Raw genomic sequence first — 70,059 nt, 5'->3', positions numbered from 1 at the left:
ACTTGCGCTTTCCTCCAGAGCGGTAGCAGCAGTGTCACGCAGTCCGCCGCGTGGATCAAAGGATCTATGGTTTTCCCTCGAGTCTTTCCAACGAGGCTTTCCCACGAGGCTTTCCCACAGGGCTGTCCCACGTGCACACGTGGTGGGAGTGGATCCTCGGCTTGAACGTCAAGGCAGTGCAGGGAAAACAGGTTCCTCTGGAATGGACTGACACATCTGGGGGACTCTTGGAATGGTGGCACGACCCTGGAGTTCCTCTCGCCTTTCCTGTGGAGAGCGCCTCCTCTTGAGATGCGACGGGAACGCCGGGAATTCTTTCCCTACGAAACAGGGAAAGGATCCCTCATCTCGAGCTAGGAGGCGGAAACTGGGCTCCCCTGGATGTGTGCGGGACCCCACGTGCTTCCTCTCGAGTGGAGACGGGTATGTCGGGGAACTTCTTGAGTGGCAGCAAGGGTGTGAAGGACCCTTTGGAAGTTCCAGTGGTTAGACGTGATTAGCCTCGAGAAGCCTCAGCGGAAATGGGCCTCATCTCGCCTGGAGGGCAAAACCTCCTGGATTTTCTCGAGTTGCGGCAGGTGCTCTCGACTTACGACGGGGACCTCAGGGACTCGCTCTGGTGGCCTCAGGAAAGGCCAGTCCCCATGCGAGTTCCTCGGGGGCCTCTCGGGATTCCTCTCCCGTCGATGCCGGTGCCTAAGACCTTGTGTGGAGTCGGGGCCGGAACCTGAGGATTCCTCTCCAGTGCTGACATGGATCTTGGGGTACTTCTGGAGTCTCACCAGGGGAATCAGTCCTCGTCTCGAATGCGGGCATGCACTTGCGCTTTCCTCCAGAGCGGTAGCAGCAGTGTCACGCAGTCGGCCGCGTGGATCAAAGGATCTATGGTTTTCCCTCGAGTCTTTCCCACGAGGCTTTCCCACGAGGCTTTCCCACAGGGCTGTCCCACGTGCACACGTGGTGGGAGTGGATGCTCGGCTTGAACGTCAAGGCAGTGCAGGGAAAACAGGTTCCTCTGGAATGGACTGACACATCTGGGGGACTCTTGGAATGGTGGCACGACCCTGGAGTTCCTCTCGCCTTTCCTGTGGAGAGCGCCTCCTCTTGAGATGCGGCGGGAACGCCGGGAATTCTTTCCCTACGAAACAGGGAAAGGATCCCTCATCTCGAGCTATGAGGCGGAAACGGGGCTCCCCTGGATGTCTACGGGACCCCACGTGCTTCCTCTCGAGTGGAGACGGGTATGTCGGGGAACTTCTTGAGTTGCAGCAAGGGTGTGAAGGACCCTTTGGAAGTTCCAGTGGTTAGATGTGATTAGCCTCGAGAAGCCTCAGCGGAAATGGGCCTCATCTCGCCTGGAGGGCAAAACCTCCTGGATTTTCTCGAGTTGCGGCAGGTGCTCTCGACTTACGACGGGGACCTCAGGGACCCGCTCTGGTGGCCTCAGGAAAGGCCAGTCCCCATGCGAGTTCCTCGGGGGCCTCTCGGGATTCCTCTCCCGTCGATGCCGGGGCCTAAGACCTTGTGTGGAGTCGGGGCCGGAACCTGAGGATTCCTCTCCAGTGCTGACATGGATCTTGGGGTACTTCTGGAGTCTCCCCAGTGGAGTCAGTCCTCGTCTCGAATGCGGGCATGCACTTGCGGTTTCCTCCAGAGCGGTAGCAGCAGTGTCACGCAGTCCGCCGCGTGGATCAAAGGATCTATGGTTTTCCCTCGAGTCTTTCCCACGAGGCTTTCCCACGAGGCTTTCCCACAGGGCTGTCCCACGTGCACACGTGGTGGGAGTGGATCCTCGGCTTGAACGTCAAGGCAGTGCAGGGAAAACAGGTTCCTCTGGAATGGACTGACACATCTGGGGGACTCTTGGAATGGAGGCACGACCCTGGAGTTCCTCTCGCCTTTCCTGTGGAGAGCGCCTCCTCTTGAGATGCGACGGGAACGCCGGGAATTCTTTCCCTACAAAACAGGGAAAGGATCCCTCATCTCGAGCTAGGAGGCGGAAACGGGGCTCCCCTGGATGTGTGCGGGACCCCACGTGCTTCCTCTCGAGTGGAGACGGGTATGTCGGGGAACTTCTTCAGTTGCAGCAAGGGTGTGAAGGACCCTTTGGAAGTTCCAGTGGTTAGACGTGTTTAGCCTCGAGAAGCCTCAGCGGAAATGGGCCTCATCTCGCCTGGAGGGCAAAACCTCCTGGATTTTCTCGAGTTGCGGCAGGTGCTCTCGACTTACGACGGGGACCTCAGGGACCCGCTCTGGTGGCCTCAGGAAAGGCCAGTCCCCATGCGAGTTCCTCGGGGGCCTCTCGGGGTTCCTCTCCCGTCGATGCCGGGGCCTAAGACCTTGTGTGGAGTCGGGGCCGGAACCTGAGGATTCCTCTCCAGTGCTGACATGGATCTTGGGGTACTTCTGGAGTCTCCCCAGGGGAGTCAGTCCTCGTCTCGAATGCGGGCATGCACTTGCGCTTTCCTCCAGAGCGGTAGCAGCAGTGTCACGCAGTCCGCCGCGTGGATCAAAGGATCTATGGTTTTCCCTCGAGTCTTTCCCACGAGGCGTTCCCACGAGGCTTTCCCACAGGGCTGTCCCACGTGCACACGTGGTGGGAGTGGATCCTCGGCTTGAACGTCAAGGCAGTGCAGGGAAAACAGGTTCCTCTGGAATGGACTGACACATCTGGGGGACTCTTGGAATGGTGGCACGACCCTGGAGTTCCTCTCGCCTTTCCTGTGGAGAGCGCCTCCTCTTGAGATGCGACGGGAACGCCGGGAATTCTTTCCCTACGAAACAGGGAAAGGATCCCTCATCTCGAGCTAGAAGGCGGAAACGGGGCTCCCCTGGATGTGTGCGGGACCCCACGTGCTTCCTCTCGAGTGGAGACGGGTATGTCGGGGAACTTCTTGAGTTGCAGCAAGGGTGTGAAGGACCCTTTGGAAGTTCCAGTGGTTAGACGTGATTAGCCTCGAGAAGCTTCAGCGGAAATGGGCCTCATCTCGCCTGGAGGGCAAAACCTCCTGGATTTTCTCGAGTTGCGGCAGGTGCTCTCGACTTACGACGGGGACGTCAGGGACCCGCTCTGGTGGCCTCAGGAAAGGCCAGTCCCCATGCGAGTTCCTCGGGGGCCTCTCGGGATTCCTCTCCCGTCGATGCCGGGGCCTAAGACCTTGTTTGGAGTCGGGGCCGGAACCTGAGGATTCCTCTCCAGTGCTGACATGGATCTTGGGGTACTTCTGGAGTCTCCCCAGGGGAGTCAGTCCTCGTCTCGAATGCGGGCATGCACTTGCGCTTTCCTCCAGAGCGGTAGCAGCAGTGTCACGCAGTCCGCCGCGTGGATCAAAGGATCTATGGTTTTCCCTCGAGTCTTTCCCACGAGGCTTTCCCACGAGGCTTTCCCACAGGGCTGTCCCACGTGCACACGTGGTGGGAGTGGATCCTCGGCTTGAACGTCAAGGCAGTGCAGGGAAAACAGGTTCCTCTGGAATGGACTGACACATCTGGGGGACTCTTGGAATGGTGGCACGACCCTGGAGTTCCTCTCGCCTTTCCTGTGGAGAGCGCCTCCTCTTGAGATGCGACGGGAACGCCGGGAATTCTTTCCCTACGAAACAGGGAAAGGATCCCTCATCTCGAGCTAGGAGGCGGAAACGGGGCTCCCCTGGAAGTGTGCGGGACTCCACGTGCTTCCTCTCGAGTGGAGACGGGTATGTCGGGGAACTTCTTGAGTTGCAGCAAGGGTGTGAAGGACCCTTTGGAAGTTCCAGTGGTTAGACGTGATTAGCCTCGAGAAGCCTCAGCGGAAATGGGCCTCATCTCGCCTGGAGGGCAAAACCTCCTGGATTTTCTCGAGTTGCGGCAGGTGCTCTTGACTTACGACCGGGACCTCAGGGACCCGCTCTGGTGGCCTCAGGAAAGGCCAGTCCCCATGCGAGTTCCTCGGGGGCCTCTCGGCATTCCTCTCCCGTCGATGCCGGGGCCTAAGACCTTGTGTGGAGTCGGGGCCGGAACCTGAGGATTCCTCTCCAGTGCTGACATGGATCTTGGGGTACTTCTGGAGTCTCCCCAGGGGAGTCAGTCCTCGTCTCGAATGCGGGCATGCACTTGCGCTTTCCTCCAGAGCGGTAGCAGCAGTGTCACGCAGTCCACCGCGTGGATCAAAGGATCTATGGTTTTCCCTCGAGTCTTTCCCACGAGGCTTTCCCACGAGTCTTTCCCACAGGGCTGTCCCACGTGCACACGTGGTGGGAGTCGATCCTCGGCTTGAACGTCAAGGCAGTGCAGGGAAAACAGGTTCCTCTGGAATGGACTGACACATCTGGGGGTCTCTTGGAATGGTGCCACGACCCTGGAGTTCCTCTCGCCTTTCCTGCGGAGAGCGCCTCCTCTTGAGATGCGACGGGAACGCCGGGAATTCTTTCCCTACGAAACAGGGTAAAGATCCCTCATCTCGAGCTAGGAGGCGGAAACAGGGCTCCCCTGGATGTGTGCGGGACCCCACGTGCTTCCTCTCGAGTGGAGACGGGTATGTCGCGGAACTGCTTCAGTTGCAGCAACGGTGTGAAGGACCCTTTGGAAGTTCCAGTGGTTAGATGTGATTAGCTTCGAGAAGCCTCAGCAGAAATGGGCCTCTTCTCGCCTGGAGGGCAAAACCTCCTGGATTTTCTCGAGTTGCGGCAGGTGCTCTCGACTTACGATGGGGACCTCAGGGACCCGCTCTGGTGGCCTCAGGAAAGGCCAGTCCCCATGCGAGTTCCTTGGGGGCCTCTCGGCATTCCTCTCCCGTCGATGCCGGGGCCTAAGACCTTGTGTGGAGTCGGGGCCGGAACCTGAGGATTCCTCTCCAGTGCTGACATGGATCTTGGGGTACTTCTGGAGTCTCCCCAGCGGAGTCAGTCCTCGTCTCGAATGCGGGCATGCACTTGCGCTTTCCTTCAGAGCGGTAGCAGCAGTGTCACGCAGTCGGCCGCGTGGATCAAAGGATCTATGGTTTTCCCTCGAGTCTTTCCCACGAGGCTTTCCCATGAGGCTTTCTCACAGGGCTGTCCCACGTGCACACGTGGTGGAAGTCGATCCTCGGCTTGAACGTCAAGGCAGTGCAGGGAAAACAGGTTCCTCTGGAATGGACTGACACATCTGGGGGACTCTTGGAATGGTGGCACGACCCTGGAGTTCTTCTCGCCCTTCCTGTGGAGAGCGCCTCCTCTTGAGATGCGACGGGAACGCCGGAATTCTTTCCCTATGAAACAGGGAAAGGATCCCTCATCTCGAGCTAGGAGGCGGAAACGGGGCTCACCTGGATGTGTGCGAGACCCCACGTGCTTCCTCTCGAGTGGAGACGGGTATGTCGGGGAACTTCTTGAGGTGCAGCAAGGGTGTGAAGGACCCTTTGGAAGTTCCAGTGGTTAGATGTGATTGACCTCGAGAAGCCTCAGCGGAAATGGGCCTCATCTTGCCTGGAGGGCAAAACCTCCTGGATTTTCTCGAGTTGCGGCAGGTGTTCTCGACTTACGACGGGGACCTCAGGGACCCGCTCTGGTGGCCTCAGGAAAGGCCAGTCCCCATGCGAGTTCCTCGGGGGCCTCTCGGGATTCCTCTCCCGTCGATGCCGGGGCCTAAGACCTTGTGTGGAGTCGGGGCCGGAACCTGAGGATTCCTCTCCAGTGCAGACATGGATCTTGGGGTACTTCTGGAGTCTCCCCAGGGGAGTCAGTCCTCGTCTCGAATGCGGGCATGCACTTGCGCTTTCCTCCAGAGCGGTAGCAGCAGTGTCACGCAGTAGGCCGCGTGGATCAAAGGATCTATGGTTTTCCCTCGAGTCTTTCCCACGAGGCTTTCCACGAGGCTTTCCCACAGGGCTGTCCCACTTGCACACGTGGTGGGAGTCGATCCTCGGCTTGAACGTCAAGGCAGTGCAGGGAAAACAGGTTCCTCTGGAATGGACTGACACATCTGGGGGTCTCTTGGAATGGTGCCACGACCCTGGAGTTCGTCTCGCATTTCCTGCGGAGAGCGCCTCCTCTTGAGATGCGACGGGAACGCCGGGAATTCTTTCCCTACGAAACAGGGTAAAGATCCCTCATCTCGAGCTAGGAGGCGGAAACAGGGCTCCCCTGGATGTGTGCGGGACCCCTCGTGCTTCCTCTCGAGTGGAGACGGGTATGTCGCGGAACTGCTTCAGTTGCAGCAACGGTGTGAAGGACCCTTTGGAAGTTCCAGTGGTTAGATGTCATTAGCCTCGAGAAGCCTCAGCAGAAATGGGCCTCTTCTCGCCTGGAGGGCAAAACCTCCTGGATTTTCTCGAGTTGCGGCAGGTGCTCTCGACTTACGACGGGGACCTCAGGGACCCGCTCTGGTGGCCTCAGGAAAGGCCAGTCCCCATGCGAGTTCCTTGGGGGCCTCTCGGCATTCCTCTCCCGTCGATGCCGGGGCCTAAGACCTTGTGTGGAGTCGGGGCCGGAACCTGAGGATTCCTCTCCAGTGCTGACATGGATCTTGGGGTACTTCTGGAGTCTCCCCAGGGGAGTCAGTCCTCGTCTCGAATGCGGGCATGCACTTGCGCTTTCCTCCAGAGCGGTAGCAGCAGTGTCACGCAGTCGGCCGCGTGGATCAAAGGATCTATGGTTTTCCCTCGAGTCTTTCCCACGAGGCTTTCCCACGAGGCTTTCTCACAGGGCTGTCCCACGTGCACACGTGGTGGAAGTCGATCCTCGGCTTGAACGTCAAGGCAGTGCAGGGAAAACAGGTTCCTCTGGAATGGACTGACACATCTGCGGGACTCTTGGAATGGTGTCACGACCCTGGAGTTCTTCTCGCCTTTCCTGTGGAGAGCGCCTCCTCTTGAGATGCGACGGGAACGCCGGAATTCTTTCCCTATGAAACAGGGAAAGGATCCCTCATCTCGAGCTAGGAGGCGGAAACAGGGCTCACCTGGATGTGTGCGGGACCCCACGTGCTTCCTCTCGAGTGGAGACGGGTATGTCGGGGAACTTCTTGAGTTGCAGCAAGGGTGTGAAGGACCCTTTGGAATTTCCAGTGGTTAGATGTGATTGGCCTCGAGAAGCCTCAGCGGAAATGGGCCTCATCTCGCCTGGAGGGCAAAACCTCCTGGATTTTCTCGAGTTGCGGCAGGTGCTCTCGACTTACGACGGGGACCTCAGGGACCCGCTCTGCTGGCCTCAGGAAAGGCCAGTCCCCATGCGAGTTCCTCGGGGGCCTCTCGGGATTCCTCTCCCGTAGATGCCGGGGCCTAAGACCTTGTGTGGAGTCAGGGCCGGAACCTGAGGATTCCTCTCCAGTGCTGACATGGATCTTGGGGTACTTCTGGAGTCTCCCCAGGGGAGTCAGTCCTCGTCTCGAATGCGGGCATGCACTTGCGCTTTCCTCCAGAGCGGTAGCAGCAGTGTCACGCAGACCGCCGCGTGGATCAAAGATCTATTGTTTTCCCTCAAGTCTTTCCCACGAGGCTTTCCCACGAGGCTTTCCCACAGGGCTGTCCCACGTGCACACGTGGTGGGAGTCGATCCTCGGCTTGAACGTCAAGGCAGGTCAGGGAAAACAGGTTCCTCTGTAATGGACAGACACATCTGGGGTCTCTTGGAATGGTCGCACGACCCTGGAGTTCCTCTCGCCTTTTCTGTGGGAGCGCCTCCTCTTGAGATGCGACGATAACGCAGGGAATTCTTTCCCTACGAAACAGGGAAAGGATCCCTCATCTCGATCTAGGAGGCGGAAACGGGGCTCCCCTGGATGTGTGCGGGACCCCACGTGCTTCCTCTCGAGTGGAGACGGGTATGTCGCGGAACTGCTTCAGTTGCAACAAGGGTGTGAAGGACCCTTTGGAAGTTCCAGTGGTTAGATGTGATTAGCCTCGAGAAGCCTCAGCGGAAATGGGCCTCATCTCGCCTGGAGGGCAAAACCTCCTGGATTTTCTCGAGTTGCGGCAGGTGCTCTCGACTTACGATGGGGACCTCAGGGACCCGCTCTGGTGGCCTCAGGAAAGGCCAGTCCACATGCGAGTTCCTCGGGGGCCTCTCGGGATTCCTCTCCCGTCGATGCCGGCGCCGAAGACCTTGTGTGGAGTCGGGGCCGGAACCTGAGGATTCCTCTCCAGTGCTGACATGGATCTTGGGGTACTTCTGGAGTCTCCCCAGGGGAGTCAGTCCTCGTCTCGAATGCGGGCATGCACTTGCGATTTCCTCCAGAGAGGTAGCAGCAGTGTCACGCAGTCGGCCTCGTGGATCAAAGGATCTATGGCTTTCCCTCGAGTCTTTCCCACGAGGCTTTCCCACGAGGCTTTCCCACAGGGCTGTCCCACGTGCACACGTGGTGGGAGTGGATCCTCGGCTTGAACGTCAAGGCAGTGCAGGGAAAACAGGTTCCTCTGGAATGGACTGACACATCTGGGGGACTCTTGGAATGGTGGCATGAGCCTGGAGTTCCTCTCGCCTTTGCTGTGGAGAGCGCCTCCTCTTGAGATGCGACGGGAACGCCGGGAATTCTTTCCCTACGAAACAAGGAAAGGATCCCTCATCTCGAGCTAGGAGGCGGAAACGGGGCTCCCCTGGATGTGTGCGGGACCCCACGTGCTTCCTCTCGAGTGGAGACGGGTATGTCGGGAACTTCTTGAGTTGCAGCAAGGGTGTGAAGGACCCTTTGGAAGTTCCAGTGGTTAGATGTGATTGGCCTCGAGAAGCTTCAGCGGAAATCGGCCTCATCTCGCCTGGAGGGCAAAACTTCCTGGATTTTCTCGAGTTGAGGCAGGTGCTCTCGACTTACGACGGGGACCTCAGGGACCCGCTCTGGTGGCCTCAGGAAAGGCCAGTCCCCATGCGAGTTCCTCGGGGGCCTCTCGGGATTCCTCTCCCGTCGATGCCGGGGCCTAAGACCTTGTGTGGAGTCGGGGCCGGAACCTGAGGATTCCTCTCCAGTGCTGACATGGATCTTGGGGTACTTCTGGTGTCTCCCCAGGGGAGTCAGTCCTCGTCTCGAATGCGGGCATGCACTTGCGCTTTCCTCCAGAGCGGTAGCAGCAGTGTCACGCAGTCCGCCGCGTGGATCAAAGGATCTATGGTTTTCCCTCGAGTCTTTCCCACGAGGCTTTCCCACGAGGCTTTCCAACAGGGCTGTCCCACGTGCACACGTGGTGGGAGTCGATCCTCGGCTTGAACGTCAAGGCAGTGCAGGGAAAACAGGTTCCTCTGGAATGGACTGACACATCTGAGGGTCTCTTGTAATGGTGCCACGACCCTGGAGTTCCTCTCGCCTTTCCTGTGGAGAGCCCCACCTCTTGAGATGTGACGGGAACGCTGGGAATTCTTTCCCTACGAAACAGGGAAAGGATCCCTCATCTCGAGCTAGGAGGCGGAAACGGGGCTCCCCTGGATGTGTGCGGGACCCCACGTGCTTCCTCTCGAGTGGAGACGGGTATGTCGGGGAACTTCTTGAGTTGCAGCAAGGGTGTGAAGGACCCTTTGGAAATTCCAGTGGTTAGACGTGATTAGCCTCGAGAAGCCTCAGCGGAAATGGGCCTCATCTCGCCTGGAGGGCAAAACCTCCTGGATTTTCTCGAGTTGCGGCAGGTGCTATCGACCTCCGACGGGGACCTCAGGGACCCGCTCTGGTGGCCTCAGGAAAGGCCAGTCCCCATGCGAGTTCCTCGGGGGCCTCTCGGGATTCCTCTCCCGTCGATGCCGGCGCCGAAGACCTTGTGTGGAGTCGGGGCCGGAACCTGAGGATTCCTCTCCAGTGCTGACATGGATCTTGGGGTACTTCTGGAGTCTCCCCAGGGGAGTCAGTCCTCGTCTCGAATGCGGGCATGCACTTGCGCTTTCCTCCAGAGCGGTAGCAGCAGTGTCACGCATTCCGCCGCGTGGATCAAAGGATCTATGGTTTTCCCTCGAGTCTTTCCCACGAGGCTTTCCCACGAGGCTTTCCCACAGGTCTGTCCCACGTGCACACGTGGTGGGAGTCGATCCTCGGCTTGAACGTCAAGGCAGTGCAGGGAAAACAGGTTCCTCTGGAATGGACTGACATATCTGAGGGTCTCTTGGAATGGTGCCACGACCCTGGAGTTCCTCTCGTCTTTCCTGCGGAGAGCGCCTCCTCTTGAGATGCGACGGGAACGCCGGGAATTCCTTCCCTACGAAACAGGGAAAGGATCCCTCATCTCGAGCTAGGAGGCGGAAACAGGGCTTCCCTGGATGTGTGCGGGACCCCACGTGCTTCCTCTCGAGTGGAGACGGGTATGTCGCGGAACTGCTTCAGTTGCAGCAAGGGTGTGAAGGACCCTTTGGAAGTTCCATTGGTTAGATGTGATTAGCCTCGAGAAGCCTCAGCGGAAATGGGCCTCATCTCGCCTGGAGGGCAAAACCTCCTGGATTTTCTCGAGTTGCGGCAGGTGCTCTTGACTTACGATGGGGACCTCAGGGACCCGCTCTGGTGGCCTCAGGAAAGGCCAGTCCCCATGCGAGTTCCTCGGGGGCCTCTGGGCATTCCTCTCCCGTCGATGCCTGGGCCTAAGACCTTGTGTGGAGTCGGAGCCGGAACCTGAGGATTCCTCTCCAGTGCTGACATGGATCTTGGGGTACTTCTGGAGTCTCCCCAGGGGAGTCAGTCGTCGTCTCGAATGCGGGCATGCACTTGCGCTTTCCTCCAGAGCGGTAGCAGCAGTGTCACGCAGTCCACCGCGTGGATCAAAGAATCTATGGTTTTCCCTCGAGTCTTTCCCACGAGGCTTTCCCACGAGGCTTTCCCACAGGGCTGTCCCACGTGCACACGTGGTGGGAGTGGATCCTCGGCTTGAACGTCAAGGCAGTGCAGGGAAAACAGGTTCCTCTGGAATGGACTGACACATCTGGGGGACTCTTGGAATGGTGGCACGACCCCGGAGTTCCTCTCGCCTTTCCTGTGCAGAGCGCCTCCTCTTGAGATGCGACTGGAACGCCGGGAATTCTTTCCCTACGAAACAGGGAAAGGATCCCTCATCTCGAGCTAGGAGGCGGAAACGGGGCTCCCCTGGATGTGTGCGGGACCCCACGTGCTTCCTCTCGAGTGGAGACGGGTATGTCGCGGAACTGCTTGAGTTGCAGCAAGGGTGTGAATGACCCTTTGGACGTTCCAGTGGTTAGATGTGATTAGCCTCGAGAAGCCTCAGCGGAAATGGGCCTCATCTCTCCTGGAGGGCAAATCCTCCTGGATTTTCTCGAGTTGTGGCAGGTGCTCTCGACTTACGATGGGGACCTCAGGGACCCGCTCTGGTGGCCTCAGGAAAGGCCAGTCCCCATGCTAGTTCCTCGGGGGCCTCTCCGGATTCCTCTCCCGTCGATGAGGGTCCTAAGACCTTGTGTGGAGTCGGGGCCGGAACCTGAGGATTCCTCTCCAGTGCTGACATGGATCTTGGGGTATTTCTGGAGTCTCCCCAGGGGAGTCAGTCCTCGTCTCGAATGCGGGCATGCACTTGTGCTTTCCTCCAGAGCGGTAGCAGCAGTGTCACGCAGTCCGCCGCGTGGATCAAAGGATCTATGGTTTTCCCTCGAGTCTTTCCCACGAGGCTTTCCCACGAGGCTTTCCCACAGGGCTGTCCCACGTGCACAAGTGGTGGAAGTCGATCCTCGGCTTGAACCTCAAGGCAGTGCAGGGAAAACAGGTTCCTCTGAAATGGACTGACACATCTGCGGGACTCTTTGAATGGTGTCACGACCCTGGAGTTCTTCTCGCCTTTACTGTGGAGAGCGCCTCCTCTTGAGATGCGACGGGAACTCCGGAATTCTTTCCCTATGAAACAGGGAAAGGATCCCTCATCTCGAGCTAGGAGGCGGAAACGGGGCTCCCCTGGATGTGTGCGGGACCCCACGTGCTTCCTCTCGAGTGGAGACGGGTATGTCGGGGAACTTCTTGAGTTGCAGCCAGGGTGTGAAGGACCCTTTGGAAGTTCCAGTGGTTAGATGTGATTAGCCTCGAGAAGCCTCAGCGGAAATGGGCCTCATCTCGCCTGGAGGGCAAAACCTCCTGGATTTTCTCGAGTTGCGGCAGGTGCTCTCGACATACGATGGGGACCTCAGGGACCCTCTCTGGTGACCTCAGGAAAGGCCAGTCCCCATGCGAGTTCCTCGGGGGCCTCTCGGGATTCCTCTCCCGTCAATGCCGGGGCCTAAGAACTTGTGTGGAGTCGGGGCCGGAACCTGAGGATTCCTGTCCAGTGCTGACATGGATCTTGGGGTACTTCTGGAGTCTCCCCAGGGGAGTCAGTCCTCGTCTCGAATGCGGGCATGCACTTGCGCTTTCCTCCAGAGCGGTAGCAGCAGTGTCACGCAGTCCGCCGCGTGGATCAAAGGATCTATGGTTTTCCCTCGAGTCTTTCCCACGAGGTTTTCCACAGGGCTGTCCCACGTGCACACGTGGTGGGACTCGATCCTCGACTTGAACGTCAAGGTAGTGCAGGGAAAACACGTTCCTCTGGAATGGACTGACACATCTGGGGGACTCTTGGAATGGTGGCACGACCCTGGAGTTCCTCTCACCTTTCCTGTGGAGAGCGCCTCCTCTTGAGATGCGACGGGAACGCCGGGAATTCGTTCCCTACGAAACAGGGAAAGGATCCCTCATCTCGAGCTAGGAGGCGGAAATGGGGCTCCCCTGGATGTTTGCGGGACCCCACGTGCTTCCTCTCGAGTGGAGACGGCTATGTCGGGGAAGTTCTTGAGTTGCAGCAAGGGTGTGAAGGACCCTTTGGAAGTTCCAGTGGTTAGATATGATTGGCCTCGAGAAGCCTCAGCGGAAATGGGCCTTATCTCGCCTGGAGGGCAAAACCTCCTGGATTTTCTCGAGTTGCGGCAGGTGCTCTTGACTTACGACGGGGACCTCAGGGACCCGCTCTGGTGGCCTCAGGAAAGGCCAGTCCCCATGCGAGTTCCTCGCGGGCCTCTCGGGATTCCTCTCCCGTCGATGCCGGGGCCTAAGACCTTGTGTGGAGTCGGGGCCGGAACCTGAGGATTCCTCTCCAGTGCTGACATGGATCTTGGGGTACTTCTGGAGTCTCCCCAGGGGAGTCACTCCTCGTCTCGAATGCGGGCATGCACTTGCGCTTTCCTCCAGAGCGGTAGCAGCAGTGTCACGCAGTCCGCCGCGTGGATCAAAGGATCTATGGTTTTCCCTCGAGTCTTTCCCACGAGGCTTTCCCACGAGGCTTTCCCACAGGGCTGTCCCACGTGCACAGGTGGTGGGAGTCGATCCTCGGCTTGAACGTCAAGGCAGTGCAGGGAAAACAGGTTCCTCTGTAATGGACTGACACATCTGGGGGACTCTTGGAATGGTGGCACGACCCTGGAGTTCCTCTCGCCTTTCCTGTGGAGAGCGCCTCCTCTTGAGATGCGACGGGAACGCCGGGAATTCTTTCCCTAAGAAACAGGGAAAGGATCCCTCATCTCGAGCTCGGAGGCGGAAACGGGGCTCCCCTGGATGTGTGCAGGACCCCACTTGCTTCCTCTCGAGTGGAGACGGGTATGTCGGGGAACTTCTTGAGTTGCAGCAAGGGTGTGAAGGACCCTTTGGAAGTTCCAGTGGTTAGATGTGATTAGCCTCGAGAAGCCTCAGCGGAAATGGGCCTCATCTCGCCTGGAGGGCAAAACCTCCTGGATTTTCTCGAGTTGCGGCAAGTGCTCTCGACTTACGACGGGGACCTCGGGGACCCGCTCTGGTGGCCTCAGGAAAGGCCAGTCCCCATGCGAGTTCCTCGGGGGCCTCTCGGGATTCCTCTCCCATCGATGCCGGGGCCTAAGACCTTGTGTGGAGTCGGGGCCGGAACCTGAGGATTCCTCTCCAGTGCTGACATGTATCTTGGGGTACTTCTGGAGTCTCCCCAGGGGAGTCAGTCCTCGTCTCGAATGCGGGCATGCACTTGCGCTTTCCTCCAGAGCGGTAGCAGCAGTGTCACGCAGTCCGCCGCATGGATCAAAGGATCTATGGTTTTCCCTCGAGTCTTTCCCACGAGGCTTTCCCACGAGGCTTTCCCACAGGGCTGTCCCACGTGCACACGTGGTGGGAGTGGATCCTCGGCTTGAACGTCAAGGCAGTGCAGGGAAAACAGGTTCCTCTGGAATGGACTGACACATCTGGGGGACTCTTGGAATGGTGGCACGACCCTGGAGTTCCTCTCGCCTTTGCTGTGGAGAGCGCCTCCTCTTGAGATGCGACGGGAAGGCCGGGAATTCTTTCCCTACGAAACAGGGAAAGGATCCCTCATCTCGAGCTAGGAGGCGGAAACGGGGCTCCCCTGGATGTGTGCGGGACCCCACGTGCATCCTCTCTAGTGGAGACGGGTATGTCGGGGAACTTCTTGAGTTGCAGCAAGGGTGTGAAGGACCCTTTGGAAGTTCCAGTGGTTAGACGTGATTAGCATCCAGAAGCCTCAACGGAAATGGGCCTCATCTCGCCTGGAGGGCAAAACCTCCTGGATTTTCTCGAGTTGCGACATGTGCTCTCGACTTACGACGGGGACCTCGGGGACCCGCTCTGGTTGCCTCAGGAAAGGCCAGTCCCCATGCGAGTTCCTCGGGGGCCTCTCGGGATTCCTCTCCCGTCGATGCCGGGGCCTAAGACCTTGTGTGGAGTCGGTGCCGGAACCTGAGGATTCCTCTCCAGTGCTGACATGGATCTTGGGGTACTTCTGGAGTCTCCCCAGGGGAGTCAGTCCTCGTCTCGAATGCGGCATGCACTTGCGCTTTCCTCCAGAGCGGTAGCAGCAGTGTCACGCAGTCCACCGCGTGGATCAAAGGATCTATGGTTTTCCCTCGAGTCTTTCCCACGAGGCTTTCCCACGAGGCTTTCCCACAGGGCTGTCCCACGTGCACACGTGGTGGGAGTGGATCCTCGGCTTGAACGTCAAGGCAGTGCAGGGAAAACAGGTTCCTCTGGAATGGACTGACACATCTGGGGGACTCTTGGAATGGTGGCACGACCCTGGAGTTCCTCTCGCCTTTCCTGTGAAGAGCGCCTCCTCTTGAGATGCGACGGGAAGGCCGGGAATTCTTTCCCTACGAAACAGATAAAGGATCCCTCATCTCGAGCTAGGAGGCGGAAACGGGGCTCCCCTGGATGTGTGCGGGACCCTCGTGCTTCCTCTCGAGTGGAGACGGGTATGTAGGGGAACTTCTTGTGTTGCAGCAAGGTTGTGAAGGACCCTTTGGAAGTTCCAGTGGTTAAATGTGATTAGCCTCTAGAAGCCTCAGAGGAAATGGGCCTCATCTCGCCTGGAGGGCAAAACCTCCTGGATTTTCTCGAGTTGCGTCATGTGCTCTCGACTTACGACGGGGACCTCGGGGACCCGCTCTGGTGGCCTCAGGAAAGGCCAGTCCCCATGCGAGTTCCTCGGGGGCCTCTCGGGATTCCTCTCCCATCGATGCCGGGGCCTAAGACCTTGTGTGGAGTCGGTGCCGGAACCTGAGGATTCCTCTCCAGTGCTGACATGGATCTTGGGGTACTTCTGGAGTCTCCCCAGGGGAGTCAGTCCTCGTCTCGAATGCGGCATGCACTTGCGCTTTCCTCCAGAGCGGTAGCAGCAGTGTCACGCAGTCCACCGCGTGGATCAAAGGATCTATGGTTTTCCCTCGAGTCTTTCCTACGAGGCTTTCCCACGAGGCATTCCCACAGGGCTGTCCCACGTGCACACGTGGTGGGAGTGGATCCTCGGCTTGAACGTCAAGGCAGTGCAGGGAAAACAGGTTCCTCTGGAATGGACTGACACATCTGGGGGACTCTTGGAATGGTGGCACGACCCTGGAGTTCCTCTCGCCTTTCCTGTGAAGAGCGCCTCCTCTTGAGATGCGACGGGAACGCCGGGAATTCTTTCCCTACGAAACAGGGAAAGGATCCCTCATCTCGAGCTAGGAGGCGGAAACGGGGCTCCCCTGGATGTTTGCGGGACCCCACGTGCTTCCTCTCGAGTGGAGACGGGTATGTCGGGGAACTTCTTGAGTTGCAGCAAGGGTGTGAAGGACCCTTTGGAAGTTCCAGTGGTTAGATATGATTGGCCTCGAGAAGCTTCAGCGGAAATGGGCCTCATCTCGCCTGGATGGCAAAACCTCCCGGATTTTCTCGAGTTGCGGCAGGTGTTCTCGAATTACGACGAGGACCTCAGGGACACGCTCTGGTCGACTCAGGAAAGGCCAGTCCCCATGCGAGTTCCTCGGGGGCCTCTCGGGATTCCTCTCCCGTCGATGCCGGGGCCGAAGACCTAGTGTGGAGTCAGGGCCGGAACCTGAGGATTCCTCTCCAGTGCTGACATGGATCTTGGGGTATATCTGGAGTCTCCCCAGGGGAGTCAGTCCTCGTCTCGAATGCGAACATGCACTTGTGCTTTCCTCCAGAGCGGTAGCAGCAGTGTCACGCAGTCCGCCGCGTGGATCAAAGAATCTATGGTTTTCCCTCGAGTCTTTCCCACGAGGCTTTCCCACGAGGCTTTCCCACAGGGCTGTCCCACGTGCACACGTGGTGGGAGTCGATCCTCGGCTTGAACGTCAAGGCAGTGCAGGGAAAACAGGTTCCTCTGGAATGGACTGACACATCTGGGGGACTCTTGGAATGGTGGCACGACCCTGAAGTTCCTCTCGCCTTTCCTGTGGAGAGCGCCTCCTCTTGAGATGCGACTGGAACGCCGGGAATTCTTTCCCTACGAAACAGGGAAAGGATCCCTCATCTCGAGGTAGGAGGCGGAAACGGGGCTCCCCTGGATGTGTGCGGGACCCTCGTGCTTCCTCTCGAGTGGAGACGGGTATGTCGGGGAACATCTTGAGTTGCAGCAAGGGTGTGAAGGACCCTTTGGAAGTTCCAGTGGTTAGACGTGATTAGCCTCGAGAAGCCTGAGCGGAAATGGGCCTCATCTCGCCTGGAGGGCAAAACCTCCTGGATTTTCTCGAGTTGCGGCAGGTGCTCTCGACTTACGATGGGGACCTCAGGGACCCGCTCTGGTGGCCTCAGGAAAGGCCAGTCCCCATGCGAGTTCCTCGGGGGCCTCTCGGGATTCCTCTCCCATCGAAGCCGTGGCCTAAGACCTTGTGTGGAGTCGGGGCCGGAAACTGAGGATTCCTCTCCAGTGCTGACATGGATCTTGGGGTACTTCTGGAGTCTCCCCAGGGGAGTCAGTCCTCGTCTCGAATGCGGGCATGCACTTGCGCTTTCCTCCAGAGCGGTAACAGCAGTGTCACGCAGTCCGCCGCGTGGATCAAAGGATCTATGGTTTTCCCTCGAGTCTTTCCCACGAGGCTTTCCCACGAGGCTTTCCCACAGGGCTGTCCCACGTGCACACGTGGTGGGAGTCGATCCTCGGCTTGAACGTCAAGGCAGTGCAGGGAAAACAGGTTCCTCTGGAATGGACTGACACATCTGGGGGACTCCTGGAATGGTGGCACGACCCTGGAGTTTCTCTCGCCTTTCCTGTGGAGAGCGCCTCCTCTTGAGATGCGACGGGAACGCCGGGAATTCTTTCCCTACGAAACAGGGAAAGGATCCCTCATCTCGAGCTAGGAGGCGGAAACGGGGCTCCCCTGGATGTGTGCGTGACCCCACGTGCTTCCTCCCGAGTGGAGACGGCTATGTCGGGGAACTTCTTGAGTTGCAGCAATGGTGTGAAGGACCCTTTGGAAGTTCCAGTGGTTAAATGTGATTAGCCTCGAGAAGCCTCAGCGGAAATGGGCCTCATCTCGCCTGGAGTGCAAAGCCTCCTGTATTTTCTCGAGTTGCTGCAGGTGCTCTCGACTTACGACGGGGACCTCGGGGACCCGCTCTGGTGGCCTCAGGAAAGGCCAGTCCCCATGCGAGTTCCTCGGGGGCCTCTCGGGATTCCTCTCCCGTCGATGCCGGGGCCTAAGACCTTGTGTGGGCTCGGGGCCGGAACCTGAGGATTCCTCTCCAGTTCTGACATGGATCTTGGGGTACTTCTGAAATCTCCCCAGGGGAGTCAGTCCTCGTCTCGAATGCGGGCATGCACTTGAGCTTTCCTCCAGAGCGGTAGTAACAGTGTCCCGCAGTCCTCGGCGTGGATCAAAGGATCTATGGTTTTCCCTCGAGTCTTTCCCACGAGGCTTTCCCACGAGGCTTTCCCACAGGGCTGTCCCAGGAGCACACGTGGTGGGAGTCGATCCTCGGCTTGAACGTCAAGGCAGTGCAGGGAAAACAGGTTCCTCTGGAATGGACAGACACATCTGGGGTCTCTTGGAATGGTCGCACGACCCTGGAGTTCCTCTCGCCTTTTCTGTGGGAGCGCCTCCTCTTGAGATGCGACGGGAACGCCGGGAATTCTTTCCCTTAGAAATAGGGAAAGGATCACTCATCTCGAGCTAGGAGGCGGAAACGGGGCTCCCCTGGATGTCTGCGGGACCCCACGTGCTTCCTCTCGAGTGGAGACGGGTATGTCGCGGAACTTCTTGAGTTGCAGCAAGGGTGTGAAGGACCCTTTGGAAGTTCCAGTATTTAGACGTGATTAGCCTCGAGAAGCCTCAGCGGAAATGGGCCTCATCTCGCCTGGAGGGCAAAACCTCCTGGATTTTCTCGAGTTGCGGCAGGTGTTCTCGAATTACGACGGGGACCTCAGGGACACGCTCTGGTCGCCTCAGGAAAGGCCAGTCCCCATGCGAGATCCTCGGGGGCCTCTCGGGATTCCTCTCCCGTCGATGCCGGGGCCGAAGACCTAGTGTCGAGTCAGGGCTGGAACCTGAGGATTCCTCTCCAGTGCTGACATGGATCTTGGGGTATATCTGGAGTCTCCCCAGGGGAGTCAGTCCTCGTCTCGAATGCGAACATGCACTTGTGCTTTCCTCCAGAGCGGTAGCAGCAGTGTCACTCAGTCCGCCGCGTGGATCAAAGGATCTATGGTTTTCCCTCGAGTCTTTCCCACGAGGCTTTCCCACGAGGCTTTCCCACAGGGCTGTCCCACGTGCACACGTGGTGGGAGTCGATCCTCGGCTTGAACGTCAAGGCAGTGCAGGGAAAACAGGTTCCTCTGGAATGGACTGACACATCTGGGGGACTCTTGGAATGGTGGCACGACCCTGGAGTTCCTCTCGCCTTTCCTGTGCAGAGCGCCTCCTCTTGAGATGCGACGGGAACGCCGGGAATTCTTTCCCTACGAAACAGGGAAAGGATCCCTCATCTCGAGCTAGGAGGCGGAAACGGGGCTTCCCTGGATGTGTTCGGGACCCCACGTGCTTCCTCTCTAGTGGAGACGGGTATGTCGGGGAACTTCTTGAGTTGCAGCAAGGGTGTGAAGGACCCTTTGGAAGTTCCAGTGGTTAGACGTGATTAGCATCCAGAAGCCTCAACGGAAATGGGCCTCATCTCGCCTGGAGGGCAAAACCTCCTGGATTTTCTCGAGTTGCGGCAGGTACTATCGACTTACGACGAGGACCTCAGGGACCCGCTCTGGTGGCCTCAGGAAAGGCCAACCCCATGCGAGTTCCTCGGGGGCCTCTCGGGATTCCTCTCCCGTCGATGACGGGGCCTACGACCTTGTGTGGAGTCGGGGTCCGAACGTGAGGATTTCTCTCCAGTGCTGACATGGATCTTGGGGTACTCTGGAGTCTCCCCAGGGGAGTCAGTCCTCGTCTCGAATGCGGGCATGCACTTGCGCTTTCCTCCAGAGCGGTAGCTGCAGTGTCACGCAGTCCGCCGCGTGCATCAAAGGATCTATGGTTTTCCCTCGAGTCTTTCCCACGAGGCTTTCCCACGAGGCTTTCCCACAGGGCTGTCTAACGTGCAAACGTGGTGGGAGTCGATCCTCGGCTTGAACGTCAAGGCAGTGCAGGGCAAACAGGTTCCTCTGGAATGGACTGACACATCTGGGGGACTCTTGCAATGGTGGCACGACCCTGGAGTTCCTCTCGCCTTTCCTGTGGAGAGCGCCTCCTCTTGAGATGCGACGGGAACGCCGGGAATTCTTTCCCTACGAAACAGGGAAAGGATCCGTCATCTCGAGGTGGGAGGCGGAAACGGGGCTTCCCTGGATGTGTGCGGGACCCTTGTGCTTCCTCTCGAGGGGAGACGGGTATGTCGGGGAACTTCTTGAGTTGTAGCAAGGGTGTGAAGGACCCTTTGGAAATTCCAGTGGTTAGATGTGATTAGCCTCGAGAAGCCTCAGCGGAAATGGGCCTCATCTCGCCTGGAGGTGAAAACCTCCTGGATTTTCTCGAGTTGCAGCAGGTTCTCTCGACTTACGACGTGGACCACAGGGACCCGCTCTGGTGGCCTCAGGAAAGCCCAGTCCCCATGCAAGTTTTTCGGGGGCCTCTGGGGATTCCTCTCCCGTCGATGCCAGGGCCTAAGACCTTGTGTGGAGTCGGGGCCGGAACCTGAGGATTCCTCTCCAGTGCTGACATGGATCTTGGGGTACTTCTGGAGTCTCCCCAGGGGAGTCAGTCCTCGTCTCGAATGCGTGCATGCACTTGCACTTTCCTCCAGAGCGGTAGCAGCAGTGTCACGCAGTCCGCCGCGTGGATCAAAGGATCTATGGTTTTCTCTCTAGACTTTCCCACGAGGCTTTCCCACGAGGCTTTCCCACAGGACTGTCCCACGTGCACACGTGGTGAGAATCGATCCTCGGATTGAACGTCAAGGCAGTGCAGGGAAAACAGGTTCCTCTGGAATGGACTGACACATCTGGGGGACTCTTGGAATGGTGGCACGACCCTGGAGTTCCTCTCGCCTTTCCTGTGGAGAGCGCCTCCTCTTGAGATGCGACGGGAACGCCGGGAATTCTTTCCCTACGAAACAGGGAAAGGATCCCTCATCTCGAGCTAGGAGGCGGAAACGGGGCTCCCCTGGATGTGTGCGGGACCCCACGTGCTTCCTCTCGAGTGGAGACGGGTATGTCGGGGAACTTCTTGAGTTGCAGCAATGGTGTGAAGGACCCTTTGGAAGTTCCAGTGGTTAGAATTGAATGGCCTCGAGAAGCCTCAGCGGAAATGGGCCTCATCTCGCCTGGAGGGCAAAACCTCCTGGATTTTCTCAAGTTGAGGCAGGTGCTCTCGACTTACGACGGGGACCTGAGGGACCCACTCTGGTGGCCTCAGGAAAGGCCAGTCCCCATGCGAGTTCCTCGGGGGCGTCTCGGGATTCCTCTCCCGTCGATGCCGGGGCCTAAGACCTTGTGTGGAGTCGGGGCCGGAACCTGAGGATTCCTCTCCAGTGCTGACATGGATCTTGGGGTACTTCTGGAGTCTGCCCAGGGGAGTCAGTCCTCGTCTCGAATGCGGGCATGCACTTGCGCTTTCCTCCAAAGCGGTAGCAGCAGTGTCATGCAGTCCGCCGAGTGGATCAAAGGATCTATGGTTTTCCCTCGAGTCTTTCCCACGAGGCTTTCCCACGAGGCTTTCCCACAGGGCTGTCCCACGTGCACACGTGGTGGGAGTCGATCCTCGGCTTGAACGTCAAGGCAGTGCAGGGAAAACAGGTTCCTCTGGAATGGACTGACACATCTGGGGGACTCTTTGAATGGTGGCACGACCCTGGAGTTCCTCTCGCCTTTCCTGTGGAGAGCGCCTCCTCTTGAGATGCGACGGGAACGCCGGGAATTCTTTCCCTACGAAACAGGGAAAGGATCCCTCATCTCGAGCTAGGAGGCGGAAACGGGGCTCCCCTGGATGTGTGCGGGACCCCACGTGCTTCCTCTCGAGTGGAGACGGGTATGTCGGGGAACTTCTTGAGTTGCAGCAATGGTGTGAAGGACCCTTTGGAGGTTCCAGTGGTTAGATGTGATTGGCCTCGAGAAGCCTCAGCGGAAATGGGCCTCATCTCGCCTGGAGGGCAAAACCTCCTGGATTTTCTCGAGTTGCGGCAGGTGCTCTCGACTTACGACGGGGACCTCAGGGACCCGCTCTGGTGGCCTCAGGAAAGGCCAGTCCCCATGCGAGTTCCTCGGGGGCCTCTCGGGATTCCTCTCCCGTCGATGCCGGGGCCTAAGACCTTGTGTGGAGTCGGGGCCGGAACCTGAGGATTCCTCTCCAGTGCTGACATGGATCTTGGGGTACTTCTGGAGTCTCCCCAGGGGAGTCAGTCCTCGTCTCGAATGCGGGCATGCACTTGTGCTTTCCTCCAGAGCGGTGGCAGCAGTGTCACGCAGTCCGCTGCGTGGATCAAAGGATCTATGGTTTTCCCTCGAGTCTTTCCCACGAGGCTTTCCCACGAGGCTTTCCCACAAGGCTGTCCCACGTGCACACGTGGTGGGAGTCGATCCTCGGCTTGAACGTCAAGGCAGTGCAGGGAAAACAGGTTCCTCTGGAATGGACTGACACATCTGGGGGACTCTTGGAATGGTGGCATGACCCTGGAGTTCCTCTCGCCTTTCCTGTGGATAGCCCCTCCTCTTGAGATGCGACGGGAATGCCGGGAATTCTTTCCCTACGAAACAGGGAAAGGATCCCTCATCTCGAGCTAGGAGGCGGAAACGGGGCTCCCCTGGATGTGTGCGGGACCCCACGTGCTTCCTCTCGAGTGGAGACGGGTATGTCGGGGAACTTCTTGAGTTGCAGCAAGGGTGTGAAGGACCCTTTGGAAGTTCCAGTGGTTAGACGTGATTGGCCCCGAGAAGCCTCAGCGGAAATGGGCCTCATCTCGCCTGGAGGGCAAAACCTCCTGGATTTTCTCGAGTTGCGGCAGGTGCTCTCGACTTACGATGGGGACATCAGGGACCCGCTCTGGTGGCCTCAGGAAAGGCCAGTCCCCATGCGAGTTCCTCGGGGGCCTCTCGGGATTCCTCTCCCGTCGATGCCGGGGCCTAAGACCTTGTGTGGAGTCGGGGCCGGAACCTGAGGATTCCTCTCCAGTGCTGACATGGATCTTGGGGTACTTCTGGAGTCTCCCCAGGGGAGTCAGTCCTCGTCTCGAATGCGGGCATGCACTTGCGCTTTCCTCCAGAGCGGTAGCAGCAGTGTCACGCAGTCCGCCGCGTGGATCAAAGGATCTATGGTTTTCCCTCGAGTCTTTCCCACGAGGCTTTCCCACGAGGCTTTCCCACAGGGCTGTCCCACGTGCACACGTGGTGGGAGTCGATCCTCGGCTTGAACGTCAAGGCAGTGCAGGGAAAACAGGTTCCTCTGGATTGGACTGACACATCTGGGGGACTCTTGGAATGGTGGCACGACCCTGGAGTTCCTCTCGCCTTTCCTGTGGAGAGCGCCTCCTCTTGAGATGCGACGGGAACGCCGGGAATTCTTTCCCTAAGAAACAGGGAAAGGATCCCTCATCTCGAGCTAGGAGGCGGAAACGGTGCTCCTCTGGATGTGTGCGGACCCCACGTGCTTCCTCTCGAGTGGAGACGGGTATGTCGGGGAACTTCTTGAGTTGCAGCAAGGGTGTGAAGGACCCTTTGGAAGTTCCAGTGGTTAGACGTGATTGGCCTCGAGAAGACTCAGCGGAAATGGGCCTCATCTCGCCTGGAGGGCAAAACCTCCTGGATTTTCTCGAGTTGCGGCAGGTGCTCTCGACTTACGACGGGGACCTCCGGGACCCGCTCTGGTGGCCTCAGGAAAGGCCAGTCCCCATGCGAGTTCCTCGGGGGCCTCTCGGGATTCCTCTCCCGTCGATGCCGGGGCCTAAGACCTTGTGTGGAGTCGGGGCCGGAACCTGAGGATTCCTCTCCAGTGCTGACATGGATCTTGGGGTACTTCTGGAGTCTCCCCAGGGGAGTCAGTCCTCGTCTCGAATGCGGGCATGCACTTGCGCTTTCCTCCAGAGCGGTAGCAGCAGTGTCACGCAGTCCGCCGCGTGGATCAAAGGATCTATGGTTTTCCCTCGAGTCTTTCCCACGAGGCTTTCCCACGAGGCTTTCCCACAGGGCTGTCCCACGTGCACACGTGGTGGGAGTCGATCCTCGGCTTGAACGTCAAGGCAGTGCAGGGAAAACAGGTTCCTCTGGAATGGACTGACACATCTGGGGGACTCTTGGAATGGTGGCACGACCCTGGAGTTCCTCTCGCCTTTCCTGTGGAGAGCGCCTCCTCTTGAGATGTGACGGGAACACCGGGAATTCTTTCACTACGAAACAGGGAAAGGATCCCTCATCTCGAGCTAGGAGTCGGAAACGGGGCTCCCCTGGATGTGTGCGGGACCCCACGTGCTTCCTCTCGAGTGGAGATGGGTATGTGGGGAACTTCTTGAGTTACAGTAATGGTGTGAAGGACCCTTTGGAAGTTCCAGTGGTTAGATGTGATTGGCGTCGAGAAGCCACAGCGGAAATGGGCCTCATCTCGCCTGGAGGGCAAAACCTCCTGGATTTTCTCGAGTTGCGGCAGGTGCTCTCGACTTACGACGGGGACCTCAGGGACCCGCTCTGGTGGCCTCAGGAAAGGCCAGTCCCCATGCGAGTTCCTCGGGGGCCTCTCGGGATTCCTCTCCCGTCGATGCCGGGGCCTAAGACCTTGTGTGGAGTCGGGGCCGGAACCTGAGGATTCCTCTCCAGTGCTGACATGGATCTTGGGGTACTTCTGGAGTCTCCCCAGGGGAGTCAGTCCTCGTCTCGAATGCGGGCATGCACTTGCGCTTTCCTCCAGAGCGGTAGCAGCAGTGTCACGCAGTCCGCCGCGTGGATCAAAGGATCTATGGTTTTCCCTCGAGTCTTTCCCACGAGGCTTTCCCACGAGGCTTTCCCACAGGGCTGTCCCACGTGCACACGTGGTGGGAGTGGATCCTCGGCTTGAAAGTCAAGGCAGTGCAGGGAAAACAGGTTCCTCTGGATTGGACTGACACATCTGGGGGACTCTTGGAATGGTGGCACGACCCTGGAGTTCCTCTCGCCTTTCCTGTGGAGAGCGCCTCCTCTTGAGATGCGATGGGAACGCCGGGAATTCTTTCCCTACGAAACAGGGAAAGGATCCCTCATCTCGAGCTAGGAGGCGGAAACGGGGCTCCTCTGGATGTGTGCGGACCCCACGTGCTTCCTCTCGAGTGGAGACGGGTATGTCGGGGAACTTCTTGAGTTGCAGCAAGGGTGTGAAGGACCCTTTGGAAGTTCCAGTGGTTAGACGTGATTGGCCTCGAGAAGATTCAGCGGAAATGGGCCTCATCTCGCCTGGAGGGCAAAACCTCCTGGATTTTCTCGAGTTGCGGCAGGTGCTCTCGACTTACGACGGGGACCTCAGGGACCCGCTCTGGTGGCCTCAGGAACGGCCAGTCCCCATGCGAGTTCCTCGGAGGCCTCTCGGGATTCCTCTCCCGTCGATGCCGGGGCCTAAGACCTTGTGTGGAGTCGGGGCCGGAACCTGAGGATTCCTCTCCAGTGCTGACATGTATCTTGGGGTACTTCTGGAGTCTCCCCAGGGGAGTCAGTCCTCGTCTCGAATGCGGGCATGCACTTGCGCTTTCCTCCAGAGCGGTGGCAGCAGTGTCACGCAGTCCACCGCGTGGATCAAAGGATCTATGGTTTTCCCTCGAGTCTTTCCCACGAGGCTTTCCCACGAGGCTTTCCCACAGGGCTGTCCCACGTGCACACGTGTTGGGAGTCGATCCTCCGCTTGAACGTCAAGGCAGTGCAGGGAAAACAGGTTCCTCTGGAATGGACTGACACATCTTGGGGACTCTTGGAATGGTGGCATGACCCTGGAGTTCCTCTCGCCTTTCCTGTGGAGAGCGCCTCCTCTTGAGATGCGACGGGAACGCCGGAATTCTTTCCCTACGAAACAGGGAAAGGATCCCTCATCTCGAGCTAGGAGGCGGAAACGGGGCTCCCCTGGATGTGTGCGGGACCCCACGTGCTTCCTCTCGAGTGGAGACGGGTATGTCGGGGAACTTCTTGAGTTGCAGCAAGGGTGTGAAGGACCCTTTGGAAGTTCCAGTGGTTAGACGTATTGGCCTCGAGAAGCCTCAGCGGAAATGGGCCTCGTCTCGCCTGGAGGGCAAAACCTCCTGGATTTTCTCGAGTTGCGGCAGGTGCTCTCGACTTACGACGGGGACCTCAGGGACCCGCTCTGGTGGCCTCAGGAAAGGCCAGTCCCCATGCGAGTTCCTCGGGGGCCTCTCGGGATTCCTCTCCCGTCGATGCCGGGGCCTAAGACCTTGTGTGGAGTCGGGGCCGGAACCTGAGGATTCCTCTCCAGTGCTGACATGGATCTTGGGGTACTTCTGGAGTCTCCCCAGGGGAGTCAGTCCTCGTCTCGAATGCGGGCATGCACTTGCGCTTTCCTCCAGAGCGGTAGCAGCAGTGTCACGCAGTCCGCCGCGTGGATCAAAGGATCTATGGTTTTCCCTCGAGTCTTTCCCACGAGGCTTTCCCACGAGGCTTTCCCACAGGGCTGTCCCACGTGCACACGTGGTGGGAGTCGATCCTCGGCTTGAACGTCAAGGCAGTGCAGGGAAAACAGGTTCCTCTGGAATGTACTGACACATCTGGGGGACTCTTGGAATGGTGGCACGACCCTGGAGTTCCTCTCGCCTTTCCTGTGGAGAGCGCCTCCTCTTGAGATGCGACGGGAACGCCGGGAATTCTTTCCCTACGAAACAGGGAAAGGATCCCTCATCTCTAGCTAGGAGGTGGAAACGGGGCTCCCCTGGATGTGTGCGGGACCCACGTGCTTCCTCTCGAGTGGAGACGGGTATGTCGGGGAACTTCTTGAGTTGCAGCAAGGGTGTGAAGGACCCTTTGGAAGTTCCAGTGGTTAGATGTGATTGACCTCGAGAAGACTCAGCGAAAATGGGCCTCATCTCGCCTGGAGGGCAAAACCTCCTGGATTTTCTCGAGTTGCGGCAGGTGCTCTCGACTTACGACGGGGACCTCAGGGACCCGCTCTGGTGGCCTCAGGAAAGGCCAGTCCCCATGCGAGTTCCTCGGGGGCCTCTCGGGATTCCTCTCCCGTCGATGCCGGGGACTAAGACCTTGTGTGGAGTCGGGGCCGGAACCTGAGGATTCCTCTCCAGTGCTGACATGGATCTTGGGGTACTTCTGGAGTCTCCCCAGGGGAGTCAGTCCTCGTCTCGAATGCGGGCATGCACTTGCACTTTCCCGCAGAGCGGTAGCAGCAGTGTCACGCAGTCCACCGCTTGGATCAAAGGATCTATGGTTTTCCCTCGAGGCTTTTCACGAGGCTTTCCCACGAGGCTTTCCCACAGGGCTCTCCCACGTGCACACGTGGAGGGAGTCGATCCTCGGCTTGAACGTCAAGGCAGTGCAGGGAAAACAGGTTCCTCTGGAATGGACTGACACATCTGGGGGACTCTTGGAATGGTGGCACGACCGTGGAGTTCCTCTCGCCTTTCCTGTGGAGAGCGCCACCTCTTGAGATGCGACAGGAACGCCGGGAATTCTTTCCCTACGTAACAGGGAAAGGATCCCTCATCTCGAGCTAGGAGGAGGAAACGGGGCTCCCCTGTATGTGTGCGGGACCCTCGTGCTTCCTCTCGAGTGGAGACGGGTATGTCGGGGAACTTCTTGAGTTGCAGCAAGGGTGTGAAGGTCCCTTTGGAAGTTCCAGTGGTTAGATGTGATTAGCCTCGAGAAGCCTCAGCGGAAATGGGCCTCATCTCGCCTGGAGGGCAAAACCTCCTGGATTTCTCGAGTTGCGGCAGGTGCTCTCGACTTACGACGGGGACATCATGGACCCGCTCTGGTGGCCTCAGGAAAGGCCAGTCCCCATGCGAGTTCCTCGGGGGCCTCTCGGGATTCCTCTCCTGTCAATGCCGGGGCCTAAGGCATTGTGTGGAGTCGGGGCCGGAACCTGAGGATTCCTCTCCAGTGCTGACATGGATCTTGGGGTACTTCTGGAGTCTCCCCAGGGGAGTCAGTCCTCGTCTCGAATGCGGGCATGCACTTGCGCTTTCCTCCAGAGCGGTAGCAGCAGAGTCACGCAGTCCACTGCGTGGATCAAAGGATCTATGGTTTTCCCTCGAGTCTTTCCCACGAGGCTTTCCCACGAGGCTTTCCCACAGGGCTGTCCCACGTGCACACGTGGTGGGAGTCGATCCTCGGCTTGAACGTCAAGGCAGTGCAGGGAAAAGAGGTTCCTCTGGAATGGACTGACACATCTGGGGGACTCTTGGAATGGTGGCACGACCCTGGAGTTCCTCTCGCCTTTCCTGTGGAGAGCGCCTCCTCTGGAGATGCGACGGGAACGTCCGGAAATCTTTCCCTACGAAAGAGGAAAAGGATCCCTCATGTCGAGCTAGGAGGCGGAAACGGGGCTCACCTGGATGTTTGCGGGACCCTCGTGCTTCCTCTCGAGTGGAAACGGCTATGTGGGGAACTTCTGGACTTGCAGCAAGGGTGTGAAGGACCCTTTGGAAGTTCCAGTGGTTAGATGTGATTAGCCTCGAGAAGCCTGAGCGGAAATGGGCCTCATCTCGCCTGGAGGGCAAAACCTCCTGGATTTTCTCGAGTTGCGGCAGGTGCTCTCGACTTACGATGGGGACCTCAGGGACCCGCTCTGGTGGCCTCAGGAAAGGCCAGTCCCCATGCGAGTTCCTCGGGGGCCTCTCGGGATTCCTCTCCCGTCGATGCCGGGGCCTAATACCGTGTGTGGATTCGGGTCCGGAACCTGATGATTCCTCTCCAGTGCTGACATGGATTTGGGGTACTTCTGGAGTCTCCCCAGCGGAGTCAGTCCTCGTCTCGAATGCGGGCATGCACTTGAGCTTTCCTAAACAGCGGTAGCAGCAGTGTCACGCAGTCCGCCACGTGGATGAAAGGATATATGGTTTCTCTCGAGTCTTTCCCACGAGGCTTTCCCACGAGGCTTTCCCACAGGGCTGTCCCACGTGCACACGTGGCGGGAGTCGATCCTCGGCTTGAACGTGAAGGCAGTGCAGGGAAAACAGGTTCCTCTGGAATGGACGTACACATCTGGGGGACTCTTGGAATGGTGGCACGACCCTGGAGTTCCTCTCGCCTTTCCTGTGGAGAGCGCCTCCTCTTGAGATGCGACGGGAACGCCGGGAATTCTTCCCCTTCGAAACAGGGAAAGGATCCCTCATCTCGAGCTAGGAGGTGGAAACCGGGCTACCCTGGATGTGTGCGGGACCCTTGTGCTTCCTCTCGAGTGGAGACGGCTATGTCGGGGAACTTCTGGACTTGCAGCAAGGGTGTGAAGGACCCTTTGGAAGTTCCAGTGGTTAGATGTGATTAGCCTCGAGAAGCCTCAGCGGAAATGGGCCTCATCTCGCCTGGAGGGCAAAACTTCCTGGATTTCTCGAGTTGCGGCAGGTGCTCTCGACTTACGACGGGGACATCAAGGACCCGCTCTGGTGGCTTCAGGAAAGGCCAGTCCCCATGCGAGTTCCTCGGGGGCCTCTCGGGATTCCTCTCCCGTCGATGCCGGGGCCTAAGGCATTGTGTGGAGTCGGGGCCGGAACCTGAGGATTCCTCTCCAGTGCTGACATGGATCTTGGGGTACTTCTGGAGTCTCCCCAGGGGAGTCAGTCCTCGTCTCGAATGCGGGCATGCACTTGCGCTTTCCTCAAGAGCGGTAGGAGCAGTGCCACGCATTCCGCCGCGTGGATTATGGGATCTATGGCTTTCCCTCGAGGCTTTCCCACGAGGCTTTCCCACAGGGCTGTCCCACGTGCACACGTGGTGGGAGTCGATCTTCGGCTTGAACGTCAAGGCAGGGCAGGGAAAACAGGTTCCTCTGGAATGGACTGAAACATCTGGGGGACTCTTGGAATGGTGGCACGACCCTGGAGTTCCTCTCGCCTTTCCTGTGGAGAGCGCCTCCTCTTGAGATGCGACAGGAACGCCGGGAATTCTTTCCCTACGAAACAGGGAAAGGATCCCTCATCTCGAGCTAGGAGGCGGAAACGGGGCTCCCCTGGAAGTGTGCGGGACCCTCGTGCTTCCTCTCGAGTGGAGACGGGTATGTCGGGGAACTTCTTGAGTTGCAGCAAGGGTGTGAAGGACCCTTTGGAAGTTCCAGCAGTTAGATGTGATTAGCCTTGAGAAGCCTGAGCGGAAATGGGCCTCATCTCGCCTGGAGGGCAAAACCTCCTGGATTTTCTCGAGTTGCGGCAGGTGCCCTCGACTTACGACGGGGACCTCAGGGACCCTCTCTGGTGGCCTCAGGAAAGGCCAGTCCCCATGCGAAGTTCCTCGGGGGCCTCTCGGGATTCCTCTCCCGTCCATGCTGGGGCCTAAGACCTTGTGTGGAGTCGGGGCCGGAACCTGAGGATTCCTCTCCAGTGCTGACATGGATCTTGGGGTACTTCTGGAGTCTCCCCAGGGGAGTCAGTCCTCGTCTCGAATGCGGGCATGCACTTGCGCTTTCCTCCAGAGCGGTAGCAGCAGTATCATGCAGTCCACCGCGTGGATCAATGGATCTATGTTTTTCCCTCGAGTCTTTCCCTCGAGGATTTCCCACGAGGCTTTCCCACAGGGCTGTCCCACGTGCACATGTCGAGTGAGTCGATGCTCGGCTTGAACGTCAACGCAGTGCAGGGAAAACAGGTTCCTCTGGAATGGACTGACACATCTTGGGGACTCTTGGAATGGTGGCACGACCCTGGAGTTCCTCTCGCCTTTCCTGTGGAGAGCGCCTCCTCTTGAGATGCGACGGGAATGCCGGGAATTCTTTCCCTACGAAACAGGGAAAGGATCCCTCATCTCGAGCTAGGAGACTGAAACGGGGCTCCCCTGGATGTGTGCGGGACCCTCGTGCTTCCTCTCGAGTGGAGACGGCTATGTCGGGAACTTCTTGAGTTGCAGCAAGGGTGTGAAGGACCCTTTGGAAGTTCCAGTGGTTAGATGTGATTAGCCTGGAGTACCCACAGCGGAAATGGGCCTCATCTCCCCTGGAGGGCAAAACCTCCTGGATTTTCTCGAGTTGCGGAAGGTGCTGTCGACTTACGATGGGGACCTCAGGGACCCGCTCTGGTGGCCTCAGGAAAGGCCAGTCCCCATGCTAGTACCTCGGGGGCCTCTCGGGATTCCTCTCCCGTCGATGCCGGGGCCTAAGACCTTGTGTGGAGTCGGGGCCGGAACGTGAGTATTCCTCTCCAGTGCTGACATGGATCTTGGGGTACTTCTGGAGTCTCCCCAGGGGAGACAGTCCTCGTCTCGAATGCGGGCATGCCCTTGCGCTTTCCTCCAGAGCGGTAGCAGCAGTGTTAGGCATTCCGTCGAGTGGATAAAAGGATCTATGGCTTTCCCTCGAGTCTTTTCCAAGAGGCTTTCTCACGAGGCTTTCCCACAGGTCTCTCCCACGTGCACACGTGGTGGGAGTCGATCCTCGGCTTGAACGTCAAGGCAGTGCAGGGAAAACAGGTTCCTCTGGCATGGACTGACAAAGCTGGGGGACTCTTGGAATCGTGGCACGACCCTGGAGTTCCTCTCGCCTTTCCTGTGGAGAGCGCCTCCTCTTGAGATGTGACGGGAACGCCGGGAATTCTTTCCCTACGAAAGAGGGAAAGGATCCCTCATCTCGAGCTAGGAGGCGGAATCGGGGCTCCCCTGGATGTGTGTGCGACCCTCGTGCTTCCTCCCGAGTGGAGACGGGTATGTCGGGGAACTTCTTGAGTTGCAGCAAGGGTGTGAAGGACCCTTTGGAAGTTCCAGTGGTTAGATGTGATTAGCCTCGAGAAGCCTCAGCGGAAATGGGCCTCATCTCGCCTGGAGGTCAAAACCTCCTGGATTTTCTCGAGTTGCGGCAGGTGCTCTCGAATTACGACGGGGACCTCAGGGACCCGCTCTGGTGGCCTCAGGAAAGGCCAGTCCCCATGCGAGTTCCTCGGGGGCCTCTCGGGATTCCTCTCCCGGCGATGCCGGGGCCTAAGACCTTGTGTGGAGTCGGTGCCGGAACCTGAGGATTCCTCTCCAGTGCTGACATGGATCTTGGGGTACTTCTGGAGTCTCCCCAGGGGAGTCAGTCCTCGTCTCGAATGCGGGCATGCACTTGCGCTTTCCTCCAGAGTGGTAGCAGCAGTGTCACGCATTCCGCCGCGTGGATCAAGGGATCTATGGCTTTCGCACGAGGCTTTCCCACGAGGCTTTCCCACAGGGCTGTACCACTTGCCACCGTGGTGGGATTCGAACCTCGGCATGAACGTCGAGGCAGTGCAGGGAAAATACATTCCTCTGGAATGGACTGACACATCTGGGGGACTCTTGGAATGGTGGCACGACCCTGGAGTTCCTTTCGCCTTTCCTGTGGAGAGCGCCACCTCTTGAGATGCGACGGGAACGCCGGGAATTCTTTCCCTACGAAACAGGGAAAGGATCCCTCATCTCGACCTAGGAGGCGGAAACAGGGCTCCCCTGGATGTGTGCGGGACCCTCGGGCTTCCTCTCGAGTGGAGACGGCTATGTCGGGAAACTTCTTGAGTTGCAGCAAGGGTGTGAAGGACCATTTGGAAGTTCCAGTGGTTAGATGTGATTAGCCTCGAGAAGCCTCAGGGGAAATGGGCCTCATCTCGCCTGGAGGGCAAAACGTCCTGGATTTTCTCGAGTTGCGGCAGCTGCTCTCGACTTACGACGGGGACCTCGGGGACCCGCTCTGGTGGCCTCAGGAAAGGCCAGTCCCCATGCCAGTTCCTTGGGGGCCTCTCGGGATTCCTCTCCTGTCAATGCCGGGGCCTAAGGCATTGTGTGGAGTCGGGGCCGGAACCTGAGGATTCCTCTCCAGTGCTGACATGGATCTTGGGGTACTTCTGGAGTCTCCCCAGGGGAGTCAGTCCTCGTCTCGAATGCGGGCATGCACTTGCGCTTTCCTCCAGAGCGGTAGCAGCAGAGTCACGCAGTCCACTGCGTGGATCAAAGGATCTATGGTTTTCCCTCGAGTCTTTCCCACGAGGCTTTCCCACGAGGCTTTCCCACAGGGCTGTCCCACGTGCACACGTGGTGGGAGTCGATCCTCGGCTTGAACATCATGGCAGTGCAGGGAAAACAGGTTCCTCTGGAATGGACTGACACATCTGGGGGACTCTTGGAATGGTGGCACGACCCTGGAGTTCCTTTCGCCTTTCCTGTGGAGAGCGCCTCCTCTGGAGATGCGACGGGAACGTCGGGAAATCTTTCCCTACGAAAGAGGAAAAGGATCCCTCATCTCGAGCTAGGAGGCGGAAACGGGGCTCACCTGGATGTTTGCGGGACCCTCGTGCTTCCTCTCGAGTGGAAACGGCTATGTCGGGGAACTTCTGGACTTGCAGCAAGGGTGTGAAGGACCCTTTGGAAGTTCCAGTGGTTAGATGTGATTAGCCTCGAGAAGCCTGAGCGGAAATGGGCCTCATCTCGCCTGGAGGGCAAAACCTCCTGGATTTTCTCGAGTTGCAGCAGGTGCTCTCGACTTACGATGGGGACCTCAGGGACCCGCTCTGGTGGCCTCAGGAAAGGCCAGTCCCCATGCGAGTTCCTCGGGGGCCTCTCGGGATTCCTCTCCCGTCGATGCCGGGGCCTAATACCGTGTGTGGATTCGGGTCCGGAACCTGATGATTCCTCTCCAGTGCTGACATGGATTTGGGGTACTTCTGGAGTCTCCCCAGCGGAGGCAGTCCTCGTCTCGAATGCGGGCATGCACTTGAGCTTTCCTAAACAGCGGTAGCAGCAGTGTCACGCAGTCCGCCACGTGGATGAAAGGATATATGGTTTCTCTCGAGTCTTTCCCACGAGGCTTTCCCACGAGGCTTTCCCACAGCGCTGTCCCACGTGCACACGTGGCGGGAGTCGATCCTCGGCTTGAACGTGAAGGCAGTGCAGGGAAAACAGGTTCCTCTGGAATGGACGTACACATCTGGGGGACTCTTGGAATGGTGGCACGACCCTGGAGTTCCTCTCGCCTTTCCTGTGGAGAGCGCCTCCTCTTGAGATGCGACGGGAACGCCGGGAATTCTTCCCCTTCGAAACAGGGAAAGGATCCCTCATCTCGAGCTAGGAGGTGGAAACCGGGCTACCCTGGATGTGTGCGGGACCCTTGTGCTTCCTCTCGAGTGGAGACGGCTATGTCGGGGAACTTCTGGACTTGCAGCAAGGGTGTGAAGGACCCTTTGGAAGTTCCAGTGGTTAGATGTGATTAGCCTCGAGAAGCCTCAGCGGAAATGGGCCTCATCTCGCCTGGAGGGCAAAACTTCCTGGATTTCTCGAGTTGCGGCAGGTGCTCTCGACTTACGACGGGGACATCAAGGACCCGCTCTGGTGGCTTCAGGAAAGGCCAGTCCCCATGCGAGTTCCTCGGGGGCCTCTCGGGATTCCTCTCCCGTCGATGCCGGGGCCTAAGGCATTGTGTGGAGTCGGGGCCGGAACCTGAGGATTCCTCTCCAGTGCTGACATGGATCTTGGGGTACTTCTGGAGTCTCCCCAGGGGAGTCAGTCCTCGTCTCGAATGCGGGCATGCACTTGCGCTTTCCTCAAGAGCGGTAGGAGCAGTGCCACGCATTCCGCCGCGTGGATTATGGGATCTATGGCTTTCCCTCGAGGCTTTCCCACGAGGCTTTCCCACAGGGCTGTCCCAGGTGCACACGTGGTGGGAGTCGATCCTCGGCTTGAACGTCAAGGCAGGGCAGGGAAAACAGGTTCCTCTGGAATGGAATGAAACATCTGGGGGACTCTTGGAATGGTGGCACGACCCTGGAGTTCCTCTCGCCTTTCCTGTGGAGAGCACCTCCTCTTGAGATGCGACAGGAACGCCGGGAATTCTTTCCCTACGAAACAGGGAAAGGATCCCTCATCTCGAGCTAGGAGGCGGAAACGGGGCTCCCCTGGAAGTGTGCGGGACCCTGGTGCTTCCTCTCGAGTGGAGACGGGTATGTCGGGGAACTTCTTGAGTTGCAGCAAGGGTGTGAAGGACCCTTTGGAAGTTCCAGCAGTTAGATGTGATTAGCCTTGAGAAGCCTGAGCGGAAATGGGCCTCATCTCGCCTGGAGGGCAAAACCTCCTGGATTTTCTCGAGTTGCGGCAGGTGCCCTCGACTTACGACGGGGACCTCAGGGACCCTCTCTGGTGGCCTCAGGAAAGGCCAGTCCCCATGCGAGTTCCTCGGGGGCCTCTCGGGATTCCTCTCCCGTCCATGCCGGGGCCTAAGACCTTGTGTGGAGTCGGGGCCGGAACCTGAGGATTCCTCTCCAGTGCTGACATGGATCTTGGGGTACTTCTGGAGTCTCCCCAGGGGAGTCAGTCCTCGTCTCGAATGCGGGCATGCACTTGCGCTTTCCTCCAGAGCGGTAGCAGCAGTGTCATGCAGTCCACCGCGTGGATCAATGGATCTATGTTTTTCCCTCGAGTCTTTCCCTCGAGGATTTCCCACGAGGCTTTCCCACAGGGCTGTCCCACGTGCACATGTCGAGTGAGTCGATGCTCGGCTTGAACGTCAACGCAGTGCAGGGAAAACAGGTTCCTCTGGAATGGACTGACACATCTTGGGGACTCTTGGAATGGTGGCACGACCCTGGAGTGCCTCTCGCCTTTCCTGTGGAGAGCGCCTCCTCTTGAGATGCGACGGGAATGCCGGGAATTCTTTCCCTACGAAACAGGGAAAGGATCCCTCATCTCGAGCTAGGAGACGGAAACGGGGCTCCCCTGGATGTGTGCGGGACCCTCGTGCTTCCTCTCGAGTGGAGACGGCTATGTCGGGAACTTCTTGAGTTGCAGCAAGGGTGTGAAGGACCCTTTGGAAGTTCCAGTGGTTAGATGTGATTAGCCTGGAGTACCCAAAGCGGAAATGGGCCTCATCTCCCCTGGAGGGCAAAACCTCCTGGATTTTCTCGAGTTGCGGAAGGTGCTGTCGACTTACGATGGGGACCTCAGGGACCCGCTCTGGTGGCCTCAGGAAAGGCCAGTCCCCATGCTAGTACCTCGGGGGCCTCTCGGGATTCCTCTCCCGTCGATGCCGGGGCCTAAGACCTTGTGTGGAGTCGGGGCCGGAACGTGAGTATTCCTCTCCAGTGCTGACATGGATCTTGGGGTACTTCTGGAGTCTCCCCAGGGGAGACAGTCCTCGTCTCGAATGCGGGCATGCCCTTGCGCTTTCCTCCAGAGCGGTAGCAGCAGTGTTAGGCATTCCGTCGAGTGGATAAAAGGATCTATGGCTTTCCCTCGAGTCTTTTCCAAGAGGCTTTCTCACGAGGCTTTCCCACAGGTCTCTCCCACGTGCACACGTGGTGGGAGTCGATCCTCGGCTTGAACGTCAAGGCAGTGCAGGGAAAACAGGTTCCTCTGGCATGGACTGACAAAGCTGGGGGACTCTTGGAATCGTGGCACGACCCTGGAGTTCCTCTCGCCTTTCCTGTGGAGAGCGCCTCCTCTTGAGATGTGACGGGAACGCCGGGAATTCTTTCCCTACGAAAGAGGGAAAGGATCCCTCATCTCGAGCTAGGAGGCGGAATCGGGGCTCCCCTGGATGTGTGTGCGACCCTCGTGCTTCCTCCCGAGTGGAGACGGGTATGTCGGGGAACTTCTTGAGTTGCAGCAAGGGTGTGAAGGACCCTTTGGAAGTTCCAGTGGTTAGATGTGATTAGCCTCGAGAAGCCTCAGCGGAAATGGGCCTCATCTCGCCTGGAGGTCAAAACCTCCTGGATTTTCTCGAGTTGCGGCAGGTGCTCTCGAATTACGACGGGGACCTCAGGGACCCGCTCTGGTGGCCTCAGGAAAGGCCAGTCCCCATGCGAGTTCCTCGGGGGCCTCTCGGGATTCCTCTCCCGGCGATGCCGGGGCCTAAGACCTTGTGTGGAGTCGGGGCCGGAACCTGAGGATTCCTCTCCAGTGCTGACATGGATCTTGGGGTACTTCTGGAGTCTCCCCAGGGGAGTCAGTCCTCGTCTCGAATGCGGGCATGCACTTGCGCTTTCCTCCAGAGTGGTAGCAGCAGTGTCACGCATTCCGCCGCGTGGATCAAGGGATCTATGGCTTTCGCTCGAGGCTTTCCCACGAGGCTTTCCCACAGGGCTGTACCACTTGCCACCGTGGTGGGATTCGAACCTCGGCATGAACGTCGAGGCAGTGCAGGGAAAATACATTCCTCTGGAATGGACTGACACATCTGGGGGACTCTTGGAATGGTGGCACGACCCTGGAGTTCCTCTCGCCTTTCCTGTGGAGAGCGCCACCTCTTGAGATGCGACGGGAACGCCGGGAATTCTTTCCCTACGAAACAGGGAAAGGATCCCTCATCTCGAGCTAGGAGGCGGAAACAGGGCTCCCCTGGATGTGTGCGGGACCCTCGGGCTTCCTCTCGAGTGGAGACGGCTATGTCGGGAAACTTCTTGAGTTGCAGCAAGGGTGTGAAGGACCATTTCGAAGTTCCAGTGGTTAGATGTGATTAGCCTCGAGAAGCCTCAGGGGAAATGGGCCTCATCTCGCCTGGAGGGCAAAACGTCCTGGATTTTCTCGAGTTGCGGCAGCTGCTCTCGACTTACGACGGGGACCTCGGGGACCCGCTCTGGTGGCCTCAGGAAAGGCCTGTCCCAATTCGAGTTCCTCGGGGGCCTCTCGGGATTCCTCTCCGGGCGATGCCGTTGCCTAAGACCTTGTGTGGAGTGGGGGCCGGAATCTGAGGATTCCTCTCCAGTGCTGACATGGATCTTGGGGTACTTCTGGAGTCTCCCCAGGGGAGTCAGTCCTCGTCTCGAATGCGGGCATGCACTTGCGCTTTCCTACAGAGCGGTAGCAGCAGTGTCACGCAGTCCACCGCGTGGATCAAAGGATCTATGGTTTTCCCTCGAGACTTTCCCACGAGGCTTTCCCACGAGGCTTTCCCACAGGGCTGTCCCACGTGCACACGTGGTGGGAGTCGATGCTCTGCTTGAACATCTAGGCAGTGCAGGGAAAACAGGTTCCTCTGGAATGGACTGACACATCTGGGGGACTCTTGGAATGGTGGCACGACCCTGGAGTTCCTCTCGCCTTTCCTGTGGAGAGCACCTCCTCTTGAGATGCGACGGGAACGCCGGGAATTCTTTCCCTACGAAACAGGGAAAGGATCCCTCATCTCGAGCTAGGAGGCGGAAACGGGGCTCCCCTGGATGTGTGCGGGACCATCGTGCTTCCTATCGAGTGGAGACGGGTATGTCGGGGAACTTCTTGAGTTGCAGCAAGGGTGTGAAGTACCCATTGGAAGTTCCAGTGGTTAGATATGATTAGCCTCGAGAAGCCTCATCGAAAATGGGCCTCATCTCGCCTGGAGGGCAAAACCTCCTGGATTTTCTCGAGTTGCGGCAGGTGCTCTCGACTTACGATGGGGACCACAGGGACCCGCTCTGGTGGCCTCAGGAAAGGCCAGTCCCCATGCGAGTTCCTCGGGGGCCTCTCGGGATTCCTCGCCCGTCGATGCCGGGGTCTAAGACCTTGTGTGGAGTCGGGGCCGGAACCTGAGGATTCCTCTCCAGTGCTGACATGGATTTTGGGGTATTTCTGGAGTCTCCCCAGGGGAGTCAGTCCTCGTCTCGAATGCGGGCATGCACTTGAGGTTTCCTAAACAGTGGTAGCAGCAGTGTCACCCAGTCCGCCGCGTGGATCAAATGATCTATGGTTTTCCCTCGAGTCTTTCCCAGGAGGCTTTCCCACGAGGCTTTCCCACAGGGCTGTCCCACGTGCACACGTGGCGGGAGTCGATCCTCGGCTTGAACGTCAAGGCAGTGCAGGGAAAACAGGTTCCTCTGGAATGCACTGTCACATCTGGGGGACTCTTGGAATGGTGGCACGACCCTGGAGTTCGTCTCGCCTTTCCTGTGAAGAGCGCCTCCTCTTGAGATACGACGGGAATGCTGGGAATTCTTTCCCTACGAAACAGGGAATGGATCCCTCATCTCGAGCTAGGAGGTGGAAACAGGGCTACCCTGGATGTGTGCGGGACCCTCGTCCTTCCTCTCGAGTGGAGTCGGCTATGTCGGGGAACTTCTGGACTTGCAGCAAGGGTGTGAAGGACCCTTTGGAAGTTCCAGTGGTTAGATGTGATTAGCCTCGAGAAGCCTGAGCGGAAATGGGCCTCATCTCGCCTGGAGGGCAAAACCTCCTGGATTTTCTCGAGTTGCGGCAGGTGCTCTCGACTTACGACGGGGACCTCAGGGACCCGCTCTGGTGGCCTCAGGAAAGGCCAGTCCCCATGCGAGTTCCTCGGGGGCCTCTCGGGATTCCTCTCCCTTCGATGCCGGGGCCTAATACCTTGTGTGGAGTCGGGTCCGGAACCTGATGATTCCTCTCCAGTGCTGACATGGATTTGGGGTACTTCTGGAGTCTCCCCAGCGGAGTCAGTCCTCGTCTCGAATGCGGGCATGCACTTGAGCTTTCCTAAACAGCGGTAGCAGCAGTGTCACGCAGTCCGCCACGTGGATGAAAGGATATATGGTTTCTCTCGAGTCTTTCCCACGAGGCTTTCCCACGAGGCTTTCCCACAGGGCTGTCCCACGTGCACACGTGGCGGGAGTCGATCCTCGGCTTGAACGTGAAGGCAGTGCAGGGAAAACAGGTTCCTCTGGAATGGACGTACACATCTGGGGGACTCTTGGAATGGTGGCACGACCCTGGAGTTCCTCTCGCCTTTCCTGTGGAGAGCGCCTCCTCTTGAGATGCGACGGGAACGCCGGGAATTCTTTCCCTACGAAACAGGGAAAGGATCCCTCATCTCGAGCTAGGAGGTGGAAACCGGGCTACCCTGGATGTGTGCGGGACCCTTGTGCTTCCTCTCGAGTGGAGACGGCTATGTCGGGGAACTTCTGGACTTGCAGCAAGGGTGTGAAGGACCCTTTGGAAGTTCCAGTGGTTAGATGTGATTAGCCTCGAGAAGCCTCAGCGGAAATGGGCCTCATCTCGCCTGGAGGGCAAAACTTCCTGGATTTCTCGAGTTGCGGCAGGTGCTCTCGACTTACGACGGGGACATCAAGGACCCGCTCTGGTGGCTTCAGGAAAGGGCAGTCCCCATGCGAGTTCCTCGGGGGCCTCTCGGGATTCCTCCCCCGTCGATGCCGGGGCCTAAGGCATTGTGTGGAGTCGGGGCCGGAACCTGAGGATTCCTCTCCAGTGCTGACATGGACCTTGGGGTACTTCTGGAGTCTCCCCAGGGGAGTCAGTCCTCGTCTCGAATGCGGGCATGCATTTGCGCTTTCCTCAAGAGCGGTAGGAGCAGTGCCACGCATTCCGCCGCGTGGATTATGGGATCTATGGCTTTCCCTCGAGGCTTTCCCACGAGGCTTTCCCACAGGGCTGTCCCACGTGCACACGTGGTGGGAGTCGATCCTCGGCTTGAACGTCAAGGCAGGGCAGGGAAAACAGGTTCCTCTGGAATGGACTGAAACATCTGGGGGACTCTTGGAATGGTGGCACGACCCTGGAGTTCCTCTCGCCTTTCCTGTGGAGAGCGCCTCCTCTTGAGATGCGACAGGAACGCCGGGAATTCTTTCCCTACGAAACAGGGAAAGGATCCCTCATCTCGAGCTAGGAGGCGGAAACGGGGCTCCCCTGGAAGTGTGCGGGACCCTCGTGCTTCCTCTCGAGTGGAGACGGGTATGTCGGGGAACTTCTTGAGTTGCAGCAAGGGTGTGAAGGACCCTTTGGAAGTTCCAGCAGTTAGATGTGATTAGCCTTGAGAAGCCTGAGCGGAAATGGGCCTCATCTCCCCTGGAGGGCAAAACCTCCTGGATTTTCTCGAGTTGCGGAAGGTGCTGTCGACCTACGATGGGGACCTCAGGGACCCGCTCTGGTGGCCTCAGGAAAGGCCAGTCCCCATGCGAATTCCTCGGGGGCCTCTCGGGATTCCTCTCCCGTCGATGCCGGGGCCTAAGACCTTGTGTGGAGTCGAGGCCGGAACCTGAGGATTCCTCTCCAGTGCTGACATGGATCTTGGGGTACTTCTGGAGTCTCCCCAGGGGAGTCCGTCCTCGTCTCGAATGCGGGCATGCACTTGTGCTTTCCTCCAGTGCGGTATCAGCAGTGTCAAGCAATCCGCCGCTTGGATCAAAGGATCTATGGTTTTCCCTCGAGTCTTTCCCACGAGGCTTTCCCACGAGGCTTTCCCACAGGGCTGTCCCACGTGCACACGTGGTGGGAGTCGATCCTCGGCTTGAACGTGAAGGCAGTGCAGGGAAAACAGGTTCCTCTGGAATGGACTGACACATCTGGGGGACTCTTGGAATGGTGGCACGACCCTGGAGTTCCTCTCGCCTTTCCTGTGGAGAGCGCCTCCTCTTGAGATGCGACGGGAACGCTGGGAATTCTTTCCCTACGAAACAGGGAAAGGATCCCTCATCTCGAGCTAGGAGGTGGAAACCGGGCTACCCTGGATGTGTGCGGGACCCTCGTGCTTCCTATCGAGTGGAGACGGCTATGTCGGGGAACTTCTGAACTTGCAGCAAGGGTGTGAAGGACCCTTTGGAAGTTCCAGTTGTTAGATGTGATTAGCCTCGAGAAGCCTCAGCGGAAATGGGCCTCATCTCGCCTGGAGGGCAAAACCTCCTGGATTTTCTCGAGTTGCGGCAGGTGCTCTCGACGTACGACGGGGACCTCAGGGACCCGCTCTGGTGGCCTCAGGAAAGGCCAGTCCCCATGCGAGTTCCTCGGGGGCCTCTCGGGATTCCTCTCCCGTCGATGCCGGGGCCTAAGACCTTGTGTGGAGTCGGGGCCGGAACCTGAGGATTCCTCTCCAGTGCTGACATGGATCTTGGGGTACTTCTGGAGTCTCCCCAGGGGAGTCAGTCCTCGTCTCGAATGCGGGCATGCACTTGCGCTTTAGTCAAGAGCTGTAGCAGCAGTGTCACGCAGTCCGCCGCGTGGATCAAAGGATCTATGGTTTTCCCTCGAGTCTTTCCCACGAGGCTTTCCCACGAGGCATTCCCAGAGGGCTGTCCCACGTGCACACGTGTTGGGAGTCGATCCTTGGCTTGAACGTCAAGGTAGTGAAGGGAAAACAGGTTCCTCTGGAATGGACTGACACATCTGGGGGACTCTTGGATTGGTGGCATGACCCTGGAGTTCCTCTCGCTTTTCCTGTGGAGAGCGCCTCCTCTTGAGATGCGAAGGGAACGCCGGGAATTCTTTCTCTACGAAACAGGGAAAGGATCCCTCATCTCGAGGTCGGAGGCGGAAACGGGGTTCCCCTGGATGTGTGCGGGACCCTCGTGCTTACTCTCCAGTGGAGACGGCTATGTCGGGGAACTTTTTGAGTTGCAACAAGGGTGTGAAGGACCCTTTGGAAGTTCCAGTGGTTAGATGTGATTAGCCTCGAGAAGCCTCATGGGAAATGGGCCTCATCTCGCCTGGAGGGCAAAACCTCCTGGAGTTTCTCGAGTTGCGGCAGGTGCTCTCGACTAACGACGGGGACATCAGGGACCCGCTCTGGTGGCCTCAGGAAAGGCCAGTCCCCATGCCAGTTCCTCGGGGGCCTCTCGGGATACCTCTCCCGTCGATGCCGGGGCCTAAGACCTTGTGTGGAGTCGGGGCCGGAACCTGAGGATTCCTCTCCAGTGCTGACATGGATCTTGGGGTACTTCTGGAGGCTCCCCAGGGGAGTCAGTCCTCGTCTCGAATGGGGGCATGCACTTGCGCTTTCCTCCAGAGCGGTAGCAGCAGTGTCACGCAGTCCGCCGCGTGGATCAAAGGATCTATGGTTTTCCCTCGAGTCTTTCCCACGAGGCTTTCCCACGAGGCTTTCCCACAGGGCTGTCAACGTGCACACATGGCGGGAGTCGATCCTCGGCTTGAACGTACAGGCAGTGCAGGGAAAACAGGTTCCTCTGGAATGTACTGATACATCTGGGGGACTCTTGGATTGGTGGCACGACCCTGGAGTTCCTCTCGCTTTTCCTGTTGAGAGCGCCTCCTCTTGAGATGCGACGGGAACGCCGGGAATTCTTTCCCTACGAAACAGGAAAAGGATCCCTCATCTCGAGCTAGGAGGCGGAAACGGGGTTCCCCTGGATGTGTGCGAGACGCTCCTGCTTCCTCTTCAGTAGAGACGGCTATGTCGGGGAAATTCTGGACTTGCATCAAGGGTGTGAAGGACCCTTTGGAAGTTCCAGTGGTTAGATGTGAATAGGCTCGAGAAGCCTCAGCGGTAATGGGCCTCATCTCGCCTGGAGGGCAAAACCTCCTGGAGTTTCTCGAGTTGCGGCAGGTGCTCTCGACTTACGACGGGGACCTCAGGGACCCGCTCTGGTGGCCTCAGGAAAGGCCAGTCGCCATGCGAGTTCCTCGGAGGCCTCTCGGGATTCTTCTCCCGTCGATGCCGGGGCCTAAGACCTTGTGTGGAGTCGGGGCCGGAACCTGAGGATTCCTCTCCAGTGCTGACATGGATCTTGGGGTACTTCTGGAGTCTCCCCAGGGGAGTCAGTCCTCGTCTCGAATGCGGGCATGCTCTTGCGCTTTAGTCAAGAGCGGTGGCAGCAGTGTCACGCAGTCCGCCGCGTGGATCAAAGGATCTAACGTTTTCCCTCGAGTCTTTCCCACGAGGCTTTCCCAGGAGGCTGTCCCACAGGGCTGTCCCACGTGCACACGTGGTGGGAGCCGATCCTCGGCTTGAACCTCAAGGCAGTGCAGGGAAAACAGGTTCTTCTGGAATGGACTGACACATCTGGGGGACTCTTGGAATGGTGGCACGACCCTGGACTTCCTCTCGCCTTTCCTGTGGAGAGCGCCTCCTCTTGAGATGCGACGGGAACGCCGGGAATTCTTTCCCTACGAAACAGGGAAAGGATCCCTCATCTCGAGCTAGGAGGCGGAAACTGGGCTCCCCTGGATGTGTGCGGGACCCTCGTGCTTCCTCTCGAGTGGAAACGGCTATGTCGGGGAACTTCTTGAGTTGCAGCAAGGGTGTGAAGGACCCTTTGGAAGTTCAAGTGGTTAGATGTGATTGGCCTCGAGAAGTCTCAGTGGAAATGGGCCTCATCTCGCCTGGAGGGCAAAACCTCCTGGATTTTCTCGAGTTGCGGCAGGTGCTCTCGACTTACGATGGGGACCTCAGGGACACGCTCTGGTCGCCTCAGGAAAGGCCAGACCCCATGCGAGTTCCTCGGGGGCCTCTGGGGATTCCTCTCCCGTCGATGCTGGGGCCTAAGACCTTGTGTGGAGTCGGGGCCGGAACCTGAGGATTCCTCTCCAGTGCTGACATGGATCTTGGGGTCCTTCTGGAGTCTCCCCAGGGGAGTTAGTCCTCGTCTCAAATGCGGGCATGCACTTGAGCTTTCCTCTAGAGCGGTAGCAGCTGTGTCACGCATTCCGCCGCGTGGATCAAGGGATCTATGGCTTTTCCTTGAGGCTTTCCCACGAGGCTTTCCCACAGGGCTGTCCCACGTGCACACGGGGTGGGAGTCGATCCTCAGCTTGAACGTCAAGGCAGTGCAGGGAAAACAGGTTCCTCTGGAATGGACTGACACATCTGGGGGAGTCTTGGAACGGTGGCACGACCCTGGAGTTCCTCTCGCCTTTCCTGTGGAGAGCGCCTCCTCTTGAGATGCGACGGGAACGCCGGGAATTCTTTCCCTACGAAACAGGGAAAGGATCCCTCATCTCGAGCTAGGAGGCGGAAACGGGGCTCCCCTGGATGTGTGCGGGACCCTCGTTCTTCCTCTCGAGTGGAGAGGGGTATGTCGGGGAACTTCTTGAGTTGCAGCAAGGGTGTGAAGGACCCTTCGGAAGTTCCAGTGGTTAGATGTGATTAGCCTCGAGAAGCCTCAGCGGAAATAGGCCTCATCTCGCCTGGAGGGCAAAACCTCCTGGATTTTCTCGAGTTGCAGCATGTGCTCTCGACTTACGACGGGGACCTCAGGGACCCACTCTGGTGGCCTCAGGAAAGGCCAGTCCCCATGCGAGTTCCTCGGGGGCCTCTCGGGATTCCTGTACCGTCGATGCCGGGGCCGAAGACCTTGTGTGGAGTCGGGCCGGAACCTGAGGATTCCTCTCCAGTGCTGACATGGATCTTGGGGTACTTCTGGAGTCTCCCCAGGGGAGTCAGTCCTCGTCTCGAATGCGGGCATGCACTTGCGCTTTCCTCCAGAGCGGTAGCAGCAGTTTCACGTAGTCCGCCGCGTGGATCAAAGGATCTATGGTTTTCCCTCGATTCTTTCCCACGAGGCTTTCCCACGAGGCTTTCCCACAGGGCTGTCCCACGTGCACAAGTGGTGGGAGTCGATCCTCGGCTTGAACGTCATGGCAGTGCAGGGAAAACAGGTTCCTCTGGAATGGCCTGACACATCTGGGGGACTCTGGGAATGGTGGCACTATCCTGGAGTTCCTCTCGCCTTTCCTGTGGAGAGAGCCTTCTCTTGAGATGCGACGGGAACGCCCAGAATTTTTCCCGACCAAACCGGGAAAGGATCCCTCATATGGAGCTACGAGGCGGAAATGGCGCTCCACTGGATGTGTGCGGGACCCTCGTGCTTCCTCTAGAGTGGAGAGGGGTATGTCGGGGAACTTCTTGAGTTGCAGCAAGGATGTGAAGGACCTTTTGGAAGTTCCAGAGGTTAGGTGTGATTAGCCTCGAGAAGCCGCAGCGCACATGTGCCTCATCTAGCCTGGAGGGGAGATCCTCCTGGATTTTCCCGAGTTGCGGCAGGTGCTCTAGTGTTACGACGGAGACCTAAGGGACCCGCTCTGGTGGCCTCAGGCCTGGCCAGACCCCATTCGAGCTTCTCGGGGACCTCTTGGGATTCCTCTCCCGTCGATGCCGGGGCCTAAGACCCCGTGTGGCGTTGGCCACGGAAACTGAGGATTCCTCTCCAGTGCTGACATGGTTCTTGGGGTACTTCTGGACTCTCCCCAGTGGAGTCAGTCCTTGTCTCGAATGGGGGCATGCACGTGCGCTTTCCTCCAGAGCAGTAGCAGCAGTTTCACGCTTCCCGTCACGTCGTTCATGGGATCTGTGGGTTTCCCTCGAGGTTTTCCCACAAGGCTTTCCCATGAGGCTTTCCCACAGGGCTGTCCCATGTGCCACCGTGGTGTGAGTCGATCTGCAGCGTTAAAGTCGAGGCAGTAGAGGGAAAACACCTTCCTCTGGAATGGACTGGGACATCTGGGGGACTCTGAGAATGGTGGCACGACCCTGGAGTTCCTCTCGCCTTTCCTGTGGAGAGCGCCTCCTCTTGAGATGCGACAGGAACGCCCAGAATTCTTTCCCGACCAAGCAGGGAAAGGATCCCTCATCTGGAACTACAATGCGGAAACGGGGCTCCTCTTGATGTGGGCGGGACCATTGTGCTTCCTCTAGAGTGGACAGGGGTAGTCGGGGAACTTCTTGAGTTGCAGCAAGGGTGTGAAGGACCTTTTGGAAGTTCCAGAGGTTAGTTGTGATTAGTGTCGAGAAGCATCGGCGGAAATGGGCCTCATTTCCCCTGGAGGGGAGTACCTCCTGGATTTTCTCGAGTTGCGGCAGGTGCTCTCGTCTTACGACGGTGACTTAAGGCACCCGCTCTGGTGGCCTCAGGACTGGCCAGTCCCCATTCGAGTTGCTCGGGGGCCGCTCGGGATTCCTCTCCCTTCGATCCGGGGCCTAAGACCTTGTGTGGGGTCGGAGGCGGAACCTGAGGATTCCTCTCCAGTGCTGACATGGATCTTGCGGTACTTCTGGAGTCTGCCCAGGAGAGTCAGTCCTCGTCTCGAGAGGGGGCATTCACGTGGGCTTTCCTCCCGAGCTGTAGTAGCAGTGTCACGCTTCCCGTCGTGTCGATCATGGGATCTGTGGCTTTCCCTCGAGGCTTTCCCAGGAGGCTTTCCTACGAGGCTTTCCCACAGGGCTGTCTCACGTGCCACCGTGGTGTGAGTCGATCCTCGGCGTGAAAGTCGAGGCAGTGCAGGGAAAAGAGGTTCCTCTGGAATGGACTGGGACATCTGGGGGACTCTTGGAATGGTGGCACGACCCTGGAGTTCCTCTCGCCTTTCCTGTGGAGAGCGCCTGCTCTTGAGATGCGACGGGAACGCCGGGAATTCTTTCCCGACCAAGCAGGGAAAGGATCCCTCATCTCGAGCTACGAGGTGGAAACGGGGCTCCTCTGGATGTGGACCGAACCTCGTGCTTTCTTTCGACTGGAGATGGGTATGTCGGGGATCTTCTTGAGTTGCAGTAAGGGTGTCAAGGACCCTTTGGAAGTTCCAGAGGTTAGATATGATTAGCCTCGAGACGCCTCAGCCAAAATGGGCCACATCTCGCCTGGAGGGTTGAACCTCCTTGTTTTCTCGAGTTGCGGCTTGTGCTCTCGACTTACGACGGGGACCTCATGGACCCGCTCTGTTGGCCTCAGGATAGGTCATTCCCCATGCGAGTTGCTCGGTGGCCTCTGAGGATTCCTCGCCCGTCAATGCAGGCGCCTAAGACCTTGTATGGAGTCGGACCAGAACCTGAGGATTCCTCTCCCGGGCTGACATGGATCTTGGCGTACTTCTGGAGTCTCCCAAGGGGCGTCAGACCTCGTCTCGAGTGGGGTCATGCACGTGTGCTTTCCTCCTGAGCAGTAGCAGCAGTTTCTCGCTTCCCGTCTCGTGGATCAAGGGATCTGTGTCTTTCCCTCGAGGCTTTTCCATGGGGCTTTCCCACAGGGCTATTCCACGTGCCACCATGCAGTGCTGGGAAAACAGGAACCTCCTTCCCACATAGGGGGTACACTGTCCCCTTGGGCGTGTATCTCCAGGGCATTCGCGCTTGGGGGTTGCCCACGGATGTTGGCCTCAGGCTCCACATGAGAAAAGCTCCTAATGGCATTAGCTGCCGGTCCAGATGCTGGCCCCTCAGGTCTCTGGCCGCAGCCTTGGGCTCCAGGCAACTCAAAGCCCTCGGGGCTGGCGCTCTGGGACTGCTGTAGGGAAAGGGCGCCAGGAGCCCACGGAGGAGTTGGGGAGGCGCAGGGGGCATATGGAGGCGAGGACAGCGTGGGATCTAGGTGGAGGCGCTGGAGAGAGCGTTCGTTGTCCCGGAATGCCTCGGAGGAGCCAGCGGGGGACAGTCCAGGCCCAGGGACCTGTGGTATGTGAAAAGGTGGGAAACCCCAGAACAAGGCAGGCTGGGAAAGGGGGCGTGGGCGGCCAATTCAAAGGGACCTAGGGGGCGTTTCCTGGGCGGTGAGCTCCCTTGGCACTGCTGAGGGCCCCTGATTGATCCACCCGGGGTTGATCCCACCATCCGCTGCGAGGGATGGCCACAAACCAAAGCCCCCGAACTGCCCACCCACCCCAACGGGGATCTTGGCGGTCCGGGGCACAGCTGTGCCCGGGAAAAGCCCACTCACTCCACGGGACTCCGTCCAGGGTCTCTGCTTGGAAAGAGGCCAGGGGCGGCCCCCTCCATCTACGCACCCAAACCCTATTGACGTCAATGGGGGCGGAGACGCCTCCCGCTCTCCAGAGTCCTGGGCTGCTGGGTCCCCGCCCACTCGGCCAGCAGTCTGCAGTGCTCCCGTGTGCCTCTCCCACCATGTCTCCGTCCGGCTCCTCCAGCACCTCAAGCGGTACGTTTGCCCTCGGTCCCTGGGGTCGGATCACGTCTCAGGGGATTTGCGGGTGGCCCGGGCAAGGGCTCTCGGCCCACGTGTCGACCCCCCTTCCCGCCCGAGAACGGCGGGGACCCATCGGCCGGGCCTGGGGTTCCCAGGCGTCAGGTGTGCCCAAAGTTGGAGGGCGTGGCATCGTTCGTTCATCTTGCTCCTTTGGCACACACATGGCTTCTCCGTTCTCTTTTCTGGGAAGACAGTGTTGTTTTAGGGGGTGCGCTGCGGGGGTCGGGGGCCGGTGGGAGCGGGTGCTGTGCTGGGATGAGGCCCTTTATCCTCACATCTTCCTGTGGGAACGGGAGTCGGGGAGCTCTGTGGCCTTGCCGCCTTCAGTGGCTTCCTCTGCACAGGGGCCTAGTGCCTTCTGCCTTCTGTCAGGCGTTACGGGGTTTGGGCTTCACTTTGGCGGCCTTGGCCTTGGCCCTGGCCTGAGCCTTGGCCTTACCCTTGGCGTTGCCCTTGCCCTTGCCCTTGGCCTTCGGCTTGGCCTTCCCTAGGCCTTGTCCTTGGCCTTACCTTGTCCTTGCCCTTCCCTTTTCCTTGCCCTTAAACTTAAACTTGACCTTGACTTTGACCTTGAACTTGAACTTGACCTTGAACTTGAACTTGACCTTGACCTTAACCTTGAACTTGACCTTGACCTTGACTTTGACCTTGAACTTGAACTTGACCTTGACCTTGAACTTGAACTTGACCAACAACGGCAGTCCAGATTTGCTCAGAGCACCGGAGGTCCAGAGGCAGGGCTGTGTATCTCCCCTTCCCTTTGTGATCATTGCAAAGACATTCCTAGCTGATAGCGGGAGTGCCCATGAAGAAGCAAGCAGTGGGAGTGTGTTTGACACGACTGTGTGCCTCAACTCCACAAGGGGCCTTTCCTCTCGAAGTAGGCCCCATGTCCCCTTGGGGAGGGTGTCATGCCTCTTTTCTCCACACTGCCAAAGGGTGGAGCAAAGCTCGCTCTGTCAGAGGTACAAAAACAGCAATTGAATGGATTTTCAAGCTCTTGCTAGGCTGCACCCTTTCAGGGCCCACTTTACTGAAACAGGTGCTCTGTGGCCCCCGGTTGGGTATGCAGGTTCACAAACAGGGTGAGATCCTGTCCAAGCCAACAATTTTCCTGAAAGACCTAGGCTCACTAAAGCTCTCCTCCAGAGCAAAGGGGATAGAGGAGATGTATGGAGGAGTCTTTGCCTTTCCCTGTGAGTGTGGGGCTACTCCCTACGGCCCCAAGCTCAGGGATAACTGCCTCTAAGAAAGGAATGGCAAGAAGCGCTAATCTTGGAGGTTGGGACAGGGAGTTCGCAGCATGTGGGGAAAGAAAGACTTCTTCGGGGAAGAAGAGGCAACCACCGGGGGTGTGTTCGCAAGCCTCTATTTGGAAGGAACACGTTTGCTTATACAACTCAAGACCTCCAGATCTGCTCAGAGGACTGAAGTTCCAGAGACAGGGCCATGTATCTCCCCTTCCCTTTGAGATCCTTGCCAAGACATTCCTAGCAGATTGTCGGAGTGCCCATGAAGAAGCAAGCAGCGGGAGTGTGCTTGACATCACTGGCTGCCTACCTGGGCTCAGCTCCTCAAGGGGCCTTTCTCTCCTGGTAGGCCCTATGTCCCCTTTGGGAGAGGGTTGTGCCCTCTTCCCTCCACACTGCCAAAGGGTGGAGGTGGAGCAAACTCGTTCTCTCCGAGGTAAAAGAAAGACAAATTGGATGGATCTTTAAGCTCTTGCTATGCTGCACCCCTCCAGGACCCACTCGAGCAAAACAGGTGCCCTGTGGCCCCTAGGTCGGGTATGCAGGTTCACACACCGGGTGTGATCCCGTCAAAGCCAAGAATTTTCCTGACAGACCTAGGCTCACTAGAGCTCTCCTCCAGAGGAAAGGGGACAGAAAAGATGTGTGTGTGGAGGTGGCTCTGCCTTTCCAGGTCCCAATCTCAGGGATAACTGCCCCTAAGAAAGGAACTGCTGCTGCTGCTGCTGCTGCTGCTGCTGCTGCTGCTGCTGCTGCTGCTGCTGCTGCTGCTGCTGCTAAGTTGGTTCAGTCGTGTTCGACTCTGTGCGACGCCATAGACGGTAGCCCACTAGGCTCCCCCGTCCCTGGGATTCTCCAGGCAAGAACAGTAAGTGGGTTGCCATTGCCTTCTCCAATGCATGAAAGTGAAAATGAAAGTGCAGTCGCTCAGTCGTGTCCGACCCTCAGCGACCCCATGGACTGCAGCCTACCAGGCTTCTCTGTCCATAGGATTTTCTGAAAGGAACTGCAAGAAGCACTTTTCCAGGAGGCTGGGAAAGGGAGTTTGCAGGATGTGGGGAAAGAGAGCCTCCTTCGGGGAAGAATAGGCGGCCACTTGTTTTGTGTTGCAAACCTCTATTTGGAAGGAACAGGTTAGCTTATACAAAGGGAGACCTCCAGATCTGCTCAGAGGACCGAAGTTGCAGAGGCAGGTCGGTGTATCTTCCCTTCACTTTGCGATCCTTGCAAAGACATTCCTTGCTGCTAGATGACTCAGCAAGGGCCTTTGAGACTGTTGTTTTCTTTCCTAGGTTCAAAGATTCCTTCAGTTCCTAATATAGATATCCTAGAAATGATATGACATCCGTGAAAATCTGATATGTCCTGGTCAAATGCTGTCAGTTATCATTCTAGTTATCATATTAAAGCATTTCAAGTCGCAGCAGTGACCAGATGACATTGTCAATTTCTATTTCATCAGGTTTTAACCATGTCCTCTGTGGTTTCACACTGATGCCTTTGCAGAAATACTGCTACTTCAAGATACATGGAAAATACTTTTTTTAAGCTTACTGATAATTTGTTTGTTTGTTTGCTTGTCTTCTGGTAAGCTGCTACCAGATGGAATTTAGTCTCCTCTCTAGGTTAAGAGAACTAAGTTTTCTTAGAATGCAATTTTTGATCACAGACTATGAGTTTCTCTACCTTTCATTGATTTATAATTGTTTTCATCATCTGTTTTTTTACTTCGGTAAAGTAAATAAGCCTTATTTAAGATTTTGGTACATGTAGGATGGACTAAGCTTTCCCCACCCTTGCAAGTTCCCTTAACCCTTCAGATTCTTCTCGTGGGACCAAGATCTCACTTTCCTCCAGAGGGACAATCCAAGCTTTTTATCAGTTGATCTGCCCCTGACATCAGAGTCAAGTTGAGCACGAGTTGGCCTATAATTTAGGCATGAAACTATGACTACATAAAGAAAAGGTGACTTTATGATTCAGGGATGGCCATGATATGCCTTGCACTTCAGAGAAAATGGGTTAAAATGATTTTTTTTTCCTTCAAAACTGCACACCCAGTTCTTTCAGCATATGCAATTGAAAACATCTAGTCATTAGGTCAGTTTTCATTCCAATCCCAAAGAAAGGCAATGACAAACACTATTCAAGCTGCTGCACAATTGCACTCATCTCACACACTAGTAAAGTAATGCTCAAAATTCTCCAAGTTCACATGAACTGTGAACTTCCAGATGTTCAAGAGGGATTTAAAAAATGCAGAGAAACCAGAGATCAAATTGCCAACATCCACTGGATCATTGAAAAAGCAAGAGAGTTCCGGAAAAAAAAAACCATCTATTTCTGCTTTATTGACAATGCCAAAGCCTTTGACTGTGTGGATCACAAGAAACTGGGAAAAATTCTGAAAGAGATGGGAATACCAGACCACCTGACCTGTCTCTTGAGAAACCTGTATGCAGGTCAGGAAGAAACAGTTCGAACTGGACATGGAACAACAGACTGGTTCTACATAGGAAAAGGAACATGTCAAGGCTGTATATTGTCACCCTGCTTATTTAACTTATATGCAGAGTACAGCATGAGAAACACTGGGCTGGAGGAAGCACACGCTGGAATCAAGGTTGCTGGGAGAAATATCAATAATCTCAGATATTCAGATGACACCACCCTTATGGCAGAAAGTGAAGAAGAGCTAAAGAGTCTCCTGATGAAAGTGAAAGAGGAGAGTGAAAAAGTTAGCTTAAAGCTCAGCATTCAGAAAACTACAATCATTGCATCCAGTCTCATCACTTCATGGCAAATAGATGGGAAAACATTGGAAACAGCAGCAGACTATTTTGGGGGGCTTGGAAATCACTGCAGGTGATGGCTGCCTCCATGAACTTAAAACATATTTATGACTTGGAAGAAAAGTGATGACCAAACTAGACAGCATATTAAAAAGCCGAGACGTTGCTTTGCCAACAAAGATCCATCCGGTCAAGGCTATGGTTTTTCCATATGTCATGGATGGATATGAAAGATGTACTATAAAGAAAGTGACAGCTGAAAATTTGATGCTTTTGTACAGTGGTGTTGGAGAAGATGCTTGTAGGTCGCTTAGACTACAAGGAGACGCAACCACTCCATCCTAAAGGAAATCAGGTCTGAATATCCATTGGAAGGACTAATACTGAACCTGAAACTCCAATACTTTGGCCACTTGATGTGAAGAGCTGACTCACTTGGAAGTTGCTTTGATTTGCCTATGAGTGTGGGAGCCCTCCCTGGGCAAAGGGCCTCAGGGGTCATTGCCACTGAATCATGACATCCAAGCAAGCGCATTCCAGCTGTGTGACATGCAGGAAGCAGGAGACTGGGAAAACTGTCTTCCTTAGAGGAAGGAAAGTCATCCACAGAGAGTGTGTTTTCAGGCCTCTCTTTGCAGCAAGTGTTTTGCTTCTCAGACATCAGAGCTGCAGGCTTGCTCTGAGGGCCTCAATTCCAGAGTCAGGGCTGTGTGTCTCACTGCACTTTCCAAGCATTGCAGACACATTCCTAGGTTGGAGCAGTGCTTCCCATGAGAAAGAAGCCTCGGGAGTGTGTCTGAGCGGGCTGAGTGCCATGCTAGGGTCACCTAGTCGAGGGCACCTTGCACATCCAATGGGCCCCAGGCGAGTAGCTATGGACCGGCCCCTCGGTTGAGATATCCCAAAGCAGGGAACAAAGCTAGCTCTGTCAGGAGGAGGAAAACAGCAATGGGATGGATTTTCAAGCAGTTGCTAAGTCACACCACGTGAGGGCTCCGCGGGAAAGAAATGCGAATTTTGGCCTCTAGGCCCAGTATCCAGATGTGTGCACAGGATATTTTCCCCACAGGATCCAAGAATGTTCCAGACAGACCTAAGCTCACTAGATCTCTCCTGCAGAGGAAATGAAATATTGTTGCTGAACCACGAAAAGATGCTGGGATTCTTGGCTTATGGAGGAGAAGAATTCAATCCAGGGCCCAAGATGAGGCTTGATTGCTCAGAGCTTTTGTGCAATCGAGTTTTATTCAAGTAGAAAGGAGATAGAGAAAGCTTCTGACAGAGACATCACAAGGGGCAGAAAGCGTACCCCCTTGCTAGTGTTAGTAATGGAGTTATATACTCTCCAATAAGTTATTACAACGAACAAAAGAATGTCTGGAGGTTGTAAAGACTCACTAGACCTACTCCCATCATTTACATTTTAAGATAACAGGATTAGCCAGAAGGTTTTTCCAGAGACCGTCCTCAAGAAGGATGCATGATTGTTATATAATCCTAAGGAATGTAGAGGGGAAAAAAGTGTGCCCTTTCTTCCTCCTTGAGAATTCTAGACCCCTCTCTCCTTGGGGACCCTTGAACTTCTTATAAACCTGCCTTGGCAATGACTCTCTCCGAAACATGATTGAACAGCCGTTTGGAGCTTCCTTTGACTTTCCCTGGGAGGGAGGGAGCCCTCCCTGAGCACAGGGCCTCAGGGGCCATGGCCAATGAAAACTAATCTCCCAGTAAGTGCTTTTCAGCCCTGTGTGACTCTCAGCCCACAGGAGGCTGAGAAAACTCTCTTCCTTGGAGGAAGGAAAGGCAGCCCAAGAGTGTGTTTTCAGGCCTGTATCTTGCAGCAAGTGTTTGGCTTGTTAGACATAAGACCTGCAGGCCTGCTCCAACAGACTCCATTCCAGAATCAGGGCCTTGTGTCTCCCTGCAGTTTCCTGGCCTCGCAAACACATTCCTAGGTGAGAGCAGTCCTGCCCATGGGGAAGCAGGCTGCGGGAGTGTGTCTGAGGGGGCCAGGTGCCATGCTGGGGTCACCTGGTCGAGGGCACCTTGCACCTCCAATGGACCCCAGGCAAGGAGTTGCAGGCCACCACCTTGCTTCTGAAATCCCAAAGTGGGGAGCAAAGCTCGCTCTGTCAGAGGGAAGAAAACAGCAACAGGATGGATTTTCAAGCAGTTGCTAGGCTGTACTGCGTTAGGGCTCCAAGGAAGAAAAATGCAGATGTTAGCCCCTACGACTGGTATCCAGGTGGGCTCCCAGGATGATTTCCCCGCAGGATCCAAGAACGTTCCAGACAGACCTGGGCTCACTAGCTCCCTCCTGCAGAGGAAACATGATAGAACAGCTGTTTGGAGGTTGCTTTGACTTCCCCTGGGAGGGTAGGACCCCTCCCTGGGTGCAGGGCCTCAGGGGCCATTGCCGCTGAGAAATGCCCTCTAAGCCAGACCTTTCCAGCCTTGTATGACTCAGCACGGAGGAGACTGGAAAAGCTATCTTCCTTGGAGGAAGGAAAGGCAGCCCCAGAGAGTGTGTTTTCACACCTGTATCTCGCAGCAAGCGTTTGCCGTCTCAGACGTCAGACCTCCAGGCCTGCTCCAACGGCCTCAGTTCCAGAGTCAGGGCCGTGTGTCTCCCTGCATTTTCTGAGCCTTGGGAACACATTCCTAGGTCAGAACAGTCCTGCCCATGGGGAAGGAGGCTGCGGGAGTGTGTCTGAGGGGGTCGGGTGCCATGCTGGGGTCCAATAGACCTGGTACCTCCAATAGACCCCAGGACAACAGCGGTGGGGCTCCCCCTGGCTTCCGAAATGCCAAAGCGAGAAGCAAAGCTAGCTCTATCAGAAGGAAGAAAAGAGCAATTAGATGGATGTTCAGGCTGTTGCTGGGCCGCACCACTTCAGGTTTCCCCCCGAGAGGAGCAGGCGCCCTGTGGCCCCTAGGTCCCATATGCAGGTTAACACACAGGATGTGTCCCCATAGGAGCCAAGAATTTTCCTGACAGACCTAGGCTCACTAGAGCTCTCCTACAGGGCAAAAGGGATAGAACAGACTGTGGATGTGACTCTGCCTTTCCCAGCGAGCATGGGGCCCTCCCTACGGCCCCGGGCTCCAGGGAAAATTGTCCCTGAAAAATGACCTCCAAGAAGCGCTTTTCCAGCAGGCTGGGATGCAGAGTTCACAGGATGTGGGGAAAGTGATCGTCCTTCAGGGAAGAAGAGGCAGCCACCCAGTGTGTGTTTGCAAGCCTGTATTTGGAAGAAACTGGTTTGCTTCTTCAAGGGGAGACCTCCAGGTCTGCTCAGAGGACCGAAATTCCAGAGGCAGCACCATGCATCTCCCCTGTCCTTTCTGAGCCTTGGAAAGACATTCCTAGCTTATAGCGGTATTGCTCATGAAGAAGCAGGATGCAGGAATGTGTCAGACATGACTGGGTGCCTTCCTGGGTTCAGCTCCGTGAGGGGCCTTTCCACTCAAAGTAGGTCCCATGCCTCCTTGGGGAGGAAGTGGGGCCCGCTTGCCTCCAAATTGCCAAAGGCTGGAACAAAGCTAGTTCTATCAGAGGTAAGAAAAGAGCAATTGGATGGATGTGGAAGCTGTTGCTGGGCCGCACTGCTTCAGGCCCCCCACCCCTCCGGCCCCGAGAGAAACAGGCGCCCTGTGGCCCCTCGGTCCTGTATGCAGTTTCACACATAGAATGTGTCCCCATAGGAGCCAAGAATTTTCCTGACAGACCTAGGCTCACTAGAGCTCTCCTACAGAGCAAAGGGGATGGGACAGATGTGTGGCTGTGGCTCTGCCTTTCCCTGGGAGTGTGGAGCCACTCCCTATGGCCCCGGGCTCCAGGGGAAATTGCCCCTGAATAATGACCTCCAAGAAGCGCTTTTCCAACTGGCTGAGACGTGGAGTTCTCAGGATGCAGGGAAAGCGAGTGTCCCTTCGGGGAAGCAAAGGCAGTCACCTGTTATCATTACTTACTAGAATAGTAGGTACCTTCTCTGGTTGGGCAGAGGCCTTCCCTACCTGATCTGAAAAAGAAAATGAAGTAGCTCGCTGATTTGAGAAATAATTCCCAGACTTGGGTTTCCAACCAGGATAGAATCCGACAATGGCCCTGTCTTTGTAGCCGCGTTAATTAACAGGTATGTGAAGCTCTAAATATCAGTGGAAATTACATACAGCATATAGGCCCCAGTGTTCTGGAATGGTGGAAAGAAACAACCAAACTCTTGAAGAGACTCTTTCAAAATGGATCATAGAGACTGACTGTACATGGATGGGCTTACTTCTGGCAGACTTACTCATATTACGGGTAACTGCACGTTCCCATTGTTGTTGTCCTTATGAAATTTTCTATGGGAGAACCCCCCACCCCAAATGAGGCAGGTGTTAGCAGATTTGCCACAAGTAAGGAGGTGGGATTTCACAGCAGCTGGAACAATTAGGTAAGGTAATAAATCAGGTAACTAAGTTTGTGTAAAAAAAAATATCATTCCCCCTTGAGGAACAGATTCATGAATTTGTGCTCAGTGATCAGGTGTGGCTCAATGACTGGAAACACAATTCCTTGGCCTGACATCGCAAAGGTCCTTATACTGTTGTTTTAGCCACAATTCTGAAAGAGAAGGGAATACTAGACCACCTAACCTGCCTCTTGAGAAATCTGTATGAAGGTCAGGAAGCAACAGTTAGAGCAGGACATGGAACAACATACTGGTTCCAAAAAGGAAAAGGAGTATGTCAAGGCTGTATATTGTCACCCTGTTTATTTAACTTATATGCAGACTACATCATGAAAAATGCTGGGATGGAAGATACCTGAGCTGGAATCAAGATTGCCGGAAGAAATATCAATACACTTAGATATGCAGATGTCACCACCATTATGGCAGAATGGGAAGAGGAAAGCGTATGTCGGGGAACTTCTTGAGTTGCAGCAAAGGTGTGAAGGACCCTTTCGAAGTTCCAGAGGTTAGGTGTGGTTAGTCTCGAGATGCCTCAGCAGAAATGGGCCTCATGTCGCCTGGAATGGAGAGGCTTCTGGATATTCCCCAGTTTCAGCAGGTGCTCTCGAGTTACCACGGGGACTTCAGGGACCCTCTCTGGCGGCCTCAGGAAAGGCCAGTCATCATGCGTGTTGCTAGGGGGCCTCTCGTGATTCCTCTCCCGTCGGTGCCGGGGCCTAAGACGTTGTGTGGAGTCGGGGCCGGAACCTGAGGATTCCTCACCAATGCGGACATAGATCTTGGGGTAATTATGGAGTCTCCCCAGGGGAGTCAGTCCTCGTCTCGAGAGGGGGCATGCAGGTGCGCTTTCCTCCTGATCTGTAGCAGCAGTGTCACACTTCCCATCTCGTGAGTCATGGGATCTGTGGCTTTCCCTCCAGGATTTTCCACTAGGCTTTCCCACGAGGCTTTCCCACAGGGCTGTCCCACGAGGCTTTCGCACAGGGCTGTCCCACGTGCCACCTTGGTGGCAGTCGATCCTCGGCGTGAAAGTCGAGGCAGTGCAGGGAAACCAGGTTCCTCTGGAATGCACTGAGACATCTGGGGGACTCTTGGAATGGTGGAACGACGCTGGAGATCCTCTCCCTTTCCTGTGGAGAGCGCCTCCTCTTGAAATGTGAAGGGAAGGCCGGGAATTTTTTTCCGACCAAGCAGGGAAAAATTCCCTCATCTTGAGGTACGAGACGGAAACGGGGCCCCTCTAGATGTGGGTGGGACATTCGTGCTTCCTCCTGAGTGGAGACGGGTAAGTCGGGGAACTTCTTCAGTGGCAACAAGGGAGTGAAGGAACTTTTGGAAGTTCCAGAGGTTAGGTGTGATTAGCCTCGAGAAGCATCAGCGGAAATGGGACTCATCTCGCCTGGAGGGCAAAACCTCCTGGATTTTTTCGAGTTGGGGCTGGTGCTTTCGACTTACCACGGGGACCTCAGGGACACGATCTGGTGGCCTCAAGAAAGGCCAGTCCCCATGCAGGTTTCTCGCGGGCATCTTGGGATTCCTCTGCCTTTGATGCCGGGGCCTAAGACCTCGTGTGGAGTCGGGGCCGGAACCTGAGGATTCCTCTCCAGTGCTGACATGGATCTTGGGGTACTTCTGGAGTCTCCCCAGAGGAGTCAGTCCTCGTCTCGAATGCGGGCATGCACCTGCGCTTTCCTCCAGAGCGGTAGCAGCAGTGTCACGCATTCCGCTGCGTGGATCAAGGGATCTATGGTTTTCCCTCGAGTCTTTCCCACGAGGCTTTCCCACGAGGCTTTCCCACGAGGCTTTCCCACAGGGCTGTCCCACGTGCACACGTGGTGGGAGTCGATCCTCGGCTTGAACGTCAAGGCAGTGCAGGGAAAAGAGGTTCCTCTGGAATGGACTGACACATCTGGGGGACTCTTGGAATGGTGGCACGACCCTGGAGTTCCTCTCGCCTTTCCTGTGGAGAGCGCCTCCTCTTGAGATGCGACGGGAACGCCTGGAATTCCTTCCCTACGAAACAGGGAAAGGATCCCTCATCTCGAGCTAGGAGGCGGAAACGGGGCTCCCCTGGATGTGTGCGGGACCCTCGTGCTTCCTCTCGAGTGGAGACGGGTGTGTCAGGGAACTTCTTGAGTTGCACCAAGGGTGTGAAAGACCCTTTGGAAGTTCCAGTGGTTAGATGTGATTAGCCTCGAGAAGCCTCAGCGGAAATGGGCCTCATCTCGCCTGGAGGGCAAAACCTCCTGGATTTTCTCGAGTTGCGGCAGGTGCTCTCGACTTACGACGGGGACCTCAGGGACCCGCTCTGGTGGCCTCAGGAAAGGCCAGTCCCCATGCGAGTTCCACGGGGGCCTCTCGGGGTTCATCTCCCGTCAATGCCAGGGCCTAAGACCTTGTGTGGAGTCGGGGACGGAACCTGAGTATTCCTCTCCAGTGCTGACACGGATCTTGGGGTAGTTCTGGAGACTCCCCAGGGGAGTCAGTCCTCGTCTCGAATGCGGGCATGCACGTGCGCTTTCCTCCAGAGCGGTAGCAGCAGTGTCAGGCATTCCGCCGCGTGGATCAAGGGATCTATGGCTTTCCCTCGAGGCTTTCCCACGAGGCTTTCCCACAGGGCTGTCCCAATTGCCACCGTGGTGGGAGTCGATCCTCGGCATGAATGTCGAGGCAGTGCAGGGAAAATACATTCCTCTGGAATGGACTGACACATCTGGGGGACTCTTGGAATGGTGGCACGACCCTGGAGTTCCTCTCGCCTTTCCTGTGGAGAGCGCCTCCTCTTGAGATGCGACGGGAACGCCGGGAATTCTTTCCCTACGAAACAGGGAAAGGATCCCTCATCTCGAGCTAGGAGGCGGAAACAGGGCTCCCCTGGATGTGTGCGGGACCCTCGTGCTTCCTCTCGAGTGGAGACGGGTATGTCGGGGAACTTCTTGAGTTGCAGCAAGGGTGTGAAGGACCCTTTGGAAGTTCCAGTGGTTAGATGTGATTAGCCTCGAGAAGCCTCAGCGGAAATGGGCCTCATCTCGCCTGGAGGGCAAAACCTTCTGGATTTTCTCCAGTTGCGGCAGGTGCTCTCGACTTACGACGGGGACCTCGGGGACCCGCTCTGGTGGCCTCAGGAAAGGCCAGTCCCCATGCGAGGTCCTCGGGGGCCTCTCGGGATTCCTCTCCCGGCGATGCCGGGGCCTAAGACCTTGTGTTGAGTCGGGGCCGGAACCTGAGGATTCCTCTCCAGTGCTGACATGGATCTTGGGGTAATTCTGGAGTCTCCCCAGGGGAGTCAGTCCTCGTCTCGAATGCGGTCATGCACTTGCGCTTTCCTCCAGAGCGGTAGCAGCAGTATCACGCAGTCCGACGCGTGGATCAAAGGATCTATGCTTTTCCCTCGAGTCTTTCCCACGAGGTTTTCCCACGAGGCTTTCCCACAGGGCTGTCCCACGTGCATACGTGGTTGGAGTCGATCCTCGGCTTGAACGTCAAGGCAGTGCAGGGAAAACAGGTTCCTCTGGAATGGACTGACACATCTGGGGGACTCTTTGAATGGTGGCACGACCCTGGAGTTCCTCTCGCCTTTCCTGTGGAGAGCTCCTCCTCTTAAGATTCGACGGGAACCCCGGGAATTCTTTCCCTAAGAAACAGGGAAAGGATCCCTCATCTCGAGCTAGGAGGCGGAAACGGAGCTCCCGGGATGTGTGCGGGACCCTCGTGTTTCCTCTCGAGTGGAGACGGGTATGTCGGGGAACTTCTTGAGTTGCAGCAAGGGTGTGAAGGACCCTTTGGAAGTTCGAGTGGTTAGATGTGATTAGCCTCGAGAAGCCTCAGCGGAAATGGGCCTCATCTCGCCTGGAGGGCTAAACCTCCTGGATTTTCCCGAGTTGCGGCAGGTGCTCTCGACTTACGACGGGGAGCTCAGGGACCCGCTCTGGTGGCCTCAGGAAAGGCCAGTCCCCATGCGAGTTCCTCGGGGGCCTCTCGAGATTCTTCTCCCGTCGATGCCGGGGCCTAAGACCTTGTGTGGAGTCGGGGCCGGAACCTGAGGATTCCTTTCCAGTGCTGACATGGATCTTGGGGTACTTCTGGAGTTTCCCCAGGGGAGTCAGTCCTCGTCTCGAATGCGGGCATGCCCTTGCGCTTTCCTCCAGAGCGGTAGCAGCAGTGTCACGCAGTACGCCGCGTGGATCAAAGGATCTATGGTTTTCCCTCGAATCTTTCCCACGAGGCTTTCCCCCGAGGCTTTCCCACAGGGCTGTCCCACGTGCACACGTGGTGGGATTCGATCCTCGTCTTGAACGTCAAGGCAGTGCAGGGAAAACAGGTTCCTCTGGAATGGACTGACACATCTGGGGGACTCTTGGAATGGTGGCACGACCCTGGAGTTCCTCTCGCCTTTCCTGTGGAGAGCGCCTCCTCTTGAGATGTGACAGGAACGCCTTGAATTCTTTCCCTATGAAACAGGGAAAGGATCCCTCATCCCGAGCTAGGAGGCGGAAACGGGGCTCCCCTTGATTTGTGCGGTACACTCGTGCTTCCTCTCGAGTGGAGACGGGTACGTCGGGGAACTTCTTGAGTTGCAGCAAGGTTGTGAAGGACCCTTTGGAAGTTCCAGTGGTTAGATGTGATTAGCCTCGGGAAGCCTCAGTGGAAATGGGCCTCATCTCGCCTGGAGGGCAAAACCTCCTGGATTTTCTCGAGTTGCGGCAAGTGCTCTCGACTTACGACGGGGACCTCAGGGACACTCTCTGCTGGCCTCAGGAAAGGCCAGTCCCCATGCGAGTTCCTCGGGGGCCTCTCGGGATTCCTCTCCCGTCAATGCCTGGGCCTAAGACCTTGTGTGGAGTCGGGGCCGGAACCTGAGGATTCCTCTCCAGTGCTGACATGGATCTTGGGGTACTTCTGGAGTCTCCCCAGGGGAGTCAGTCCTCGTCTCGAATGCGGGCATGCACTTGCGCTTTCCTCCAGAGCGGTAGCAGCAGTGTCACGCAGTCCGCGGCATGGATCAAAGGATCTATGTTTTTCCCTCGAGTCTTTACCACGAGGCTTTCCCACGAGGCTTTCCCACAGGGATGTCCCACGTGCACACATTTTGGGAGTCGATCCTCGGCTTGAACGTCAAGGCAGTGCAGGGAAAACAGGTTCCTCTGGAATGGACTGACACATCTGGGGGACTCTTGGAATGGTGGCACGACCCTGGAGTTCCTCTCGCCTTTCCTGTGGAGAGCGCCTCCTCTTGAGATGCGACGGAAACGACGGGAATTCTTTCCCTACGAAACCGGGAAAGGATCCCTCATCTCGAGCTAGGAGATGGAAACGGGGCTCCCCTGGATGTGTGCGGGACCCTCGTGCTTCCTCTCGAGTGGAGACGGGTATGTCGGGGAACTTCTTGAGTTGCAGCAAGGGTGTGAAGGACCCTTTGGAAGTTCCAGTGGTTAGATGTGATTAGCCTCGAGAAGCCTCAGCGGGAATGGGCCTCATCTCGCCTGGAGGGCAAAACCTCCTGGATTTTCTCGAGTTGCGGCAGGTGCTCTCGACTTCCGACGGGGACCTCGGGGATCCGCTCTGGTGGCCTCAGGAAAGGCCAGTCCCCATGCGAGTTCCTCGGGGGCCTCTCGGGATTCCTCTCCCGTCGATGCTGGGACCTAAGACCTTGTGTGGAGTCGGGGCCGGAACCTGAGGATTCCTCTCCAGTGCTGACATGGATCTTCGGGTACTTCTGGAGTCTCCCCAGGGGAGACGGTCCTCGTCTCGAATGCGGGCATGCACTTGCGCTTTCCTCCAGAGCGGTAGCAGCAGTGTCACGCAGTCCGCCGCATGGATCAAAGGATCTATGGTTTTCCCTCGAGTCTTTCCCACGAGGCTTTCCCACGAGGCTTTCCCACAGGGCTGCCCCACGTGCACACGTGGTGGGAGTCGATCCTCGGCTTGAACGTCAAGGCAGTGCAGGGAAAACTGGTTCCTCTGGAATGGACTGACACATCTGGGGGACTCTTGGAATGGTGGCACGATGCTGGAGTTCCTCTCGCCTTTCCTGTGGAGAGCGCCTCGCCTTGAGATGCGACGGGAACGCCGGCAATTCTTTCCCTACGAAACAGGGAAAGGATCCCTCATCTCGAGCTAGGAGGCGGAAACGGGGCTCCCCTGGAAGTGTGCCGGACCCTCATGCTTCCTCTCGAGTGGAGACGGGTATGTCGGGGAACTTCTTGAGATGCAGCAAGGGTGTGAAGGACCCTTTGGAAGTTCCAGTGGTTAGATGTGATTAGCCTCGAGAAGCCTCAGCGGAAATGGGCCTCGTCTCGCCTGGAGGGCAAAACCTCCTGGATTTTCTCGAGTTGCGGCAGGTGCTCTCGACTTACGACGGGGACCTCGGGGACCTCAGGGACCCGCTCTGGTGGCCTCAGGAAAGGCCAGTCCCCATGCGAGTTCCTCGGGGGCCTCTCGGGATTCCTCTCCCGTCGATGCCGGGGCCTAAGACCTTGTGTGGAGTCGGGGCCGGAACCTGAGGATTCCTCTCCAGTGCTGACATGGATCTTGGGGTATTTCTGGAGTCTCCCCAGGGGAGTCAGTCCTCGTCTCGAATGCGGGCATGCACTTGCGCTTTCCTCCAGAGTGGTAGCAGCAGTGTCACGCAGTCCGCCGCGTGGATCAAAGGATCTATGGTTTTTCCTCGAGTCTTTCCCACGAGGCTTTCCCACGAGGCTTTCCCACAGGGCTGTCAACGTGCAAACATGGCGGGAGTTGATCCTCGGCTTGAACGTACAGGCAGTGCAGGGAAAACAGGTTCCTCTGGAATGTACTGACACATCTGGGGGACTCTTGGATTGGTGGCACGACCCTGGAGTTCCTCTCGCTTTTCCTGTTGAGAGCGCCTCCACTTGAGATGCGACGGGAACGCCGGGAATTCTTTCCCTACGAAACAGGAAAAGGATCCCTCATCTCGAGCTAGGAGGCAGAAACGGGGTTCCCCTGGATGTGTGCGGGACGCTCCTGCTTCCTCTTCAGTAGAGACGGCTATGTCGGGGAAATTCTGGACTTGCATCAAGGGTGTGAAGGACCCTTTGGAAGTTCCAGTGGTTAGATGTGAATAGGCTCGAGAAGCCTCAGCGGTAATGGGCCTCATCTCGCCTGGAGCGCAAAACCTCCTGGAGTTTCTCGAGTTGCGGCAGGTGCTCTCGACTTACGACGGGGACCTCAGGGACCCGCTCTGGTGGCCTCAGGAAAGGCCAGTCCCCATGCGAGTTCCTCGGAGGCCTCTCGGGATTCTTCTCCCGTCGATGCCGGGGCCTAAGACCTTGTGTGGAGTCGGGGCCGGAACCTGAGGATTCCTCTCCAGTGCTGACATGGATCTTGGGGTACTTCTGGAGTCTCCCCAGGGGAGTCAGTCCTCGTCTCGAATGCGGGCATGCTCTTGCGCTTTAGTCAAGAGCGGTGGCAGCAGTGTCACGCAGTCCGCCGCGTGGATCAAAGGATCTAACGTTTTCCCTCGAGTCTTTCCCACGAGGCTTTCCCACGAGGCTGTCCCACAGGGCTGTCCCACGTGCACACGTGGTGGGAGCCGATCCTCGGCTTGAACGTCAAGGCAGTGCAGGGAAAACAGGTTCTTCTGGAATGGACTGACACATCTGGGGGACTCTTGGAATGGTGGCACGACCCTGGACTTCCTCTCGCCTTTCCTGTGGAGAGCGCCTCCTCTTGAGATGCGACGGGAACGCCGGGAATTCTTTCCCTACGAAACAGGGAAAGGATCCCTCATCTCGAGCTAGGAGGCGGAAACTGGGCTCCCCTGGATGTGTGCGGGACCCTCGTGCTTCCTCTCGAGTGGAAACGGCTATGTCGGGGAACTTCTTGAGTTGCAGCAAGGGTGTGAAGGACCCTTTGGAAGTTCCAGTGGTTAGATGTGATTAGCCTCGAGAAGCCTCAGCGGAAATGGGCCTCATCTCGCCTGGAGGGCAAAACTTCCTGGATTTTCTCGATTTGCGGCAGGTGCTCTCGACTTACGACGGGGACCTCAGGGACACGCTCTGGTGGCCTCAGGAAAGGCCAGACCCCATGCGAGTTCCTCGGGGGCCTCTGGGGATTCCTCTCCCGTCGATGCTGGGGCCTAAGACCTTGTGTGGAGTCGGGGCCGGAACCTGAGGATTCCTCTCCAGTGCTGACATGGATCTTGGGGTCCTTCTGGAGTCTCCCCAGGGGAGTTAGTCCTCGTCTCAAATGCGGGCATGCACTTGAGCTTTCCTCTAGAGCGGTAGCAGCTGTGTCACGCATTCCGCCGCGTGGATCAAGGGATCTATGGCTTTTCCTTGAGGCTTTCCCACGAGGCTTTCCCACAGGGCTGTCCCACGTGCACACGTGGTGGGAGTCGATCCTCGGCTTGAACGTCAAGGCAGTGCAGGGAAAACAGGTTCCTCTGGAATGGACTGACACATCTGGGGGAGTCTTGGAACGGTGGCACGACCCTGGAGTTCCTCTCGCCTTTCCTGTGGAGAGCGCCTCCTCTTGAGATGCGACGGGAACGCCGGGAATTCTTTCCCTACGAAACAGGGAAAGGATCCCTCATCTCGAGCTAGGAGGCGGAAACGGGGCTCCCCTGGATGTGTGCGGGACCCTCGTTCTTCCTCTCGAGTGGAGAGGGGTATGTCGGGGAACTTCTTGAGTTGCAGCAAGGGTGTGAAGGACCCTTCGGAAGTTCCAGTGGTTAGATGTGATTAGCCTCGAGAAGCCTCAGCGGGAATGGGCCTCATCTCGCCTGGAGGGCAAAACCTCCTGGATTTTCTCGAGTTGCGGCAGGTGCTCTCGACTTCCGACGGGGACCTCGGGGACCTCAGGGACCCGCTCTGGTGGCCTCAGGAAAGGCCAGTCCCCATGCGAGTTCCTCGGGGGCCTCTCGGGATTCCTCTCCCGTCAATGCCTGGGCCTAAGACCTTGTGTGGAGTCGGGGCCGGAACCTGAGGATTCCTCTCCAGTGCTGACATGGATCTTGGGGTACTTCTGGAGTCTCCCCAGGGGAGTCAGTCCTCGTCTCGAATGCGGGCATGCACTTGCGCTTTCCTCCAGAGCGGTAGCAGCAGTGTCACGCAGTCCGCGGCATGGATCAAAGGATCTATGTTTTTCCCTCGAGTCTTTACCACGAGGCTTTCCCACGAGGCTTTCCCACAGGGATGTCCCACGTGCACACATTTTGGGAGTCGATCCTCGGCTTGAACGTCAAGGCAGTGCAGGGAAAACAGGTTCCTCTGGAATGGACTGACACATCTGGGGGACTCTTGGAATGGTGGCACGACCCTGGAGTTCCTCTCGCCTTTCCTGTGGAGAGCGCCTCCTCTTGAGATGCGACGGAAACGACGGGAATTCTTTCCCTACGAAACCGGGAAAGGATCCCTCATCTCGAGCTAGGAGATGGAAACGGGGCTCCCCTGGATGTGTGCGGGACCCTCGTGCTTCCTCTCGAGTGGAGACGGGTATGTCGGGGAACTTCTTGAGTTGCAGCAAGGGTGTGAAGGACCCTTTGGAAGTTCCAGTGGTTAGATGTGATTAGCCTCGAGAAGCCTCAGCGGGAATGGGCCTCATCTCGCCTGGAGGGCAAAACCTCCTGGATTTTCTCGAGTTGCGGCAGGTGCTCTCGACTTCCGACGGGGACCTCGGGGATCCGCTCTGGTGGCCTCAGGAAAGGCCAGTCCCCATGCGAGTTCCTCGGGGGCCTCTCGGGATTCCTCTCCCGTCGATGCTGGGACCTAAGACCTTGTGTGGAGTCGGGGCCGGAACCTGAGGATTCCTCTCCAGTGCTGACATGGATCTTGGGGTATTTCTGGAGTCTCCCCAGGGGAGTCAGTCCTCGTCTCGGATGCGGGCATGCACTTGCGCTTTCCTCCAGAGCGGTAGCAGCAGTGTCACGCAGTCTGCCGCATGGATCAAAGGATCTATGGTTTTCCCTCGAGTCTTTCCCACGAGGCTTTCCCACGAGGCTTTCCCACAGGGCTGTCCCATGTTCACACGTGGTGGGAGTCGATCCTCGTCTTGAACGTCAAGGCAGTGCATGGAAAACAGGTTCCTCTGGAATGGACTGACACATCTGGGGGACTCTTGGAATGGTGGCACGACCCTGGAGTTCCTTTCGCCTTTCCTGTGGAGAGCGCCTCGTCTTGAGATGCGACGGGAACGCCGGGAATTCTTTCCCTACGAAACAGGGAAAGGATCCCTCATCTCGAGCTAGGAGGCGGAAACGGGGCTCCCCTGGATGTGTGCGGGACCCTCGTGCTTCCTCTCGAGTGGAGACGGGTATGTCGGGGAACTTCTGGAATTGCAGCAAGGGTGTGAAGGACCCTTTGGAAGTTCCAGGGGTTAGATGTGATTAGCCTCGAGAAGCCTCAGCGGAAATGGGCCTCATCTCGCCTGGAGGGCAAAACCTCCTGGATTTTCTCGAGTTGCGGCAGGTGCTCTCGACTTACGACGGGGACCTCAGGGACCCGCTCTGGTGGCCTCAGGAAAGGCCAGTCCTCATGCAAGTTCCTCGGGGGCTTCTCGGGATTCCTCTCCCGTTGATGCCGGGGCCTAAGACCTTGTGTGGAGTCGGGGCCGGAACCTGAGGATTCCTCTCCAGTGCTGACATGGATCTTCGGGTACTTCTGGAGTCTCCCCAGGGGAGACGGTCCTCGTCTCGAATGCGGGCATGCACTTGCGCTTTCCTCCAGAGCGGTAGCAGCAGTGTCACGCAGTCCGCCGCATGGATCAAAGGATCTATGGTTTTCCCTCGAGTCTTTCCCACGAGGCTTTCCCACGAGGCTTTCCCACAGGGCTGCCCCACGTGCACACGTGGTGGGAGTCGATCCTCGGCTTGAACGTCAAGGCAGTGCAGGGAAGACTGGTTCCTCTGGAATGGACTGACACATCTGGGGGACTCTTGGAATGGTGGCACGATGCTGGAGTTCCTCTCGCCTTTCCTGTGGAGAGCGCCTCGCCTTGAGATGCGACGGGAACGCCGGCAATTCTTTCCCTACGAAACAGGGAAAGGATCCCTCATCTCGAGCTAGGAGGCGGAAACGGGGCTCCCCTGGAAGTGTGCCGGACCCTCATGCTTCCTCTCGAGTGGAGACGGGTATGTCGGGGAACTTCTTGAGATGCAGCAAGGGTGTGAAGGACCCTTTGGAAGTTCCAGTGGTTAGATGTGATTAGCCTCGAGAAGCCTCAGCGGAAATGGGCCTCGTCTCGCCTGGAGGGCAAAACCTCCTGGATTTTCTCGAGTTGCGGCAGGTGCTCTCGACTTACGACGGGGACCTCGGGGACCTCAGGGACCCGCTCTGGTGGCCTCAGGAAAGGCCAGTCCCCATGCGAGTTCCTCGGGGGCCTCTCGGGATTCCTCTCCCGTCGATGCCGGGGCCTAAGACCTTGTGTGGAGTCGGGGCCGGAACCTGAGGATTCCTCTCCAGTGCTGACATGGATCTTGGGGTATTTCTGGAGTCTCCCCAGGGGAGTCAGTCCTCGTCTCGAATGCGGGCATGCACTTGCGCTTTAGTCAAGAGATGTAGCAGCAGTGTCACGCAGTCCGCCGCGTGGATCAAAGGATCTATGGTTTTCCCTCGAGTCTTTCCCACGAGGCTTTCCCACGAGGCATTCCCAGAGGACTGTCCCACGTGCACACGTGTTGGGAGTCGATCCTCGGCTTGAACGTCAAGGCAGTGAAGGGAAAACAGGTTCCTCTGGAATGGACTGACACATCTGGGGGACTCTTGGATTGGTGGCATGACCCTGGAGTTCCTCTCGCTTTTCCTGTGGAGAGCGCCTCCTCTTGAGATGCGAAGGGAACGCCGGGAATTCTTTCTCTACGAAACAGGGAAAGGATCCCTCATCTCGAGCTCGGAGGCGGAAACGGGGTTCCCCTGGATGTGTGCGGGACCCTCGTGCTTACTCTCCAGTGGAGACGGCTATGTCGGGGAACTTTTTGAGTTGCAACAAGGGTGTGAAGGACCCTTTGGAAGTTCCAGTGGTTAGATGTGATTAGCCTCGAGAAGCCTCAGGGGAAATGGGCCTCATCTCGCCTGGAGGGCAAAACCTCCTGGAGTTTCTCGAGTTGCGGCAGGTGCTCTCGACTAACGACGGGGACATCAGGGACCCGCTCTGGTGGCCTCAGGAAAGGCCAGTCCCCATGCGAGTTCCTCGGGGGCCTCTCGGGATTCCTCTCCCGTCGATGCCGGGGCCTAAGACCTTGTGTGGAGTCGGGGCCGGAACCTGAGGATTCCTCTCCAGTGCTGACATGGATCTTGGGGTACTTCTGGAGGCTCCCCAGGGGAGTCAGTCCTCGTCTCGAATGGGGGCATGCACTTGCGCTTTCCTCCAGAGTGGTAGCAGCAGTGTCACGCAGTCCGCCGCGTGGATCAAAGGATCTATGGTTTTTCCTCGAGTCTTTCCCACGAGGCTTTCCCACGAGGCTTTCCCACAGGGCTGTCAACGTGCAAACATGGCGGGAGTCGATCCTCGGCTTGAACGTACAGGCAGTGCAGGGAAAACAGGTTCCTCTGGAATGTACTGACACATCTGGGGGACTCTTGGATTGGTGGCACGACCCTGGAGTTCCTCTCGCTTTTCCTGTTGAGAGCGCCTCCACTTGAGATGCGACGGGAACGCCGGGAATTCTTTCCCTACGAAACAGGAAAAGGATCCCTCATCTCGAGCTAGGAGGCAGAAACGGGGTTCCCCTGGATGTGTGCGGGACGCTCCTGCTTCCTCTTCAGTAGAGACGGCTATGTCGGGGAAATTCTGGACTTGCATCAAGGGTGTGAAGGACCCTTTGGAAGTTCCAGTGGTTAGATGTGAATAGGCTCGAGAAGCCTCAGCGGTAATGGGCCTCATCTCGCCTGGAGCGCAAAACCTCCTGGAGTTTCTCGAGTTGCGGCAGGTGCTCTCGACTTACGACGGGGACCTCAGGGACCCGCTCTGGTGGCCTCAGGAAAGGCCAGTCCCCATGCGAGTTCCTCGGAGGCCTCTCGGGATTCTTCTCCCGTCGATGCCGGGGCCTAAGACCTTGTGTGGAGTCGGGGCCGGAACCTGAGGATTCCTCTCCAGTGCTGACATGGATCTTGGGGTACTTCTGGAGTCTCCCCAGGGGAGTCAGTCCTCGTCTCGAATGCGGGCATGCTCTTGCGCTTTAGTCAAGAGCGGTGGCAGCAGTGTCACGCAGTCTGCCGCGTGGATCAAAGGATCTAACGTTTTCCCTCGAGTCTT

The sequence above is a fragment of the Ovis canadensis genome, chromosome 7, assembly GCF_042477335.2.
Source record: "Ovis canadensis isolate MfBH-ARS-UI-01 breed Bighorn chromosome 7, ARS-UI_OviCan_v2, whole genome shotgun sequence".
Classification (NCBI taxonomy): Eukaryota; Metazoa; Chordata; class Mammalia; order Artiodactyla; family Bovidae; genus Ovis; species Ovis canadensis.
This window is presented reverse-complemented; position numbering follows the sequence as displayed.